We start from the raw sequence: 50,800 nt of genomic DNA on the forward strand, positions 1-50,800 counted from the left end.
AAAGACGGAAGAATGCCATGCTGCTAGCTTACGAACTGTGGGCGGAACAATTAGATTTGACTGATTGGAAATCGATGATATTTTACCGTACATGCACACATCCTAAAAATAGGGTATAGACATTTTAATCACCTTGTCTCTGTAGTGTGTACCTAGCCAACACCCTCTTATGTTCACAGACTGCAAACAGAAAACAAAGGGCTGTACAACGGCTCCGTGAAATCCTGTGCATCCACACAGCCTGTGAAAAGCATGCAGCATATGTAAACTCCAAACACTCAGGAGAACATAAGCAACTGTATCCTGAGGAAATCGCCTCTCCCTTAAAGCTTTACTGTAATGAGGCATCAAAGCTTGGTCTGCAGCCAAAAAATCTGATATACGTGTGAGATTAAGGAGATTTTTAAGTGCTAAAAAAGCCCCTGTAAAGACCTCAAAATACTGAAGTATTTATGAATTTCATATCTATCAAATGACATCGCCACGCAGTTCTTCTATTTTGTAACTTCTTCGGCTTTAATTCCTTTGAATTCAGGCGAATAACAGGAAAACCTGACTAGCAGATACAATGAACCCCCCACCGATGACTTCTCTTTTGAGTAACTGAGCCGTTTCCTTCGACGAAACCAGAGGCCTGTTGTACTTGTTCAGGAAGGTGTTAACCAGGGAGTGGAGGCAGACGGGGCTTTTCATGATTCAATCCGGCCACTTTCACTGGAAGAGCAGCTATTGTCTCTCAGAGTGGGTCAGACACATGACAGCATGCAAATGGACTGTGGGATTACATTTTCCTGCCACTTTTCACAAGAAAACCAACATCCTGTGTTATCTTCATAAGATAAGTTTTAAGTGTGAGTTACGAAACCCACCACCTCGCTGGAACTTAAGCATTACTTCTGACAGTAACGGAGAACAAGATGTTGTTTTCTGCTGAACTTTGCTGTGAAGAAGCGCAGTCATGCTCACAATGCAAACATACCTCGAGAGTGACAGATTTATGCAACACAACTCTTCTGCGATTATGAAACCTATACGCTGAGTGACACTTTAACATGTTTGGCATACCAAACGTGGACAACAACAAAACGAACCCCTCCCATCATGCTTTCTATTGTAGTAAATATTTGAGAACAGTGCACAGCCACCCATAAATCTACAGTTGCCATTCCTGTTTTCATATCTCCACGCCTCATCCAACTTCCCCATACAGGTGAGCACTCCGCTGGAACATACTGTATTGATGTGTGCGGTACTCGAGTCAACAACAACACAAACTGGTGTGACTAGAAATGAGGAGGCTGGCAAAGTGGCGCTGCAGGGACAACAAGGTGGTGGTTTGGTTTTGATTAATTCATTAATCATACATAAGATTTCAGCCTAGAAACAACCTGGCATCCTAAAAAGAGCTATCTAACAATAAAAATAAATAACACCAATAATTTAATGAGGCTAAGACTCGAAAAGGCTGCAAAACATTGGTAGCTGCATTGTTGTTGATAACTGAAGTATATGACACATTATACAGTTTATATTCTGACATGAGTGTACAGCCGTGCTAGCAGCTTTTTGAGGCTGTACTTAGGCACAGTAGCACTAGCTAAATGCTAACGTGTGCATGCTAACATGTTCACAGTGGCAATGCTAATGTGCTAATGTTTAGCAAGTGTGATGTTAATAGTATGCATAAGGCTCAACATGTTAGCGTGCCAACACTTGCAACTTATCACTTAACATAAATCGAAGCTGATGGGAATATTTTTGTGAGATATTTGGACATGCACCAAGTTTTTGAACAGATAATGGCACTAAATAAAAAGGGCTAATAAAAGTTAATACAAATCATCTTATGGCGCCAGACAAAAAACTAAGGGATTGTCAAAATCAGGAGTAGGGCTGTCAATTAATATTCTAAATTCTAATTTATATTCAAATTGTTGAATAATCCATACATTTGAATGTGAAAATAAATATTGGATTGTGGGAAAAAAAGCAGCATTGTTTTGGTGCCTGCTGAAAGAACTTCATGATGGACAGGAGCCACAAAATCAGAGTTTCCCTTGTGCTATATGTAACTATTTATTTTTTTATTTTATTTTTTTCCCACCAAGAACCTCTGTTCAAGTCCGACATGTTCATGTCTACGTAGTCTAAGTGAAAAAATATTAAACATTCGGACTCAACGTGCTGTTTCCTCCACCGCTTCTCTGACGTCAGCCAGCTCTCGCTCCTCTCCCCATTCGGTGAATTGAAAGTTTATTTCAAGCAATCCAGAGTTAGTAATTGTAGCCGAAACATTAAAAATGTGATCCAAGAAGGTTTTTGTCGAGTTTTATGTTGTTTTTGATGCATTTGAAGAGGTTTTTTAAAAAATGCTAAAATTACTGTTTTTTTGAATGGAGTCTGGTGGCTTTGGCGACAGCGCTACAACAGCTGTTTCTGCTTAAGCAAAACAGATCTTACTCATCAACAAAGAAGAATCTCTGTATGGATTCTTTACATGATAATGTCAGACACTTATTTGTAGGGTAGCACGGTGGCACAAGTGGTAATACTTGTCGCCTCACAGCTAGAAGACCCCCGGAATCCCGCTGTGGGCGCTGGTGGCGTGTCCTCCACCATGCCTTCCGTGCCAGGGGGCCTTTTTGTGTGGACTTTGCATGTCCTCCCCGTGTTCACCCGGGGTTTCCTCCTTAAATAACCCCCACTAAAAACATGCAAGAAGATCACCACCTGACCAATGGTGACGTCGGCGTCGGGGGCAGCCCACCGCTCCTGGTCTGCCGCGGAGGATCGACAGACCGAGGATGGGATAAATGCGGAGAAAATAATTTCACGGGAAGCGTGGCGTGTAATGTGCAACTAACTCTGTGTGATGTGATAATAAAAGTACGTTCATTCTTCTTCTTTCTTCTTCTTATTATAACAATGTGAGTTTGTCAGTGGAAAAAAGAAACACTTTTACTTTGGCGGTGTGCAAACACGCAGTGTGATTACATTCATGGCTGCCAGCTGCAGTGCTCTCATTCAAAACTGAAAAAAAAACCTTCCAAAATTATTGTCTCCATTTATTAGTTAGACACAAAAAGATGGGAAAATAGGGTCCATAATCAGATGACGTGAAATTTTCCAGCACGCGTGGACACTGGAGCCAACTGGAAACTAACATCACTTTCATTGACTGAGAATGGAAGCGTCCGCAAAGCTGAAACGAGCACATAATTCAACAACACAGTACAGGATATTGTTTGATTGGTTTATTTTGTACTGTGTAGGTACAACATGCACAAATGTTTCTTCCAATCCATCCAATACTTGTTGAGATTTTTCAGTCAGGACCAATGGGTGACGTAGCCATACTCACCTGCAATGTAGCTAAAAAGTGATTGACAGTTACGGTTGTTATCAAATCACGGTGTTAATTCATGACATTTGTTTGGTAACGCTTGTTGTAATGGTGCCAGGGACAGATTGTAATGTGCTTTTTGCTTCAGCAGGAGATAGCAAGTGTGCCGCTGCCTTCATTGTTGACAAGCCAAGCTGCTGTAGATATACATCAGTGCATGCCAATGGCATCTGCACTCCAAAGGAGCACATTTAGTGTGAATATACTTCCTAAATTTTCTCTGTTTGCCTCACTTCCAACAACAGCAGTCTTACATCCCTGTTCAGCTTCTCAAGACACTTCATGACAGCCAGAGCAGAGGTCACACCCCTGTGAAAATGATGGCAACTGATCCGAGAGGAAAAGCAACCCAGATAACTGTAAACCTGCTTCTTGGAACAGAGACCCTGGTCTGGACTCTCTGATTCACAAGATTTGTCATAACCTCTCAGTCTGGGTGAGTTATTTTAAACCTTTAGTGCGAATTAAAAACTAAATCTCATCAACAAACGTTTCATTTTCCCATTCTCAGCGACTTGCTCCTGTCGTCTTGAAAGTACACAATGTGATTTTGTTCCTCGAAATCCCCAAATTTCCACCCAGCTGGAACTGTGTTGACTTTGACCATTCAAGGAGCTGTTTTGTCATGCAGTGTTATAATGTGCCTTCCTGAACAGACCATTTTCCTTCGTCCTTTCCTTCACACTTGTAATAACCTCCTGAGAGGGTTGTAAGCTTGTTGGTTTCACTCACAAGTAGCAATCAAGACATTTGAATTAATGGCTGCCAATTAGTTTCTGAACAACTGGGTGTGTCTGTAACAGCGGCACACCCACTGATAATAATGTCTTGTGGATAATTGTGGAGTCTAAAAATAGACTGTGCTCTGTCTGAGAGTTGACATTTACATAGCTACAAATTCTCCTGCTGCAGGAATATTAACCAGGCCAAAAGTCTACAGCTATGCTAGCAGCTCTGTGAGGCTGCACATGGGCACAGCGACACTTATTGTAATACGAATGCCTGCATGCTAACATGTTCAATGACAAAGCTAATGCAGTAATGTTAAGCAAGTGCGATATAAATGGTATAATGTTCACTCTTTTGGTTTAGCGTGTTAGCATGCTAACATTTGCTACTTAGCACTTAACACAAAGTAAAGCTGATGGGACTGTTGTTTTTTTTTCAGGTATGTGGTCATGAAGTATTGAATAAATAAAATTTTTGTCCTGATGATGCACTAAATAAGAAGTATTACAAAAATAATAATGATTTTATGAGGAACATGACTATCAATACCAAGTTTCATGGCAACCTATCCAACAATTGTTGAGATATTTAAATAAAGACCACAAATGTCGACCTTATGGTGGCACTAGGGGATCACCAAAGTCAGGAGGCTCCATCCACTGGAGGCCCTGAGTGACAGCTCAAATGTTTGTCCGGATCCATCCAATAGCTGTTGAGATCTTTCAGTCTGGGCCAATTCTTGGGCTGACCAGCCAATAGAATGACGCAACCATCCACATTTGCAAAGTAGCTAAAAGATAATTGACAGTTACGATAATTATCATACCAAAGTAAAAGTTCATTGTTTAAGACATTCGTTTCATAACACTTGTAATGTCGCCAGGGGCAGATAACAAGTAGCCCACTGCCTTCATTGTTCACAAGCCGAGCCGCTGTGGATACACATCAGTAAACGGCAATGCCATTTGATTTACAGCAGTTTAGAAAAAGGGAACTGAGCATAAAACATTTCTATCATGAATGGATGGCGGTTATTGTCAGTTCACTTCCTAAAATTTCTGTGTTTGCCTCACTTCCAACAACAGCAGTCTTACATCGCTGTTCAACTTCTCAAGACACTTCATGACAGCCAGAACAGAGGTCACACCCCTGTGAAAATGATGGCAACTGATCAGAGAGGAAAAGCAACCCAGATAACTGTAAACCTGCTTCATGGAGCAGTGACCCTGGTCTGTAGGACTCACTGGTTTTCTGTTGGAATAACCTCTCAGTCTGGGTCAGTTATTCCATATCTTTAGTGTGAATTAAAAACTAATCTCATTAACAAACGTTTCATTTTCCCTTTCTCAGTGACTTGCTCCTGATGTGTTATGAGTACGTACTGTGATTTTGTCTCTCAAAATCCCCAAATTTCCTCCCATGGAACCGTGTTGACTTTGACCGTTCAAGGAGCCGTTTTATTATGAAGTGTTATGTGTTTTCCTAAACTGGCTACTCTCCTTCATCCTGCCTTGTAGTCAGAAACTGTCTTTGTTTCCCGACAATGACTTTTAATGGCCTCCTGCGAGAGTTGTAAACTTGTTGGTTTCAGTTACAATCAAGCAATCAAGACATTTGAATTAGTTTCTGAACAATCGGTGTTTGCTCTGGTGGCACACCCACTGATAATAATGCATTTTGGCTAATTATTCTCTAGGAATATTAACCAGATTACAGCTGGGCAGACTCATTTCTGACCCAATTTTTCAGCCCCATGATTCATATTAGAGCGAGGATGAATTTCATGTTTGCTGGGTCTTGTTAAACATGCCAAACAAAATACAATGCTAACTGGTTTTAATAAACACTGAATGCTTTAAGGGGGATTAGATATGAAGTGTACGGCACTTCTCTACCGTTCTTCCGTCTGAATAGTGCTTTGACAGCTTTACCAATCAAATGGGGAAACTAAGACCTCATTATATGTTTGCGCTCTCTGAATGGTTCCGTCAATGGGAGCACCAAACAGACTGTACCTCCAATGCAGCATCAACAAGAGCTGCAGCTGCACTCCTGCCTATGCGACGGTTTGGATGCTGACTCTGTTCTTGCTGCTCGCTGTGAGATACGTAGGGAGGGTGGGTGCCCGTCTGAGATGCTCCATTATGTCACCGGTGCTCCAAGAATAGTTCCACTGTGTCCCGCTAGGCGCTGAGGCGAGTGTGACGTTCAGAACTTAACTGTTATTGGGCCAAACCCAGAAGAAACAGGGGCCCTACTGTTTCCCCACGTCAGGCACACCCAGCCGCACACACATACAGATGCTCAAACACACACACACACACATGGAACCGCTTAAGTTTTTCCCTCTGCCACTGTTCAAAATGCCCCCTGAATAAACACTTGAAGCAGATCTGAACCCGTGAGGCCAGCGATCCCCATTAGAGACAGGCTGTGACGCAATGTGATGGCAATGAAAGGTAGTGGCTTTCAGATGTTTTCCTCAGCCTCGTATTGTACTTACAGAGTAAACTTTGAGCTGGTCGAGCACAGTGTCTGAAATGATGATGACTAATACGCTGTGATAAAAGCCCACATTTTTGCCATTTTCATTAATCACGTTAATGCAAAAATATAATGTTTTCGTCAAAATTCATGTAAACAAAGCCTTTCAACTGGTGCTGAAGTTATCTGTTTGGTTGAGTGATAGAAAATTCAAATAAATGCTACATGCATGATAGCCTCTAACAAATCAGAATCAGGCTGTTTTGCCACTCTTAGACAATGAGGCAAAGACTATTTTGCACAACTTTATGCTGTTTTTTCAACACTGTCCAGCTTTTGGACCGATCATTACAACATGCAGTCAAACATTGTCAAACCCACATTTTAATTATTTATTTTAAATTCTGATGGAGATCCAAAGTACAGTATGACACTGTCACACGTGATTTTAACATCTTAAAGCTACTGAAGGAGGCATAAACTGAAGGCGTCAACAAGAAGGGGATAAATATGTATGCAAATATGTAAATAAACGAGGTACGTCATAAATCATCCTTAAAACAGCAATGACGGTAAAAGACTAAATGTTATTCGACTGTTATCAATCCCGCCATGCACTATAAATCCGTGCTCCCTTGTAAATCATGACGACCAGCCCCCCCTCGGCTCCACACCAACCAGCCCGCTCATTGCTCAGACGCAACTGCTCGTCCGCGTGTGTGACGAGCTCGCGCCTACGCTGTTTAAACGATCTTCCCACGCGCTCCGTGATTCAATCAGCTCATACAGAGAGCAGAGATAGGAGAGCATGATTCAGTCAATAGCTAAACAGCCTGTCTTCGTCTCACAGTCGATTTTTTTGCGCACGAGGAGCTTTGAGCGCTCGCACAAACCTGAAATTTAACTTGAAAGCGTTCCTCGATTCCGGTCGCTGAGTCTCCTTTTTCATACATGTACACAGACAGTCAGTCTGGCTGTACGTGAACGTGCAGGATAGCAGACCTCCACCTGCCCAGCGAGAGCACGGGACTCTGCCGTTCACCTCAGGAGCACGAGGACATCGTTTGCATGAAACTGTGGCCAGGTAAGACTCATTATGGAAAAGTACACATTTGAATAACATGCCTAAAATTCAGTGATAGTTTATGATCCATTTGTAGAAGAAAATTGTAGAGAAATATAACTGTTTTTGACAGTGTGGCAGTCGCTTTCGTCCCGCAGTGAGGACTCTGACGGGACGCTGCGGGGCTCGCCGAACCCCAGTCAAAAATCCACAAATTTAAAGTCATCTCGCTTTTTCTCCAAAATCTGCGTCGGTCCGCGTGTTTTTGATCTGGGAAAGTAATCAGTAGGCTCTGTTGAGTAATTCGGCTTAAAGAAATTGACCATGAGAAGGTTTTTAAAGTGTTTTTCAGTGCTTCATCAATTGCTTATTAGATCAGGTGAATTGAACTCCGTTCGTCTGTGGCTCATCGAAGCTATGGCTTGTTGGGTGCTTCCTGACATTAACGGATCATTAATGTCGCGTCTTAGCTGACATATTTCTGTTCTATATTTGTTTTATTTTGTATGGGGCAGCAATCTGTCCACATAATTGGCTGTTCAAGCTCAATTATAGGTAGAAATGTTATGTCCACTTTCAAAGGCTCCTTCCAGCAAGATGAACTGTTAAGATCCAGCAGTTCTTTGCATGTGAAGGATATTTGTTTATCCAGACCTGCACGTGAGCTTGTACCTGAATGCAAATTTGGATTGCCTTCGTTCCATTACTGGGCTCAGCTTTGTGTCAGCGACAGGGAAATCCAGAGATATTGGGTAGCATCTGCTTAATGCAAAGTAGGCAGCCACTGTATCTGTGTGTGTGCGTGTTTCCCAGTGAAAGTTGTGCTTGTAACCCACATGTGTAACTGTACAGCATGTGTGAGTCCTGGGTCAGCCCAAGCTCTAGGTCAACTTGTATCCCTTCTGTGATGTGACACACTCACATAAGCATGCCATTGTTTGTAGGAGAAATATTTAGGGGGGAATGCAAAGCTGCTTCCTGCACGGGGGGTTGACTAACAATGGCCACTACCTTGGAACAGTCGGTGGTTCTCTCTGCAGCTCGCTTCTGAGGACGGAGCTAGGATGTTGAAAGAATGGCCAAGAAAAGAGAAAGGGGAAAAAATAAAGTGTAACACAATGGAGAACGGGAGGTTCTGTGGGTTTGTAGGATGGGAGACAATGGGAGGCCAGATGTGGAAGTTGCATAAGATGTGGGTTAGCAAGGTCACCGAAGTCCTCAAGTCCTCCAAGTAATCGTCTAATGATATGTGTGTAGTTTGAAATACTTGGCATGGGTTGAGTTTGAAGAAGGCTGCTGTATCTGGGCCGACCTGCGATTCCTTTTTGTGCGTTACAGCACATTCATTTATTTTGGCATGTTTCCAGTTCGCTGCTGAGAGGACAAAGCCCAAGACAAACCTGACTGTAAATAATTAATGGCTGATGTCTTTGGTGAATGAGTGTTCCTCACTGAATGCGTCACCTTCGTAATTGATCCTGTTTGGTGGCCTTTGTTTTCCACGCTGCGGTACGAGACGTGCTGACCGCCTGTTCTCCTCAACCAGTGGTTGAAATCGCGAGATTGCCCAAAAACTTCAGAGTTGCTTCACGCATAAGAAAATCAACTCCAATAATCAATTTCCAGGACTTCTTTCATCTTATTTATCTCTGACCAAAGAGCAAGCATCTGTCTCGCTCAATGATTCAAGCTTCTTTAAAAATGCATCCGCTAACGTCAACGTCTTCATCTGCCTCCTTTCAGATAAAAGCAGTGGATGCAACTACGCTCCATTTATAGAAGAAAGGTGGAAGAGTGGGAGAGGCTCTGAAGAGGACCAGCTGACCACCGGCAGATACACCTCAGCCAACACTGCCTCCAAACCCAGCCTGAAACGCACAATGTCCCTCAGCACTTTTCACATCATGCAGACTCTTAAGAACTCTCCTGCGGCGCTGCGCAGGCGCTTTCGCCGCGACCGCACCGAGTCTTTATCCCATGGTGACCCTCTCTTCAAGGTCCACTACCTGGGCACGGAGAAAATCTTCTCTCTGGAGCGAGAGCAGGCCCAGGACGCTATTAGCCACTTGCTGGAAGGCATCGCTAACGGGAAGAAGCTGAGCAAAGATCACGCCCTGGTGGTGCGCCCAAGATACGTGGAGGTCAAGGAACTGAGTACAGGTCGGCAGCTCACTAAGACGTACCTGCAGGACATTGCGTACTGCGCCGCCGACGCCAACCGGCCAAACGTCTTCCTGTACATCTGCAGACACCACGGGCAGCAGCTGCAGTGTCGGGTGTTCTGGTGCAGCCGGGCCGAGCGGGCTCGAGACATGACGGCCTGCCTGGCGCATTCTTTCCAGCGGGCGCTGAGCGACTGGCAGGACGGCTCGGCCACGCTGCAGCCAGGAGGCAAACGAGCCGAGGAGTCGTCCAGCTCTCCCGCCAGCACGAAGAGCTCCACGCTGCCTGCCAGCCTGGGAAAAGGTGAGACCACAAGAGACGAGAGAGAAACGGCTGCGCAAACAGTGACGTTTGAGGCTACCAGCCGAACTGTGTTTATAAGTGGTGAAATTGTAATTTAATGCATTTTTATGGTACGAGCTAGTTAAAAAAAATCCTTTTTTCATGAAATACATTTAAATATGTGAATTAAAGGTAGCTTGATCACATGTTAATGTTAATTCCACTAAATTCAGAGGCTGCAGAGGTGATGTTTACTCTGCTAAGCTAATTACCTTTTTAGCTTTTTGTGTTACTTTTTCCTCCATCATCATTAGTTTTCCTGACTTATTTCTGCATGTGGTATAATATGAGGCATTTTTCAGCCCTGCCAGCCTTAATTTTAGGGATTACAGTCACCGTACCTTTTTGGTTTTAATAATTTTCTAGTTCTTGAAAGTCTGACAAGCGGTTTTGTTCCCAAAAATCAGACTGTAATGTCAGAATATTCTGATCAAATGTGAAGTTACTGCATTTTGGCCCCATGGACTGGACTGGCTGCTCTAAACCAAAAGGCTCTTTAATGTGTGTGACTAATGAACCATTCTGCTGATTCACTGTCCTCATCACACTCACCTCTCTTGCTGTTCAAGTTGTTTAGAAAGATAAGGCCCTGCTGAAACAAGCACATTTAAAGAAAGTAATGAAAACCCAGTGCTGATGCTGGGAGTAGTAAATGAATAGCCTCACTGGGACACTTTGGAGCCAAGGTTGACAAACTGGTTGGATGTTCATTATTAACATTTAAACAGCAGTGTCGCTGACTCTCCGTCCTTTTCTTTTCAGTTCGCTGGAAGAAGAGGGGCTCGGTGTCCCGCAGCCCCCTCAGGGCCATCAGCAGAAGAGGATCTGCCTCTGACAGCTGGAACTGAACCCTTCAAACACGTTAACCCGACGACAACCTCAAGGATGACAGCATTGACGGGAGGGGAGGGAGCGATTACAAGACAGCAGGAAGGACAGAGGGGATGAAACCGGGAAGTTGGAGAGTCCGTATTTGGACACATGAGGACTCTGCTTGTGAGAGGATGTTGGCGTAATCAGTGAGCGTATGGACTTGAAGGCTTTGAAGTGGTGAATTTGGGGCGTCCAGTGTTGCGCAAAACGCTGCTGACGGCTGCTTTTGTTCACCTGTCGGCCGCTGAGCGAGGACTCTTTTCCAGGACTGTTCATTTGGTCGGCTTGTTTGTCTTTAAGTCGTCTACTCGACACTTAAGCCACCGAAGAGTTGGGTCTGTCGGAAAGAGGCAGTTAAACCAACGATAGCAGCTGCTGGCCAAATGACCCACAGATGACAACTGGAAAAAGACAACGAGAGCTCGTTTTTGTCGGCTGATTTTTATTTAACTGACATCTGTGACAGGTCGTGATGATTTGATTTGATTTTTTTTTTAACCCTGTGGCACGAGCGAGCGCGCTTCTTTATCTTTGACGTGGACAAAACCACATTTTTAATCCGCGCTCTGAGAGTTTTTGCCAAGATGACATAAATGCAGGTCGTACAAACATTAAGTAAAACTGATCATAGTCTGAATGCACATGAATGCAGTTAGTAACCCTGAGCTACATTTCTAACTGTAAAACTGGCCTCTGAACACATCAGTTTTGTAATTTCTTACTACATTTAAAGAGGTCAGCAGCTTCTATGCATTGTATGACAGGCCCAGCACCTGCATTATAAATGGGGAGGAGAAAACTAGTCCCTACTAGAACCTGCAGGGTCAACAAAGTCCTCCCCTTATGTCCCTCAGCAGCATCCTGCAAAAAACAAAAAACAAAACAACCCAGATCCTATCTGTCCACCGTGATAAATTATTTGCATCCATGTGGAAAAACGCCCTCGGCCGCGACTCGCAGGCTCGGTCTGTGTCCGAACACTGGGAACGCTGTGTTCCCATGTGGAGCCTCTGTGTGGAATGTGTGGCCATGCACCTGCATTCCAAGAGAGGGGATCTGAGACGAAGGGTCTTCTTAAAAGCCCCAAATTCTTCCCCACGTCCAACCGTGACTTTGCATATTGAGCAGCCTCGTCAGTAGATGCTACAATGTGCTTGTAACACTGAGCCCTTGACTTGTTCGCATTAGCAGAGCCATAAAAGGTGCCCTGACTCCCTCGAGTGATGCTTTATAGGCATGGGTATGCGCAGTATTGCGTAACATGCCCCCATGATGCCGATTTCTGTCTTTAGGTTTACAAATGAGACGTTCGGATTAGTAGCACACCCCGAGGCTACCATTAAGTTGTCTTTTTGTGATTTCTGACCAAAACTAAGCTAGAACGGTTTCTTTTTTTAAAGCAGGAAGGGTGTTTTGACTGATGTGCCACTAGGTTGTTTTTATCAGTTAATTTTAACATTTTGTACTCGTGGTCTATCTTTTCAGTTACAAATGGCGCAGCCCCATTCTCACAAAAGGGGTTACATGTGCCTGCTTCAAGGCGTATTTTATCAATGTACTGATTTACGTCGTTGTACATATTTAATTAAATATGTATTTTATGAAATATTAAAACGTTTTATACAACATTTTGTCTGTGTGTGTTGCTGTAACTTTCAAGAAGGCAGATATTTAAGCGGCTTTCACGTCAGCAGCCTTTGACCCCGCTGAAGATTTTGTTTCCAGGCTTGAACAGTCAGCTTTTTTAAAATGTTATATTTGGCCTGAAGAAAACAGAATTCCTGTCGTTAAGTTTGTGTGTGCGTGTGTGTGCGAGCGAGCGGGATTGAGCGGTTCGGGGGTGGCAGGGCAAGACATTCAGAGAGGTCCTGGGATGTTTAATCTCAGTCATGTGACTCATTTCCCAGGGTTATTTCTTCAGTGTTTTCACATTTTCATAAACTCCCATAACATGTGACCACCTTCCAGCTGTAGCAAAGATGCAGATACAGCCCCAGCTGGACGGCCTTGAAGCAAACAGCTGAGCTCTCTTCCGGTTACATAAACGCACATTAGATCTCTTTGCAAAATAAAACCGTTGAACACCCCACAGCACAAACACAAAAATATTAAAACAAATCTACATGTATTTACAGTCCTGATGAGATTTCACACATTTGAACCCATTTGTGGCCTCTTTTCTTCTAAAGAAGCCAGCAAAAGTGCACATCTCATCTTCACGTGGATCGCATACGAACAGCCAGTCACTCCTCTCCGGCGGAGTCCTGCGCCGTGGGACTGTTGGCCAGCCCGGAGCTCTCTCTGTGTCGCTGTAGCTCCAGCAGGGACTGGACATGCAGACGCCTCAGAGGCTTCACCTCCTCTACCACTGAAAGGAGGGGAGACTGTCAAAAACACTCACTGATGCCTAAAAATGCAGCTGAGTGTGGAGGAGGAATGCTGCAGTCTGACTCTGTTGTGATATAGCTAAACAGCACCCCCTGCTGGCCACAATAGCAAAAATAGTGGATTAAAATCAGATAATGTGCTGCTTTTGCTGCTTGCTTTCTTTGGGAAAATTCTTGACACCCAGCAGAGACAACATGAAAGTAAAAACCTGACACCACCCCCCCACCCACCCCCCGCTGCGCTCCAACATTTCCCACCTTTGTCATAGTGCAACTCGTCCCGGTTCCCATAGACCACATACATCTCCAGGAAGTTGAGGAGGGCGCCCGTGACGAGGAATCGGTCAGGGAGGGGAAGGCTTTTGATGTAACGCATGTCCAGGGCGAAGGGGTTAGAGGGAGAGGGAACGGTGCACAGGCACACCAGCTCACTGACGATGTCCCACACGCGAATACCTGAAAAAACACAACCATAACCCAGTGGAAAAAACCCCACAAAACTGTGCTAAACATTTGTCTAAGTCTCGCAGTGCATTGCGATGTTTATAAAGCACCTAGAGCTTTTTCCACAAACCCAATCCACAGCACACAGTAGTGTTTTTTTAAGAAGGTTCAACTCGAGCAAAGACATCTGCATCTGATTTAGCTCATGGAAAATGGTGTAATTATTGAATCCTTGCAGTGAAACAATAACTGTCACCTGTTTGGATTCCTCACATTGTTTCCATACCTCGCGTCTGCCAGTCTGCGATGGACTTGAGCTTCATGGGCGTGTCCCTGACCATCGAATCGGTGCCTCCGATGTTGACCAGGCGCTCGTGATTGGAGCGTATCCAGGCGTAGGGCCGTCCGTACTTGACGTAGCCGGCCAGTAAAAACAGAGTGCAGTTCACCTCCTGTTGGAGGGACAAAGTCGAGGCTGTGGGACGGAGTGAGAGTTAACGCTGGAAGTCAAAGAGTCTGGCCGAGGCACTTTACTTACAGGCACCGCTATCTCTCTTTCACTGGGGGAGGCCGGGAGGAGATGCTCCTCGCTGCTGGGGTCCCTGAGGACACAGAAAGACGTCAATCAATGTGTTTGTGTCCGAGGTCTGCAATGCAAGACATTGTGTCCTGTTTGAGTTTATGAGTTTGAGTCCAGGAGAGCTGCCACGAGTCTGTTTTAAACACAGTAAAATGCCTCGTCCATAGCCTAATTATAGGTATTAAGTTAACAAGGAGAGAGTATCAGTGGCAATAAATGAAGAGAATGGACAAGGGCTGCAACTATTAATCAGTTAGTTGCCAACTATTAAATTAACTGCCATCTTGGCTTTAGTAATTTTGTTAAGAAAGAAAAAACTCTAAATTCTGTGATTCCAGCTTCTTGAATGTGAATATTTTCTCATTTCTTTACTCCTCTGTGAAGGCAAACTGAATATCTTTTGGGTTGTGAACTGAAAAAGGCGTTTGGGGACATCTGCTTCAGCTATGGGAGACACTGATCAATGTTTTTCACCATTTTCTGACATTTTTATAGACCAAACAACTAATCAATTTATTGAGAAAATGGAAAGATTAATGGACAATGAAAATAACTGTTGCTTGCAGCCCCGGAATGGACATTAAAAAACATCAGCAAGCCCGCACATCCTCGTTTAAACAGCTAATCGATAATTAAAGTCAATTCTCTGACAATCAACTGATTGTCAGCACAATAATGACATACAGCGGGGAAAATAAGTGTTGAACACGTCAACATTTTTGTCAGTAAGCATATTTCTAATGGGGCTATTGAAATGAATTTTTCACCAGATGTCACTGACAACCCAAGTAATCCACAAATACAAAGAAATCAAAACAAATAAGTCCATGAATCAAGTTATGTGAAATAAAGTGGAATGACACAGGCAAGTATTGAACACATGAAGAAGAGGAGTTGCAAAAAGGCGTGAAAAGCCAAGAAACCAGCTGAAATCTGTCAGTGTTTAGAACGCAATCCTGCCCCCTATCAGTGCAACTTAATATCAGCTGGTTCAGTCCTCGCTGATGGCCTAGAACAAGGTTTCCCATTACCAAGGTGTCACACAAGAAACATGATGGGTAAAAGCAAAGAGCTCCCGCAAGACTGTCGCAGCCTCATTTTTGCAAAACATAGTGATGGCGTTGGTTACAGACCATTTCAGTGAGCACCACTGGGGTCATTATCCGGAAGCGGAAATCATTTCACCTTAAACGGGCCACGACCAGGTGCTCCTTGCAAGATTTCTGACAGAGGAGTCAAAAGAATAACCTGAAGTTGCATAAGAGCCAAGGACCGCTCGTGGAGAGCTTCATTAAGACCTGGAATCAGCAGGTAAATGCACATGTTTCACAGATCACAGTAAGTAATGCACTGAGCCGCCATGGCCTCTGCGCATGCAAGACTCTGCGACTGAACATTTGGACAAGGCGATGAACTATTGGGAGAACATAGTTTGATCAGATAAGAAAGTAAAGCTGCTAGAGCGGCCCGGTCAATCACCTGACTTAAATCTGATTGAAAAATCTATGGAAAGAACTGAAGATCAGAGTTCATAGAAGAGGCCCCCGGAGGACATTTGAAGAGAGTTTGTGTGGAAGAATGGGCCAAAGTCACACCTGAGCAATGCATGCAGCTGGTTTCTTCACACAGGAGGCCTCTTGAAGTCATGAAGGGTTTTTCTCCCATCGATCATTTTCAGTTTGCGTTTTGTTCAATGCTTTTTGCCTGTCATTCCACTTTATTTCACATAATTTATGGTCTAATTTGTTTTGATTTCTTTCAATACTTACTATGAAAACATCAATGAAAATCTCCACATGCTTCCTTGTTTTAACAGGAAGTGATGCACCAAAGGATGTTTAATCACAAATATGAGCGAGCTCCCCCCTGAGCGCTCCCCCTGAGGCTAAACACATGCACATTTCACTGTTTGCAGACACACAAAGGGGCATCGGTCACCTGGCGGTCTGCGGCTGTGTCTTGGTGTGTGCGTGTGGCTGGGGGTCCCGCTGGACCGGACGCTCCCCGGGCATGGGCGAGCTGCCCCCACTGTCCAGGCTGGGGGAGCTGCTGCTGGGGGAGACATCGCTGCTGTTACAGCTGCTGGTGGAGGAGTAGGAGGAGGCTCTGGAGACCACAAAACCGGGGGAACGCCACCCCTACAGAACAGGCCAACAGGTGGAGTCACTAATGATGATGATGATGATGATTAGTGCATAAGGAAATGTGTAGTGTAGACAGGTTAGACAGTCAAACCAAGCAGCATTTTCTGCACAGTAGGTCCAGATATATGCAGAAAATGTTTAAGTTTCATTCAGTTTCTTTGTCTTCTTAAGTGCACAAGCTGTGCGTTTCTATCCGTTCAGAAACTAACCAGATCCTCATTAACGACCGTCAGCAGCAACTCCTCTTTCCCTCTCAGCCAAGGCTGGAAGTATTTAAACCCCTGCAAAACAAAAACAAGATTATTTCCAAGAAACAGTTGGACCCCATGAACTCTGTTCCTTTGCACGTGCACGCGCTGACCTGCAATGATCCGAGCAGAGCCAGGTCACTTAGAAAGTGCTGCAGTTTCCTCCTCTGCTCCCTCTCTCTTTTCTAGTCAGACAGGGGGAAAAAAAAACATTCATACAAAAAGCCAAGATGTATAAATTAACACTGAAGCTTAATCTTCCTCCATCCTGACTCCGCATCAGCCCCCCTCCCAGTCTAGTATCCTAGCAACACATGCAACGCCTCCTCGCAGCATCCTGCATCTCTATCGACAATTAATTCGTTTGCATTAAAGGATGCAAATAAGAGATCAAGAGTAAAACGTGTCCTAATATCCAACAAAATGCATCAGGCCGACTCAGACATAATCTCTCGACTGAGTCAAAATCCTGCGGCTGAGAAAAGAGCGCATTAAAACTCACACTGCTCATCTTGAACCAAATTGCAGACGCCGTCGTCTCCTTCACGGGCGATCATGGCATGCCGAGGCCGTAGACTCACGTTGTGCTGCTGCTGCTGCTGCTACGACTTGTTTTCCTGGCGGTGACACACGCACAGACCGAGGTTTTGTTCTCCTCGGGTGTTGCCTCGTCTGTTGCAGCATGAAGGCGGTTTGGCCACGGGAGTATGGAAGCCCCTAGCGGCCATGTTGGCGGACTACATTTCAGTGCTGTAATTTCACAGCAATTCAATACAGTCTGACTTTGTTGAGGCGGTGCAGCAAAAATATCATTTCCAACATAGTTTAAACATTAAAATATCTCCGTGAGAGTGATAAATGTTTTATATCTTACAAGTTTCTGGATTTAAGTCTTTATTTTTGCCCCGTTTGTTAAGAATTAGCTAGCTAGCACCAAGGGACAACCTTAACTTGTAGCCTAATGCGCTGGTTAGTTGTCATCCTATAGCCAGAACTAGTTTTACAGTTTAATTTTAGAGCATTTTAAAGTTTCAAAGCAGTTAAAAAACAGGTAAAGTCACTGGTGAAAAGATGGTCAAAATAGGATCAGAAGTGAGCATGTTCCCCTCGGAAAGATGTTTTGCTCAACGGTGAAAATATGTTCACATCTGCTTCAAAATTTAAGGTTTTTTTCACAGATTATCTGAAGACAGTTAAATGTTCACATTTAGACTATATTTCAGCAGGACTTGCTGTCTTATCACTGGCTTTAAACTGGGAAATTTGGACATGGCTTCTTAGTTAGGCTCTAAAACGATAATAGGCTATTATCTGCGGATTTTAAAGGATGAAAAATGTCACTATTTAAAACCCCCGGTGAAATACGGTCTAAATGTGAACGTTCAATCAAATAGTCGGTAAGAAAACTTGAACTTTTGAATGTTTTTTGAACATCTTTTCAAAGACGAAAAATGCTTGTTGGGGATTATCTTAGACTAGCATAAAGATATAAAGTGCTACCATAAGTGTTTGGGACTTATTTCTCTATAGAATCTTCTTGCTTTTACATTTGCATTAATTGATTAAAGCACAGGTAGAAAGGTGATTTTAAACCCTTGGACAAAGTGTTTATGGTAAGCTAAGGCAGGGTTGCCAACTTTCAACAACAAGCTGGAGCAATTTGGTGTTTTTTGGTCTCCGCTCATGAAATCAGACATTTGACAAATATAATCACTTTATTCAGTGAGTGTGAACAGGGATTCAAAGTGGGAATTCTCATACCTCAACACATCAGTGCTTCTCAACAAATTAACACAATGTGCAAAAAGAGCAGCGTGGCAAAGTGTCAGATCTTTAAAAGCCTTCTTATTGTATGTCTAAGGATTGGCTGTCTTCACAGAAGACAAAAGACAGTTTATCCTAAAAGTTCCTGGAGGCAAAGTGAACAAAGAAGGTCCTGATCTCTTTGGGTGAGATGGTGACAGTGAAAGCTTCATCTCCACAACTCCAACACCTTTCATTGTCTGAGATACAGAAAACACAAACAACAAAATTAAATTCCATAAAATGTGTCTATTTAAATGCATTTAAAAGCCAGTGCCAAAAGCAGGTCTCACTTGTTTCGAACTGATCTGCAGTCTTCCACTTCCATCTCTGCAGACTGGTGATATCCCAGGTTCCTGTGAGAGATCGCTCCTCCAGCACTTTTACTTCCCCTATGCCCTGCAGAACTTCCTGTTCACACAGGAAATGACCATAGAAAAAGAAAAAAGTTAAACTTTCCTCTTCCAACAGCATGGTGTTCAAATGTTTGAAAATTAAGTTTTCATTAACACCTTCAAATTGATGGTGACTGGCTTTGAAAGCTCGGGGTCTTCTCCCTCCTCGAAGAGATGCATGATTCTCAACAGGACCCGATCGTAGTCTGGCTCTGAGTGCAAATCCTTACCTACAAAATTTAATCCCCAGGACAAACAAAGGTATATCTATTTCCTGAGGAAAAATCAGCAATAGCCATAAAAACTTCACAATATAACCACTAAAAATGAGTGGACCTGCTGACCTGAGTGAACGTGGCTGAGGTGAACGTCGTGATTAGAGCTGTAGTTCCATCCGGGGATGCTGAAGCTGAGCAGGTGGAGGTTGGGCGGCAGGACCACGGGATACACAGGAGATCTTTGTCTGAGCTCCTTCTCCTGCCAGGGCCTCTCTAAAGGCACAAGACATTGGGGATTTTTTTAATTGCTCGAAAACATAGAGCTTTTGAGGTGATGCAGCACCAAACTGAAAGCACTCACGAGGTTGGTCTATGGGCATGACGACAGGTCTGTGCTGCAGCTCTATTGCCTCCCTCTGGTAAAGCTTAGAGGTGGTGCTGATGGAGCCCAGCATCATCCACAGGGTGGGCCTTACGACCGAGCTGTCGTTGAGGGTCAGGTTGTAGCCCAGGTTCCAGGCAAAGTCGTTCCAAAGGCGTCGATGGAGCATGACCTCGGGGGAAAAATTAAACTTTTGTTAATAGACACCAACTGAGAAGTGTGTGTGTGTGTGTGTGTGTGTGTGTGTGTGTGTGTGTGTGTGTGTGTGTGTGTGTTGCACGCCTTTTTATACCTCTAGTTGTCCGTTGGCTTGGCTGGACACACCGTGAGCTCTGTCGGTGACCAGCACCAGTCTGCTCAGGTCATCCTCAATGTACGCTGTCCGAACCATTGGGAAGTAGTTCTGCAAAATGCACATTATATATAGATTATTCTACATATTCCAGTATTTTGTCCTAAAACTTGAAAGTCCACTTTACCGAAGAACTTACTCTCGCTAAAGTGTTCTTAGTGAACTTCCTGTGTTTTCTCTCCATCATCTGATAGCCATTGTCATCTGTGTACAGGGTCCTGTTGTTCTTCAAGGAGGAGCCGGTTCTGAGGACGACCTCTGTGTTGAGACAGAGGGGGCCCAACGAGTAGGTCTGCTCCAGCCTGTGACACCGTGGCCCGCTCCCAAAGCATTCTGGGACCCGGGTGGTGATGGAGTAGGCGTAGTCTTGGTCACTTTCCTCTCTAAATGGGTAAGAGTGAGTGTCACAATTGTCACAATTAGGGGTGCGGATACCCAAAGAAAACCACGACAGATGCAAGAAGTAAAACGGGTGGATTTTGCCCACCTGTAGAAGCGCTGCCTGATCTCCGTCACAATCTTCCCGGGGATAATATCCATTTCCACCGCCTTATAGGCCCGCGCAGCAGAACCGTTAGCGCTAAAGATGTAGTTATCAGAGATGGGCCCTGCTTTTACATCTCCATTTGCGTGGTACTCCCAGAAATCCTGGGTCATCCTTATTCTCCTTTTTTCTTGACTGAAGGATAACAGAGAGGCCAAAGGTCAGAGGGTTACATTTGTATAAGAGAAAGGCGTTTTTATGATCTGCAACAAAAAATATTTTCATTAGTGATTCATCTGCTGATTATGGTCTTGGTTTATTGGTTAATCTTTTGGTCATTAAAGTATAGTGAACAATTTCCAACAGCCCAGTTTGACTTTTTCAAATTGCTTCTTTTGCCCCAAAGTCCAAATATGTTCAGTTTACTTTCATAAAAGACCAAGAAAATCAGGAGATTTTTACACTTGAGAAGCTCCATCCAGTGAGCATTGGGGATTTTTACTTAAAATATGACTTACATTCCTAACCATTACCAATTTCTTTTCTGCTAATTGATCAAATTATTAATTAGAAATAGCTCTAAATGCATAAAATAATAAATTAATGTATAGATAATGTAATAAATTTGAAATGCAAGTAAAGTATCCCGGTCTTCAAATTATCTTGCAACAACCCTAAAGCATTACAGCCTGTTATCTCAGCAGGAGGAATGAGCGTGATAATGTGTTTATCTTCTGTGTTGTGCAAATATTACTTAAGATTATCTGCATGGGCTGCGACAGAAAGCTTACAGATAAGTGATGCTGTGCAGTAGGTTTGTATCCTGGTCAAACATCAGCTTGTAACATTCATTCAGAACAGGCAGGAGCCTCCTCCCCGTTTTCGACGAGTCCCGGACGTTGCGTCTCTCAAACAGAACCCCTTTAGCTTCGTAAGTCCAGCCACACTTGGACCTCCCAGAGCACCGCTTCTCAGAGAACTTAATCAGGTATTTCCTGTGCTGAAGGCCTCCGATTTCCACCATGATGAAAAGATCATAGGTCACATTGGACTCTGCAGACCTCTGGATCTGTAACAGAGGAAGGTTATTATTATTATTATTATTATTATTATTATTATTATTATTATTATTATTATTATTATTATTATCATTACAGTAAATATTACAGGTACAATATGTTTCTGAAATACAAAACAAATCAATTTACTGGAGAAGGAATATTTATAAATGCTCATTTGCCACTTAAAACAGATATAAAAGTGTTAATTTGTTATGACTTTTTGAATCAGTAACAGTTACATGGTTCCTCTTTAATGACAAACCATTTAAACATTTGCTACCATCAGTTTCCATTAAAAAAAACAACAGCAACACACTACCTGTGCAGGCACAGGCTGTCCATCATCGTCAAAGACGGCTGCGGTGCGGAAGGTTACAGTGACGTTGATGATAGTGGTGGTGTTCCATGCTAATGGGTTGTAAACAATGACATGCTGCTCCAAACCCCGAACACCTGGCATGAGGAGATTAAGGAGACTTTTATATAAATAGTAGCCTAAATTTTTATCTTCAAGTGAGCAAAAACTGATGAAAATGGTATAATGTAGGCCCAGGCTGGGGAATAGGTGTACGTCTATGGCAAACACTTTATCACAGGCTAGTTAATGATGTTCCTGAATAAATGATAAATGTGCTGATGGTGCCTGTTGATGGAACCGAATCAGAAGGGAGTCTCAGTGATGATGCAACTAAAGCTTTTATTTTCAAAAATTTGGCTTTTCCATAAAACACCTGTTTTTTGAATGGAGTTTGGTGTAATGGTCTGTCCACTCAAAAGACTGCAGGGAGCAGAGACTATTTTAACAATAAAAGTGTTGTTTGTAAAGACCATATTTTGTTATTATAGGGGAAATGCTTCACTAATATTAGCATGCTAAAGTACACAGCAAGCCCACCCTTTCTGTGGTAGCGGCTGCCGAGGATGCTGGGCGCGTCGAGGTTGTGGGGCAGCAGGAACAGTGCAGCCAGGAGCTCCTCTACTCCCATCATGGCTTGCATGAGGTGCTGCAAATACATGTCTGCCACTTTGGGAGACTCTGTGCCAGTGATGCCATCATGGTGCTGCACCTAAAAACACCAGTGAATAACATAATGTAAATCACTGTGTGACACTTTAAAAATACTGAATCACAAACATATTTTTCAAAACTTTATCGTGTATTTGACCATGAACAACCATCATTTGATTTACTCTCCGTTAAAGGGTACGTATTTGACAAATTACCTCAGAGACGGCCCAGCGAAGCATCCTCAGCTTGTCCAGGGCCCAGTCTTTAGCTACAGGTCCCTCAGGGAAGCTGATTCGGTACCGGGTGAAAAGAGTCTCTGCTGCGTGAAGCTGGGAACTGGCCCGTCGTGCCACTCCTTTCAGAACATTTCTGGAGGCGTAAAACCCAGTCCATGCCTGGTGCGGTTCTACGAGATGACACCAACATGAAAAGTGACTGTGTCTCAGTGAAGGAGGTGATGCTTTATATGACTGTTGCAGATTCTCACCGGTGGAATACGGTAGAAAGTCTTCACTCCCACGTTGGTCCCAGACAAGATCTGATTGGTAGATGGCGTGAAAGTATTCACCAAGAGTGGCATACTGGACTGTCACCCCGAACTCTTTGCTGTTCTGATTGATGTACTTCATTAGTGGATCCATGTTGTTAAACTGGACAGATGAGTTGTAGAACTGTTTGTCACAGCCCTGAAATACAAAAGGGTTTTAGTTACATGTTCATCTATAGTATGTTGCAAAAAATGTTGCAAAAAAAATCTAATGTAATGACATACTACCGTATGTTGACAAAAACTGACTTACTAAAGTATGTGTTTAAAAAAATACAATTTAATGACATACTATAGTATGTTGAAAAAAAATGACTTACTACCATATGTGTTAAAAAAATAAAATTTAACAAAATACTACCGTATGAGATAAGAGATTATATTTAATGGCATACTACCATATGTCTTAAAAAATAAAGATTTTATGACATACTATAGTATGCTGGAAAAAATCCACTCACTACTGTATGTGTTAAAAAAATACAATCTAATGACTTCCGTATGTGTTAAAAAAATAAAATTTAACAACATACAATAGTATGCTGCAAAAATGGACTTTCTAACGTATGTGTTAAAATAGTAAAATTCAACGACATACTGCCGTATGTGTTTAAAAAAATACAATTTACTGACATAACGTATTTTGAAAAAATGGACTTACTACCGTACGTTTTTAAAATATATAATTTAACGACACAAATTTTTGAACACAGAGACGATTTTTTTCAACATACTGTAGTAAGTCGTTAAATGTTATTTTTTTAACACATAAGGTAGTACCATCTATGCGTACAAATATGTATTTTTGACTTTAAATGCTGCGATCTGCCGTACACTGTAAGTTTCGATTTACTCACCCATGGCCAGAGCACGTGGTTCGTCCTAAACCATTCAGCCCTCTGCTTGATGTTCTCCACCATAGTCTTGGCGTAGGCGTGCACTGTCTCCTTGGTGACGGGCAGGCTCATGTTGGGGTAAACTCCGTCTTTCGGGGGATCAGGGAACAAGGCAACTCCATTCCAATAGAAACCAGAGCTGAGATGTAAGAATATGTTTTCTGTTAATGAAAACTCTGGCGTTTGTCTGTTCAACAGTACAAATTTTATCAATATGGATATGAAATTACAGCATCAGAGCTTGGGTAGACTGATATTAGCTCGCTTTTCTGTCCCAGCAAACACTTAAAATACAGTAGACGCTGAATGATTTCAGAAATAGGGAACATTATATGAACCACTGAGAGTCTAAACATGGACTACCTGTTGGAGAACGGCAGGTACGATGGGGTGCAATAACTAAACTGGTCCATAATGTGAGTGAAGATCTGCTGCTTTTCTTTCAGCGAAGCAGAACCTCTCCATACAAACTGAAGTTCCTGCACAAGAAATAATAGATAAAAAACATGCAGCAACTTTTTTGTACCATTTTAAGTAGATATACAGATTAAATGATAAGCAGCTTCAAAAGAAATGTGTTCTTTGGGTTGTCAGAGTGATCTGTGCTGATGTTTGTGCAATTTGTGAATTTTCCTCCCCAGAAAACAAGCGAATACCTTGTTTTTCTGCATGGTGTCTTTGAGGTCGTAGTCAATGCGGGAGATGAGGTGGGCGTTGAACCCAGCCAGGGCAAAGAGGACCGGCGTGGTTGCAGAGGCTCCAAACGGATCCACGTGCCAGGAAAACTGAGGACGCACCCCAAACGTCTCGTAGAGGAAACCGTGTCCCTCTGAAACAGCACAGAGACACACAGGAACAAAGGATGCTGTGAATTCTCTCAAACTGGCATTTGCATGGGCAGGAAACGTGTTGCATTACCTGTCATTTGTAATATCTCATCATCTAGATCCGTTACAGCCTCGTCGTGCATCACTTGGCCCCCGATGATGAACTCGAGGCGACCCTCTTTCACAAGCTGTCGTACCTAGAAAGCAAAGCCATGTCAGTTATTTACACTGTGTTTAAAGGGTCAATCCAACAATTTTACACATGAAGACGTTTATGAGGAGACCTACTCAGCCTGTAAAAAAAGGGACGAAAATCAATATCTCGACCGCTGCTCCAGTTTAGCTTGTAGGTGATTTATCAAGACTCTCTCGCTTTATCTTTCAGCAGTGCAGATTAATGACTCATCGTGTGTCCTCACTTGTTTCTTATGGGAGTCTGTGGCCACAGCATCCCACCACAGTCGAAAGAACTCCTGCTCCACAGCGATGAACCTGCGGTCTTTGGCCTTTGACAGCTCCTCAGTCACACTGGTGTACACATTGGCTGCATAGGCGTGCACGCTCTCCTGTGGGAGATACGTTATTTAAAATGAAAAATACACACATTCATCCTCATCATATGGGTAACACTGCTTTGGTGATAGGAAACCGTGAAAAAGCAGGCTGCACACAATATGCTGATCATGTTTAACACCTTTCTAAGAATATGGTGACAGAAATCTACCTGAATAGTGTACACCCAGCCAACATCCATGTGACTGTGAGGAATAACAAATGTTTGAATTGGCTTGTTTTCGCCCGTCACTCCATACCGGTAACAGCAGTGAAGCAAAACCGTAAAAACGATTAAAATTCTCATCTTTTTATGCCGCAAAAGAGAGAAGCGTTAAATAAGTTGTCATATCATAACCCTCACTTCCGTATTATGGTTGTGCTGCAGCATGTGACTCTGACAACACAGTCAGTCAGTACGGAAGCCCAGAAAAACCAAACTAGCGGAACACCGCTTTCGTGAGCGCGTCATTTGGGTGACCTTTAAACCGGAAACAGTTACCATAAACACTGTGTACATTTGGAGGTGAGAGTGTTACAGCCGATGCAATATTAAAATGTCAAAAAACAGGAGAATAGCATTTATATTCGGAGGCTTTGTCACGGCTATTGCTGCTGCGTTTTACCCCATATTTTTCTACCCGCTCACACATAAAAACGAGTACAGTAAGTATCTAAAATTTGTTACACAATCAGACAGTTTACAGTGTCTAGGTTAATGTCAGTTACATGTTGCTGCTTGTGAACATTTTAGCACTGATGCTAATGCTTCCAGTTAAAATAAATGTAGCTTTACTTGAGAAATAAAGTGGCGTTAAGCTAGTAGTTCTAGCTAGCTAGCTTGATACATATATGCTAGCTGGCTAACGTTTGAGTTAGCTAACCTCTGTTGGATGGCGCTTCATCTGTCTTTTGTCATTAAGTCAATTTCATGAACTGGAGGTTTTATGTTCCCGAAACATTTAACGAAAGCTCGTCTGGATAGCTTATGGCTAAATGTGGCCATAGTCATGAGTCGTCCACCTCACGTTACACTTGTAAGTAAGAGTTTCTAAGTGGACTCTGAGGTTTCCTTTTTCCTAAACTCTAAACATATCGTCAGACCAACCGTGCATTTAGCTAAATAGTTGTGGTTTCACTGTATATCTTACTCAGCTCCATCTATTGGAAAGCCTTTTTATTCTGAGCCAGTTCTGGCCAGCACAGATGGAAAACGATAGGCAGCTTCCTGTGTTAAGGACGATAAAGCTGTAATGTGAAAATCTTGGTCTTGACATTTTTTCGTCCACTAAACTCTTCTTCTGTCTCTGCTAGGAGAAGTCCAGAAGGTGAACCGGACAGGAATCAACCAGGCAGATGTTCAGCCTGTGGGTAAGAGCGTGTAGTAGATTTATTTATGATGCTTCAGGCAACACAACAGGTACGTTACACACCTGACAAGGGTTGTTTTATTTTTTTGTCTAAAGGTGTGAAGATATGGTCCGATCCATTCAAGCCTGCGGGAAAATGATGACCATAGACCACTCACCCTTCACTGATTCCAGACACTGATGCTGATGAAGACTTTGAATGCCTTTATGATGAGTGCATGGTGTGCGCGTGAGTGAATGCTTTCCAGAATGTGTTGGTTTTTTTTTTTAAGTGATATGAATAAAGATTAAAACTATTATGACTAAAATATGATTCTTTAAATTATTGTTAATATAGTTTTTGCTTTAATGGGTAGTATATTATGATGAGGAGCAGAAAAAAAACCTGGACTTCCTCCTTCAGTTCGTTCATAATGACGTGCTGCTAGTTCTCTTTTGTCCACAAGGGGGCCCTCCTTGCCTGTCTGTTGATACATGAGGCAGTGGACTGTGTAATGTTTTGTTTGTGCATCTTAGATATTTTGGAAAAACTTTTGTATTTCCAAAAGCCTTGCTCTGGTATGCGGCCTGTAGGAAATTATAATAAAATACAGTGGTTTGTTTACCCATTCTATTCACAAGAATCTCTCTTGACATTTTATTTTGATTTAGTTGGTATGAGAGTCATAAAAGCGGTTCAGCAGATGAGGGACAATGTCCAGTAATGTGCGGTATCATCTTCCAAACTGGAAATAGTAGAGACAGAGTTATTCCAGGACACATCACTCTGTATTATCATTTCCCTGTCACAGACACAGGGTTTAATTGTTGCTCGGCTCTTTAAATGGCATGTGACTCGCGCTGTGTTTTGCCCATCGGCTGAAAGGAAAGCTCCATGGTCGTCTTGTTCAAAATCCTGCCCGATGCAATCCAGGCTCCCTTTACGAGTCCGTGGATGCTGTAAAAGCAGGGAATTCCAAAACTACATTTTTTTCCCCTGTACTTTTGTGGTTTCCTGACATTGACCAGCATCCCCTTTCAGAGTTTAGTCCATCAAAGTCCTTGTGGAGGAAAGATAGATTAAGAAAGAACTAAAGCATGTGTTTATGGTCCTTCAGAGATGGTGCATTTTAAAAGTTGCCCTTAAATCTTTCACAGTCCTCGATGTAGCCTGTACTTTTGGACTTTTAGGACCGTTTGCGAGGCCCGCTGCCAGCAAAATCGTCTGTACGGGCCAGCAGCGGCCACTCTCCTTCTCAACCCCCCAATCAACAAGCCCCATTGTTTATGAGAGGTTGTTATTGTTGGGCTGCATTCAGAAACAAGAGAAAACTCAAGAGCCCGGCTGTGCAGAGGGATCCAAAGTAAAGAGAGCAAGGGGTGAGGGGGTGGTTGAGGAAAAGCGAAAAGCAGAAATTCCTCTCATTCCCCGCTGGTGTTTTCCAGATTCCTCAAGCGACAGCTTCTCGGCTGTGTGAGTGAAGTAAGCAACCAGAGGGGAAATTGAAGAGAGCGGCGAGAGGAAGAGAACCACATTCTTGAGGGGACGCGTCACCTACACACAGAATAGAAAGACACTCAATCTCTGTTACTTTCCCTGGCAAAGTATGCAACAGGTTGTGCAGCACGGCCTTCAGCTTTTCAGTCTTGCCTTGCCACGAATGACTGTCAGAATCACTGTGACACGATGACATTTCATTTCAAACACGAGCGTGCTCCCTACATCTGTCTTTTCTGAAGCAGGCCTCAAGGCTGCACCAGGCTTTTATGGTCCCTTGTTGTCTAGTCCTCTTTATGTGGCCCTTGTCCCATTCAGCTGAATATGTAGATAGACACCCATCACTATAAAACATTCAATAGGGTCACAGCGCACTATAAACTAACATGAACTCAACAATGTCGCCTTCGCAGCACTTTTACTATCCCGCTATTAACCCATCACACAAATCTCTCCCGGCTATTGAGGCGGCTCTCGGAGAGCAGTGGCACATCGTCCATCTGAGCCGTTTGTCAGGCGTGCGTTCAAGAGCGGCAGATAATTGGCCAAGGTTTCTAACTAATTGCCATGGGAACAAGGGTTGACAGACAGGTCACAGGGTTGGACAAAAAGGCAGAGAGTATTCGGGAAGGGGCGGGGTGTGAAATGCGAGCAGCGCGAACGCCTCATCGCTTGTGCTACGTCAAGTGCAGTAAACAGAAACAGAAAATAACAAGTGAGGAAAAACAAGAACTTTGGAGAGCCCTAATGAAGTGCATGGATATTCCCACGTTCAGGAGTCTGATGCAGTTGGTTTTTGTTGTGTTTTATGGATCAGTGTTTGATTGCACATTGCCTTCTTCAAGATAAACCCCGTAATCTTCTGATTGATGTGTGCAGCGTTGGTGATTCAAAGCAATGAAATGTCAAAGATGAAATACGGGCCATTCGTAGCTACAAAAAAGACTCCAACATCAATATGCCCACATTACATGAACCAGCACATAAAATAGAAAAAAATCCAGATGTTTACAATCAAATTATGCAATCCGTCTAGAAGAGAATACAGATGTGTTCGCCAAATGGCTAAGGTGGAATCTAAATCTGTGAGCACACGACGTGCTGCAGCTCAAAACTTAAAGGAGGAGTGTAGAAAAGATGGATGAAGACGGATGAAGAGCTGAAAGAGTCGGTCCATAGACAGGAAGGCGGACAGACTGTGGAATATCGTTAGGTATGAATGCAAACTCGCCTCTAGGAGTTTGCATCTTGCTGGTCTGCATTGCTGGTTGATGTCATGAAGCAGTATATTCAGTTCATGAAGGCCAAAATCTTCAAAACAACCAGAGGTGCCATCTTTGTTTTATTCCTGGCATTCCTTCTCCTTGTCAAAACTTGGTTCCTACATTACCCACAATGCAAGTCTGCTCATTTCACTCCACTGCATAGAGTCAGGTGTGTTGTGCTAGTAGTGGCTAATGTAGCCTTGAGCCACAAGTCTCCATAAGTTCTGTTGAATACATATGAAGGGGTACAGGATACACAGCATATCACGCCGAGGTGTGTATTCTGTGTCTTATGCAGTACATCAGTAGCATCCATATCACTGAAACAATGACTACATTTCACCAAAGATGTCGCCAAAACTTCTAAAACAAAGAAAACCACAGATTATCACAAAAAAAACAAACACACTTGGTTTTCTCCCACAAAACAAGCGAGAGTGCACATTTCACATCTCAAACGCACTGCTTAGCGTTGTAAAACAATGTACCGGAGAGCTGTCCACATTCTTGGGTCAGCAGGCGCACGGCTGTGGAAACAGATACTATAAGTCTGAAGCAATGTCTAGGAAAAAAGGCACCGGCCAGGCTCGCAGCAGGCAGGCCAGGCAAACTGCCCCAGTGACAGCGTGGTCGAAGGCGAGCTAGAGTTACGCTTAGTGTGTGCGTGAGCGCGTGTGTGTGCGTGTGTCATTCAGGAAAGAGAGCGAAGGAGTTCAGCTAAGAAGAACTCAGTATCCCCCGGAGACTGAACTGCGGTCGTGGAACTTACTGGAACTCTAAACATCGTGTGTGTGCTTTTGTATTATGTTCATATTTGCCTGAAGCAGGACCACAAATAGATAATTATGGTTTGTTTTAGGTTGCATCTCTGCTGCCCAGTCGTGAAGGCATTGCAGTTCACTGTTGCGGTGTGTCGGTCCTTCGCCGAAGCCGTGTGCAACCAGAGCCAATGGGAAAGGGCAAATGATGCAACGGTGGTTTGCCGGCTCTCTCCTTCTTCTCTGCTGGTGTAATTTAGACTCTTACCGGAACTTTCTGTTACAAATGGTCTGTGCAGCTATTTGGCCACCCAGCAACGCACGTGTGAAAACATGTTACGCGGTTTGTGCCTTTTAAAGTCTGTTTTTAGCCGAGCTCATTATAAACATTCATCTAGTAATTAAGAGTTAACATCCCGAACATGGTAATTTTCGCAATATTTAGAATACTAATTAGCACAATTCTTGTTTTTTGATTTAAATGACATGTTAGTGGTGCTGAGCAATGCTAGCTGGTTTGCGTTAGCATGGTAACGTGCTTTTAGAAATGGCTGAAAGGGTGGCAGTGTTGGTCTGTCAGTCAGACAGACGGCCCGCCTCTTTGGTCCACACTCAAATATCTCAAAAATTGTTGGAGCACTGCAAAATTTCTTATTGCGAGGGCTGCCATCTAGAAGTTGGTGATTCAAGTAACGTTCAAGGCCCCCAGAGTTTGAATCTTACCGACTTTGATTAGACTTTTCCAGTAAACGCTACTAGCAGTTCAAAGTTTTCACATATCATTGAAAATGCCTCAATATCTACCAGGTAGTTTGGCTCAAAATTACATTTAGACATTCATGGTTCCCAGATGAAGAATCCCAATGACTTTGATGATCCCCTGACTTTTCTTCTACCGCCACCTTGAGGTTGACATTTGTGGTTTTTGGTGAAATATCTCAACAATCATTGTATGGATTGCATTGAAATTTGGTGCAGACATTCTTGCCTCCCTCAGGATGAACTGCAGTAACTGTGATGATCCCTTAGCTTTTCATCTATTGCCATCATCAGATCAAAATTTCACTTTCTTCAATGTTTATAACCACGTTCCTCCAAAGGCTCTTACATTAGCATCAGCCTCAGTGCTTCAGTTCTGTGCTCATGAGCAAACGTTACCGTGCTAGCATGCTAAATAAAGATGGCACATTTCATAACACTGCGCTGCTAAACATCATCGTGTTCGAGTTGTCCTTGCATGTTGGCATGCCACTGTGCCCAACTGCTGCCCCACAGAGCCCGTAGCATGGCTGGAGACTATTAGTCTTGTTTTACCGCATTTTGCTGAGATCACTTGTCAGTTAGACCGTAAATCACAGAGGACAAATGGAAAACATGAAAGCTGGGAGGACTCTGCATCACTACAGTATTTTTACTCTTTACTCATTCTAGGTTATTGTTTACACTCAACACGTTTTTAGCTTTTAAGTCCAGAAAATCATGAATACACTTGGTGGTGATGATACCAAAGGAGGGATTTCCAGCCTGTTTTTCATCACATTTACAAGCCTTCTTATCTTCCTATAGGATCTACGTGGCCACAGTTATAGACAGTAAATACTTACAAAAAAAAAAAGATCCTACAGAAACATATAAAACGCATTAAAGGAACACCAAGTGGTCTCTGCTGTGTTTACGGCTAAACTCGATGGGACCCTCATTCTCCTCAGGCAGCCAGTGAATGTGATTAAACAACACCTCTGAATGAGGTGAGTAGGAAACTCTCAAACGTGCCTTGAAGAGTGCCAAAAGTCTCTCGCTTGGCTCACGTCCACGTATGGATCCGTAGAGGAAATGTTTAAGCAATTAGTTGGAGTTTAAGGTTGGAAAAAATTATTATTATTTCCTCCATCTTTTTTTTTTTTTTTTTTTTTTTTACAATGAGGAGGAAAATCTTTGTTATGGGCAAACCTCATCATGCAGACCATCTTTTCCTCTTTGAACGTGCTGTCTCATGTTCCACTGATTCTATGGAACCAAAATGTTAAAACCACAATTACATTCAACCCAGAACTGTTTGATTAACCTACAAAACCACACACACACACACACACACACACACACACACACACACGCATGCACACGCACTGGCTGAAGTATTATTGTCACCCCTTCTAAGCGCACGCCATCGCAGCACCGCCGCCTGAGCTCGTGCGAGCGCCGGGCCGTCAATCACGTTATATAGCAGGTTTCCGTTTTACAGTCCCATTATAATCTTAAAAATTTCTTATGCACTTAAATAGCAGGGCGACTGTTGATTTAGGCAGGGTTACTGACAAAGAGGGCCAGAGCTGTAAGCAATCATGCTGCTCTTCCAAACCTCTCAGAAAAGAGGGGAGCAGAAAGTAAGGGAGAGTGATTTACAAGGCACCTTAACACTTGACACGTTCATTCGTGAAAATAAGTCTGCGGCCTATCAAAGCCCACGCTTGCATTAAAAAACCATGGAAAGCTCTTTTAAGCACCTTTTTTTTTATACTCGGTGGGCTAGTTTTCATTCATATTTCCTGGCACGGCGCTTTACTCCCCCTTCAGTCAGGCAGAGACTATCAAAACAAACAGTCCAACCCCATGACGGCATTTAAAAATTATATTGTAGTGAACAATACAGAGGGTATACAGTTTCACAGAGCTGTTTAACAGCAGGTAATGCAATAAAGATTGATAAAAATGTGTAATATTTTGATCTAATATGACATACTGAGTCCTGTTTGAGTTGGACTCCGTGGGCTGGATGATTCACAGTGTTGAAAATACTCACAATGCCCTGCTATTTCCATGCAGCTAGATGAACTGTATCCTGTCATTAGTGGTTTACGCGCAGGGCAAATTAATTCAATAAGTCAGACCTATATCCTATGGCATAGCAGCAGCTGTACAGAGTGAAGCAGCTTTAATGGATATTTAGCATTCACGGTGGTGTGATGAGTCACATTCGGTGTGTATTTTCGTTTCAGTGTAAATGACGTGTGGGTGAGCAGACATGGTGTGCCTCTGTGTTCCTCGTGGGTTTTCATTAGGGCCTTGTAGATGACAACAGAATATATGACTTGGCTCGGGACGGGAATTCTGGGAAAGTCATGGAATTTTGGACGCCTTGACGGAACACAGGCTGTCCGCTCTTGGCCCGTTCCCCACCGAGGAGGAGGAGGAGGTGGAGGAATCCTGCTGCATTGTGTGTGTGTGTGTGTGTGTGTGTGTGTGGTGGGCCTTCAGGACATCCTTAGGGAGCTGACCCAGAACAATGACAGGTTTACAGCACAGCACCAGGCAGGCAGACGGGCTCACATGTGGCTAAAATCAAACAGAGACCAGGATCGCTCTGAGCACCAGAGCAGATTTGACACAACTGGATGGTCCAGATGATTAGCAAGGCTGGTAATCTGTATTTCTGCCTGAGCAGGGAATCTGCTGCATCTGTTGAATGCATTTACCTTCCTCACACAGTCCAAAAAATCTGAAGGCCCTTAAGAAGAAAATCTGTGAGGAGGAAGCACTTCTGAAGAGGTTACTTTTTTCGATTTTTTGCTGATGAGCTTTCTCCTGACAAAGCTCACTGATATGATTCCCATCGCTGTTTCAGAGCGGACACTCGAGACAACTCTCGGTCAGTAGGACTTGACATGGACCTGGCTGATGTGAGACTTACTTGAGACTTGATTCCTGTAACATTTGTTAGTCAGACTTGATTTGAAATACTCTCAAATGACTTATGATTTGACATGAACTCGAGAGACTTGCCTCGAGACTCTATTCCAAGACTTGAGACCTGAATTGGATTGATCTCAAATAAACTGTGACATGACTTGGACTTCAAAATCAAAAGACTTGAGGCCTATCTTGAATGTCTTGACCTTTCTCAAATGACTTGTGATTTGACGTGAACTTGAGATGAGCTGCTGCATTGCTCGAGACTTTACTTGAGACTTGGTATTCCAACACTTGAGCTCCGAGTTGGACTAATCTCAGATGACTTGTGGCATGACTAGGACTTTTCTTGAATGGATTGAGACTTAGACTCGTCTCAAATTAATTGTGATGCATTGAACTTGTCTTAAAGGACTTGAGACTTCTCAAATGTCTTGGGATTGGACTTGAAATAGTCTCGAATGACTCGTGATTTGACATTAACATGTCCTGAAAGACTTGAGACTCGACACTTGGAATTCCAACACTTGCAGCCTGAATTTGCCTCCACGGAGCTGCTGAGGACAGAGTCATAAATTTGAAGTTAAGATTGTGGAAATTGTATTATTTTGAAAAGCGTTCAAGCCTTGGAAAGGATTCTCTTTCCACAACTGCTCAAGAACTTCATTATTTCCTCCATTTGTTCGCCTCGGCTGTACGTGCAATTGAGGGTCAAAAATAAACCTTGGTCATGTCATGTGTAAAACCCTAAACCTAACCACAGGATTAAATAGCGCCCATGTGCACTGATGTCGGTAGGAAATTTGCAAAAACGATTGAATTGCATGCATAAACCTCATCCTCATATTCTGTCCAAAGGGTATACTTCTGCTATTTAATGCCATCCACACAAGAAAGCCACCCCGAGATGAAAGCGGGATCATAACCCACCTGAGCTACAAATGAGCTCTCCCTTTAGGCTAGGAGCTTACTCTGTGGTCTCCCTTTTCCCTGCTCCCTGCTCTCCTCATCCATCCATCCCTCGGCCGCCGCTCCATTCAGAGAGAGAGAACAAACCACATGTTTCAGGGAGGAATCCTGAACGGGCAGCATCCCAGACCAAAGTACCTCCAGCTCTCCTGCCCCCTGGCATCACTCAGCCCTACCCTGTCATTAAGAACAGGGTTGGATGATTTGTGTTGGAACGCAGCCCTTTGTTCGAGTAGGATGGGTGCAGAAAGAGAAAGACGGGGAGCCGGGGGGGGGTTGAGGAATGATGTCATCTCAGGTCGGCGCTGGAAGTGGGCCGGGACCTGCGGTGGCAGAAATGGTGTTGCCTTTGGGCTTCGGCGCAGGAAAAGGCGGACGTGGATGGAATAATGTGGAATATGGTGAACAACAGTGTATGTAATTTGGTATGTGTGCATGTGGATGAGTAAATGTGTGTCTTTTTCTTTGTTTTGTACTGCGGGTACGCACGCGGGCGCTCGAAACTTTCAGAGTGTGTGTGGGTTTGCTAGGCATGTGGTCGGAAAAGTATAGGCTGTTTTATGTTGCGCTCGCTCTTTGTTTCAGTGTTTCTTTAGTGGGTGGATGGTTGAATGAATCATTTGGACAGAGGCTGAGGTATCAGAAAGAGTGGTTTGGCTTGGGGGTGAGGGAGGGAAGACAAGAGAGAAGGAAAACCAACTTGTACTTGTGGCTTCTGGATTCCTAATGCACACTACGGCACAGTGATGTCTGTCTCCCTCCCGCTGCCTCCAGTATGTAGTGTGGAACATGTCAGATACACCACAGACAGCAAGGACTGAAAGTAATTATCCAAAGCATTTCTCTTCAAGCATATTGCTGAGCTTTGTGCATTTGACATTGTCTTAGAGGAACGTTCACAACACACTGGGCCTTATTTTTATAGTTTTGACCGTTATTCCCATCCATCACACAGACATTGTTCTCTGCAAGCTAATTGCTAGTATCTTTGAATTTGGCAACAATGCTAAAAGGGCAGATAGGACACAAATAGCCAGACAATTATAAAGGTTTCAAACAAACAAATAACAAAGAGGAAATGAAGATGAAAAGTTTAGTCATTACCCAAAAATGTCTGCTTTAAGTTTCCATCACAGTTGTCAGACTCACTTCCTGGTTTAGTTGTGATTTAACATATTTATTGTGCGTTCACACAGTATTCCTACACACTGAGGGAGTATTTTCCCCTTTTTCCTCTAAATAAAGTTTGTTTACAACCTGTGTGTTTGTAGAAATAACGGCCTAAACGACAAAAACGAGACCCAAATTGCAATTATTCTGTCAAACCTCTTCACATGTTATGGGCCGTACAGTTGTCATGTGGACTCGAGTCACGTGACCTGGACTTGAGTTGAACTCGAATCACAATCTGGCGACTTAAGACTTGACAAAATCAAAAAAACCTGCAGCCTTACTTTGACTTTCTTGCTGTTTCCTCGTAAAATACGTGGTTGTTTTGCCTCTATGGGCTTCAAAATAGCATTTAAATTCGATATATTATAGTATACTGTGCTAGACGCACATATTATAATGAACTCTTTGGTACTATAGTAGTAGTATATCGCGCTCAGGGGAGTTAAAGTTCATAACTACCACTTTCTATTATTTGCATTGTGTGACTTTTAGAAAGTCAAACACACTTCATCTTGTTTCCCCCTGCAGTACATCTGTTTGTCGGTGTTTATTATGCTTGCTGTTACAGGTTTTTGCAGTGACTTCTGCAGAATGATGATGCATCTTTTGACTCCCAGCCACGTTTCAGCACAAGCAATCAGATCAACCGTAAATGGACCACAGACGATTTAACGTGACGGGCAGCGCCGTGCATCTTTAATGGCCTCAAGATGAAACACGTCTTTCCTCTGAAGCACCGGGACTTTTTATTGGCCGTATGCTTTTAAATGTCAGTCGCGTCCAACGACGACTTACGCTGAATTCTGATGGAAGGACTTCACTTCTATGCGTGCGTCTGCTGAGCTTAGAGTTACATATGCACACTTCACATATTAACACATTCACTGAAATGCAGAGCGTCGAGGAAACAGACTTGCTGTGCACTCCCAGTGTTATTTCACATATTTATTGCATCTTTTATTGTCTCTGCCTCCAATAATATTTAGATGGAAGGGGACTGATAGGAGCAGACTTCCAATAACAGAGATTAAGTGCTCTGGGGGTGATTGTGCAGCGTTTTTGAGGAGAGAGGCGTCTGCCTAAGTAAACTCAGCCCAACACTGAGGAATTGCGCTCTGGAACGTGGTGGTGTAACCGGAGCGCGGGTTTGGGAATAGCCCAAGGGAACTGGGCTCAGTTTTCCAAAAGCCTCTATCTCCTGCGATATGTAGTGTGATTTGAGGAGAAGGCGAGGATTGCGTGTGTGTGTGTGCGTGCGTGTGTGTGTGTGTGTGTGTGTGTGTGTGTGTGTGTGTGTGTAACAAGGGAAGTGGATGGAGGGCTTACAGAACGGCTAAGTCAGGAAAACAAGTCTCAGGAAACCCTATACCTCACTCTGGCACCGACACAGACGTTCTTTCTTTCTCTTCCTCTGTCTCACTCTTTTCTGTCTCTCTCTCTCTCTCTCTCTCTCTCTCTCTCTCTCTCTCTCTCCTCTCTCTCGCCTGCCTGTAGTGGAGAAAAGAGGAGTGAAAGCGACAGCGGTCAGAGCAACAACCGAACAAAAGCTACCCTTGACACTCGGTGCTGTTAAGGAAACAGCGATGACCTTGTCGGGAGTTCAAACCCCTTTATACCAAGAATCCCCGCTTTCTTTTTTTCACTCTTTCCCCTCCTTTCTTTGCTGATTTTTGTGCATTTTTTTAAGAGAGATCGAAAAACAATGCACGAGCTCAGACGGCGGTGGAAATGTGACATGACAATATGACAGTTAAATTACTCCTTAGCCCTCGAGATACACAGAGGAAAGAAAATAAACAGACGATTCAAGAGAAGGAAAAACCTCTCTGAACTCTCTGTTATTTCAATTAAAACATGCTTTGTATGTCCTCACACCACTAATGCATATCACACTAGCTCTGTCTTTGTCCTCTCGAGCTCTCACCCTCTTCCCCTGCCTGCACTCCTTTATCTTATCCCTTTTCCAGGATCCCTAAAGCCCTTGTCTGTCCCTGTCACCCCCCTTTCCCTTTGTCAGAAACACTTTCCACTGCTTTTCCACTCTTTTCTCCAGATCCTTGCCCTCAAGTCTCCGTCTCCCCCCTCTCACCTGCCTCTTTCTCATCCCCTCGCTGCACCTCCCACAACAAACACACCTACTTATAACACACCCCAAGTCATCTTTCTTCCCTTCTTTCCATTTGTTTGCTGCCATCTTTTTGCTCGGCTCTCTCTCGACACCTCATTCTCCCCGTCTTTCTCTCTCCGTTACCCTCCATCTATCACTATCAGCCTGTGTTTCCATGTCTCTCTCTCAGTCTCCACCTTATCAGCTTGTCGTCTCTCTGCTCTCCCCCACAGTTCTTCTCTCGGTCTCCCTCTCTCCTCATCTTGTTCTATCCTCTCCTTTCCAGCTCTCTCTCCCTCTCTGTGTCCTCGGTGTGTGTGTGGGGGCAGCGAGTGGTCAGGCCTGCCTGCAGGCATCAACAGCACAGGGCCACTGCCTCGGGCCCTGTGTGTGTGTGTGTGTGTGTGTGTGTGTGTGTGTGTGTGTGTGTGTGTGTGTGTGTGTGTGATTGGCACAGTGCCCAGACCCACCTCCTGTGGTGAAACTCACTCCTTTTCTTCTTAGCAGTCTGGACTGCTGCCCAGACTGACCCTCTCACACACACACACACACACACACACACACACACACACACACACACACACACACACACACACACACACAGATAGCCTGACTGGCACACAGATCCGAGGCAGTCATACACACACATAGTCAGGTTTCCATCACTTTTGGGGACATATGGGGACTTTAATTTTGTCCCCATAAGACCATAAGGACAGCGAGTCCCCACAATGTGCATGTGTCAACTTATGCATGTCCCCACAACATCAGTAATACATGACAACACACACACACTCATACACACACAAACATGAATATCCAGACAGCAGAAAATTACTATATCTCTTTCAACTGGCTTGTATTAGCAGTATATACATGCATTAAAATGCCTTTGTACATGACTGTTTCTACTGTGTGAGTGTGTGTGTGTGTGTGTTTAAGACTTTCCTTGGCAGCCAGTGTGTGTATGCATGTCACACACAATGGGCCAACTTCCACCAACTCTCATTCTACAAATTGATGTGTATATCATTCAATTTGGGATGTTTGCATTCGATTAAACTGTATATACAAAAATCTACTCTCCCTCTCTACAATAAAGGAAAATGTGCCTGTGGCGCTCTGATTAAGTGTTCTTTACCTGCTCTTTGTTTCTGACCCGAGAAACGACAGTTGAGAAAACAGTCCCACCACAAGGTTCATTTAGTAGCTGTCCTGGATCCTTCGATCGTATCTCGTGACCTTCATCAGCAGATGTTTGTTCAGCTGTTGTGGATTTTCAGATTTCCATTTTTTTTTTTGGCTTAAAAGCTGAGGTGCAAAGTTTACTCTTGCCTTTGGAAATGGATAACTTAAACATGCCTGTGAATATTCTCATTCATCCAGGTCATTGTAAGCTTCAGGGCATTCAATCGATCGCAACTGGACTTTGTCAGTTTGTCTTAGAAGACGTTTCGCCTCTCATCCGAGCAGGCTTCATCAGTTCATGCGCACCAAATAACTTAAACATGTGTTTCTCCTACTTTTCCCAGAATGCCTTTGACAACTCCCAGAGAATGGGCATAGGTGCAGATGTAGGTACAAAGGTGAAAACACGTTTTCTTTTCTGACTTAAAACTGTAATTTAAAGATTTCACAAAGTTTCTTCAGTGTTGCAGCTACATGGCATTATGTTATATTGGGAGTGAAAAAATAGATTTCCGCTCTTCTACAAAGGATTTCCACCTACGTGATTGCTGCATTTTGGGGCAATGTGGTGAGTTAAATTCAATTTTAAAACTTTTAAAAACGGAGCTGCAAACCACCACATCGGACACGGAGTCGCGAAGCCTCACTGTGGTCTGCTGGTGAAGTAGTTGATGGTCCAAGCAGCCAGGTGGCAGTATGAGTATTTGAATGTTATCAGTACATCTTTTTCTTTTTAACCAGCCCATTCCTTTAATTCTGTATCATAACACATTTGGCATTTAGAATTAAAGTACTATATAATGCAAATTCAGCCTGACACTTGTTGAGATTAGGAGGAAGGTATCGCTGTGTTGTGCTTACCCCCTTCCCACTCCAATAATGTGCACACAGTCCCTTAGCATTTAGCATTTAGCTGAGAAAAGTTTTTCTGCAGAATTTCATGTAACTGAACTGAGATGAACTGTGACAATGGTGACACCATCTTTGGAAAGAATTTTTCTGTACCAAACGAGAAAAATTGGCCCTTGATATAAATGTTTTTGCCAACTTTAAAATGTGCTTTCCCCCCCCCCCTTTAACATCTATGTCAACAGGAACTGGTGCAGCGATGACTTTAAGCTGGAATCGTAGGGGGAGCAGTTGGTGTTTTATCAGTCCTCTGGCACATCTTGCACAGCCGTGTCACTCTTTCCATGTCATGGTCAACTAGCGTGTGGCTGCTGGCCTCCACACTCTCATATCTGCTGCTTGAGGCCTTTAAAGCAGACTTTAAAATGTGAAATGCTGTGTTATTTATTCTAGCAGTCTGTTGCGGTCTTTCTTTTTCCTTGTGTCCCTGTCTTTTAATAACTTTTTCTCTTAATGACTCCCTACTCATTTAGATCTCCTCAAAGTAATAAATTGAGGAGTAATAGATAGAAAGATAGATAGGAATACTGAGAGTCACCACAATTTGTCCCAGATCTTTTCCCCAGATGTAATGCAAACGAAGGCGACCTTGTTCCTTGACACTTGGATGCCAGCGCCTCTGTGGTTTCAGCCAATGAGCTCACCCCTGTTGAAAATAACAGCAGTGACATCACTGTTTTGGCCCATCGCAGCTCCCACCCAGTCAGGAGTCAGAGGTAACCCGCAGGAAGAAGCTAAATATGAACGGAAAGAAAAGGAGAAAGGGGGAAAAGATGTTTTTTATTTAAAGGTAATAAGGTTGGTTTATAGGCAGACGGCGGGGAAGCAGAGGGTGAGGCCGGATCGAGTACAGACAACGGAGAAACATATACATGTATATAAATAGATAGACATGTTTCTGTTGGCCTCAGCATGTTTTGGCTTCGTCTCCGTCGACCAGCATTTAACTTGTGTTGTAGCGGTTTTGTTTCAGCCAGTTTTTGTCTTCAACTCTACACACAAATGTCTTTCTCCCCTGTTCTTTTTTCCCTAGAGGTCATCAGCTGATGTACCAGCTGCTGTTCACGACACTGCCTCCCGTTGATCTCTTGACCTTTCAACTTTGACCTTTGACCTCTGCAAGAACCTCCCTGCCACGTCCACGCACTCTCAGTTTCGATTGAATGACCAGTAAGCCTCATTTGGACCACCTGACACATTTCTGAGGGCATTTGAACACAAGTAAAGAAGTCTAACGAGCTTCTGCTTCTGTTGCGTGGGGGCCCTGCGCACACACGGTACTAAAAACAACATTTAGACAAATCTAAAACTCACAAAATTGCAAATAAATATGAGGATAGAGTGGTGAAAGGGTATAAAAGGGATGTGGGATAAAGGCCTAAAGATCTACACTGAGCTCATATCAGTCAATGGTGGACTCAGATCAGCTCAGTTCCTGCTCAAGTTTGAGTTTGATCTGAGTGCAGAAAAACATTTAAACACCTTTTCCCCAAGTTCTGTTTTGACTCCGGGACCTCCAGAGTGGGACTCTCCTGGTGCTTATTTATAATTGCCCAGTTCGTGAGCCATCCATTCATATAACAGCATTCATCTGTTTTTGTTGTTTTGTTTGTTTGAAAACCAGCATGTTTACAGGATTCTGCCAATGGCTGTATACAAAATTGTATCATCTGCATAAAAATTATATTTAGAAAGTTTTAAAGAGGAACTGATATATTTAATGTACATAGAGACCAGCGGAGGCTTACAGCAGACCCCTCAGGACCACCTTTATTGATCCTTAAGGAATCAAACAATATACTGTCAATAAATATGAGACAATCCTCAGAGAAGCAGCAAATACAGGATCCAGGCCGTCTTCACCAGAAAGAATGGTGTATAGGTCGTCTGTTTAAGTATTATGACCCATATTTCCGTTTATTGTTAGGCTGTGACAACAAAGTCAATGTAGAGAGGAGGTCAGGGTGGACAGAGCAGTCAGCAGATCAGAACAGGCTTTTTCAGGTCCTTCCTGAGGGCAGGGACCTGCTGTATTTGTAGTGTAATTTGGAGGATGTCTTATCAAATCCAGCTTGAGGTCTATAAGTAAAGGTAACTCTGCAAACCTCTGCCATCAGGACGAAATGAGCAAAGAATGTGAAGGAAACGAGAACGCTTCGCTCAGACCACCAAAAAGAGATCAACTGAGATCCAATCATTTAGTACCAGTGTGGTAGGAGAAGTAGTGCTACGCTCTTTAACTTTTACAACAGCGGTGGCTGGCTAACAACAAGAACTGCATTAAATCACAGTGTCTCGCCTCATTGGGACGACGGGGACAATATTCGCTCTTGATACGGCTTGTGAGGATTTTTCCAAGACATCCGCCAGCGTGATTTGAATCTCCAGCCCTGCGGTCACAACCTCATGTCGTTAACCTTGAGAGGGTTAATGTCACCCTCTGCTCTCAGTGATGTCATGCTCGGTGCTGGGGCTCGAGGGGTTAGGGATCTGTGTGTGTGTGTGGACTCGGTGGTAGAAGGGAGGAGGAAGATGAGGGGGATCCTATTTGTTTGTTTTGCCCTCCAGACGTGTCCGAGAGCAGATTAAGGGATTTAGCTTGGGTGAGGTGGAGGGTGGGGGGTGGCACAGGAGGGACTTAAACCCCCTCACCCATTTACATCCCTGGTTGATGAACAGAAACACACTGCAGAGGTCAGAGAAATCAAGACGTTTTCTTTTGTTTAAGATAAAAGCCAAGACCGTAAGAGATAGATGGATGGATAGTTCAGACAAAATGATGGAGGGATGGTGGAAGGGAAAAAAGGGCAGGAAGTCATGTGTTGACACAGCGATACCTCTTCCAGCCGTCTGATCTCCTCTTGTTTTAGTGCTAATCCCAACTTTAAGCACCAACAGAATTAAGGACCCCAAATCTTGTAGCTTTGCCAGGTCTTGCACGCAATGGCTTTCTTGGAGAACAGGAGCGTCTCTGTTAGCAAGCACAAACTCTCTTCTTACCGCTGCTCTGTCCTGCAGCGCTAATACAGTTAACCATCGCATTTATCATGACAATTCAAGTTTTTGTCCATTTAAATTTCTTTTTCAACTGCTACATAATGAACTGCTGTAAAGAGTATACACAAGCACATTTTGTTAAAGCATAAGTACAAGTTAAGTACAGTTCTTAGATAATTGTACAAAGTATTTTTACTAGGCTATAATCGCTCCACTTCAACCAGTTTATAATAGAGCATATAAAAAAGTAACACTGTGCCTTTCTGCATGAAGACTACTTTTTATTCATTTTTCTCATACTTAAACTTTAAACACAATTTTGAATGCAGGACTTCTTCTGTAACTTGTGTTTTTGCATTGTGATATTGCTATTTGCACAAGATCTGAATGCCTTTTTCCACCACTGGAAAGAAAATTCTCACATTTCAGAGGCTGCAACCAGCAGCATTTTTGCATGATAAATTAAATGATGCACCAATAATCTAAAGTGCTGTTGATTCAGCTTCTGTCTTTGGACTAAACCGTCTGCTTAAAACATGAATCATTTCGGCACTTTGCTTTTTAGCTTTTTTTTTACTGCAGTTTTTACACCGCCACCTTTGCCGCCTAACACCAGCCTGCCACGCGCGCATGTGTCTGTGTATGTAATTTTGTTGGGGTTAAGAGGAAGGAGGTGGGGTTGGGGGGAGGGTGGGGTGCAAACTGCAAACAAACGCATGAACGCCAAGCTCAAATCCAACCGCAGGTCGCTGAGGCTGGCCCCGGGGCCTACCGTGGTGTGGCTCTTTTGTAATGTATATCAAGTTCACCAAGGGCCTTTTCATCTGACAGGCCATTGTTAAAGCAGGCTAGTCGGCGTTCTACTCCCCTCTTAACCCCACCCACCCGACACGGGAGCAGGTTGGCTCGCAATTGTTTTATGGAAATGCACGCGGGCCTGGCCGGGTGTCTGCCAGGCGAGGACGGAGGGGAGGGGGGATCCTGTGTCTCTGTATGTGTGTGTGGAGGTGGGTGGGTTGGGGGGGTGGAGAGTGGATGTGACGCCGACCCCTTCGAACGCCCCTGACCCTGAGCAGATGGCGAGGCAGGGTCTCTCCGCTGAGCCAGAATTAATAGCGTGTGCCATGTCACATTGTCTGAGACGGGCTTGCTGAAAGACTCCCCACACCTCACCCCCTCGCCCCCCACTTCTATCCTGATTTTTGCACCCCACCTCCCTCTTCCCTCTCTCTGTCTTACCCACCTTTCTTTTATTACTCCACCATTTTTCTCTGCTTCTTTCCTTTTTTTCGCCCCCTCCTCTTCTTCTGTGTCTTTTTTACCTCCCATACATCACATCACTTGTCTCGTCCTCACCCCCCTCCTCCTCTGATCCCCCTCTACATCCACAATCTCCTCCAGCTTCCCCACAGAGTGCTTACTCTTCCAGGCACTCGTTGGCTCATTCATTCACTCATTCACTCATTCATTTATTCACGTGCGCCTCATTCAACCCTCTTTATAGCAGACACTCATTCACAGGTTTGCCCACTCGCCGAGGCTTTATTGGAGGACAATTAAGGCACCTGCGTTTCTAAAGCTCCCCCGCTGAATGCCTGCCACCCCATTTCCTCACCCGTCTGTTCACACTACTACTGTTCACTCGCTCACTTGTTCTCGTATCCGGCCTCGCTCACTTGCTCATGTACAGAGTTGCTGGCTCAGCCTAATCACTGGATGTCACTCAGTCACGCTGCATGAATGCAGATAAATCTGAAAACATGTCTTCTTTCATCAGTTCTGGTCTTCCAAGTCCACATAAAGCTTTTCACAAACGCTCCCCAGAGTGGATGAATTTCAAATTTTTAGTCTCACACAGCAGTGTGGATGGGGAGTGCTGACTTTTGATTGTCATGTGATGCATGTTTGAGAGTCTTGAATTTCTGGTGCGCATGCTCGCAAAACGCTCTTTCGAAATGGATGAAAAGCCATTTGGCGGAAAGGCCGCAGAAGTGCAGGTGCAGGCTCATGGGGTCTGCACACGGCCAAAAACTGGGTTTGCAAATTCACTGTAGACTGCAAATTTAATAAAGTGAGCACAAATCACCACTTTTGACCTGTCAGCCCAAACAGCAAGTTTAAAAACTCTATCTGCATTTATTCAGATATGGATTTTTTTCATTGCTTGACAGAAAAATTCACAACATGAGGTCCACCTGTGATAAGAATTCCCTGAAGCTTTCAGAAATATTACATTATAGTACAGTTTAATATTGAACACAGAAAACACAACTGCATGGGCTTGAAACAATACAAAACATAATGCACATTTTTTTGATACACAGCATTTGTAAGATGGACTGAAAATTTTTATGCAAGTACCACTTACTCGCTTTTCCAGTAACTGACCTTCATCAGTGGAAGGAGTCTGCTGGGTTGTTGTGGTAACAGTAGCGCAGACTGATGCTTTCAAGGTCAACATTCATAGTTTAATTTAACTTAGTTCAGTAAGCGTAGGAGGCAGGAAAGATTTGAAGCCATACGGTCATATAGATGAGGAAATAAATAAGTAAGTAGTTTGATATTAAAAAGAGGAAAGAGAAAATGGCTAAAAAGAGGATGCTGAAGAAAAATGTGTGACTGGTACCAAAAAATCCGAATAGGTGGATAACAAGAGCAAATGTCTATTGAAATGCTACTGAGGTCTGTGAGGCTACACTTGAGCTAAATGCTAATATGAGAATGCTAACATGCTAACGTTAAGCAGGTGTAATGTTTACCATGTTTATCATCTCAGTTTAGCATATTAGCACGATCACTTTTGCTAATTAGCACAAACTATAGCCGCGGCTGATGGGAGCATCATTAGTGTTGCAGGTTTTGATAAAGTAGCATTCAAACATCAGGGGATCGTCAAAGTAATTACAATCCATCCTGAGGGGAACATGAATGTTTGTCCCACATTTCATGGCAACCCATCCAGTAGTTGTCGAGGCATTAATGTCTGACTGACATTGCCATCCACAGAGCCGTGAGTGCGGAGGTCCACTATCTAATCTGTGGGTGTGGATTCATCACAAATATTTGCAGGGCCTCCCTCGCTCTCCCTCTTTCTCTCCTGGAGCGGCAGAGTGGCTGCCAAGAATGGGACAGAGGGTCAGGGGTATCTACCCCCGCCAACTCATCCTAATCACCAGTCCTCTTCCTGCTCACAACGCCCCCCGCCGACCCCCGCCTCCCTCGCCTCGATCGGCCTCCAGACAGACAGCCTGGGAGATGGAGGAAGAGGGGAGGAGAGCGCAGAGGGTCACGGCCTCAGCGGTGCAGTCACTTGGCCAGAGAGTGTGTGTTATGTGTGTGTGTGTGTGCGTGCTCAGTGTGTGGGCGTGTGTTTTTTGCACTGTATCACCTCTTCCTCCTCGTGTGTGTCAGAGAGAATTTTTCTTATTTTTGCGGACGAGGCAGGGGCTGCAAAATGTTTGCAAGTGTGTGTGTGTGCGTGAGGAGAGAGCGCGAGTGCGTGGGCGTTAAAGAGGCAAAGGTCAAGGTTTTAGAGGTTCACTTGGCTGAGGCTTGTTCCCTCCAAACCCCCCGCCAACCAAATATGCTGCGGTTAACAAAGTGAAGCCGTCTATCTAAACACTATCTTCTAAACAATTGCAATAGCAGCCCAGATTTTTTTTTTTAACATCATATAAATATACTATATATCATGTTTTACGAGTTCATGAGTGCATGAGGTGCAGGAAAAATGAGAGCGAACTTACACGAATATTAGTTTAATAATCGCAGGAGCAGTTATTCTTTTTCATTTCAGTGAAATAATTCATCAGAGATGTCCTCGAGAAGCAAAAATGTATTTCTTTGGGTTTAGGTTGAGCTGACCAAAGTGCTTTGTGCCCACTAATAACTGTCCATCAATCTTTTTGTCATGATATAATACAGCCTGTCACTCGCTCTTGTTAAAAAAACATTAACGTTCTGTATTGTAATATTATCAGGCTGCTTCTGCCATGAGCCCTCACCAAGCTTTGGCTTTAGAAGTCTTAACTGACAAGGGCGGCAGGCCAAGCTAAACGAGTTATGCTCTTAGTTTACTGGATGTGAATATCCCAGGAGGGTTTTCACAAAGTGGAGAGCTTTACTTTTGTTGGAAGGTTTCATTGTTATGACATTTTGACCCTGTTCCTGATTAGTCTCTTAAGGGTTTGAATTTTGGAGGATTTCTTGCTCTTTTTTCTGGGACAAAACCTCTCTGAAAACACTGGCCCCCGGCCTAGCCGACCGCGATACCGAATCTTTAGGCCCAGGAGATGATGTTTCAACCACATCCTGACAACAAACAAAATAACTTGTGTTGAGGTTAGAGGATTCTTGCAGCCTACTCTTCTTATAGCTTCCATAAACCAGGCTTTGGATCCTTGCACATGCAAAAAGGGGTCGAGAGGAGACTTTGTTTGGGGCTGCATGCATCGACTCAGATTTTCCGAGGTGGAACGTGGATGTCACTCACAGTAACACGAGTCCAAAGAAGCACTCCAGAAGTGAAAGTGACTGGATGCATCAGGGCTGAGTCATAAAAGAAAGACTGATGGAGTGAAAAGCACAAAGTCAAATCAACTCACATTTCCTCTCTGCATGTTTTATGATTAACCTGCCTCGTCTGACGTTATCAGAGTTCTTGAAATGGTTGTACAATCTGCCTGCAACAGCTCACTGATGATGAATTTTGATCATTTGAGCTTTACGACTACTTGTCGAAATGCTGATTCATCTGGGGAGGGTTCAGTGAGTGTTACTGCATTACAACATCTTGTCAGAAAAAAGAACATGCATGTTTTTGAGTTCCTGTGCCTGTCTTCTCTTTACTTAGCCACACTTGAGAAACAGGGATTTATAGTCAATACGCTGCTTAAGGGAGTCTCAGTGGTAGTTGTTGAAGGATTGGAGAGCATTACCTCACTAACCTTCTCCCATGTGGACTGAGAATTGGAACCAGCAACCTTTCAAGAAGCCAGTGTGGTTGTTAGGTTCCTAATGCTCCTAATTCCTAATGGAGCGACTGAACTATCAACATTCACCATGTTATTTTAGGACACCGTTTTAAAGGAACAGTTTGCTTATTTGCTTTCTTTCACAAGAGTAAGATGAGAAAATCAGTATCACGCCTTTTGTGTTAATCACAGAGCCGGAGACAGGACGTGGTTAGCATAGCCTAGCATAAAGATGAGAAGCAGGGGGAAACAGCTATCTTAAAAACAGTGTTGCATGCTCTAATTATTTTATGACAAACAACAGCTTATCGACTTCCGAGCAGCTTCTCTAGGTATAGCACAGGTTGCCAGATACCATTGGGGAGCACCAAACCTGGCAACCTGACTGTGATGACAAGACTCTGGGAAGCTTCCAGCTCTATCCAGCTAGTGTTTGCCAATAAATAGTTACACCACATAACTCCCACTAAGACTGCAAATTGTTGTTTATACACTACTGTTTGTGTATGGATTAAACAAATACAACACAATGTGATATTTTGACAGCTTTAGAGTGGTTTGTAGGCGGTTTTTTAATGACTTTGGACAGAGCCAGACTAAGCTAAGCTAACCAGCTGCTGGGGGTTAGCCAAGCCGAGAACAGTATAAACACTGGGAAGAAGCTAACTACCTAGTTATAGAGACGCCGGTAGGTGGATTTGTCTCCCTTTGGAGAGTACTAAACTTGCTGTTTTCCCCTGTTTCAAGTCTTTGTGTAAAGCTAAGCTAACCAGCTTTTGGATGGGTTGCCAAAGTTCAGCATAGCATAAATACAGGAAATAGGGAAGCAGCTAACTAGCTTTAGCAGCACTGATAGTCAGATTTGTCTACCTCTGGACAGTGCTAAACTAGCTGTTTCCCCCTGTTTCAAGTCTTTGCACCAAGCTAAGCTAACCAGCTGTAGGGTGGTGAGTGTGCTATCGATCTTTTCATCTAATCTTTGCAGTGTCTTTACCAAGGAAGACTTGAGATATTTTTATTCTTGAAGAATACATACATACATACAAAGTGCTTGTACTGTAGTATACATCCATACAGGTGAGAAAAGTTAAAAGTTAAAGTAACGTCTTAATAAATGTGCTAGCTGTGCAGTTACTGAATGCAAACCAAAGCCAAGTGAATGTTGGTGAAAGGAGTGCTATAATTTAACTGACATGAAAATCCTCATTATGTACTTTCAGGGCTTCCGTAGAGCTCTCCCAGTAAAATGTTGTACAATGTGTTTCATATAAAGAGTGTCTCAATATATGATTGGATGTCCACAAATGTGGCATTTCACTTCATTTAAGCCCAGTGGTATACTTCAATTCCCCCAAATTCCCCTCTTATAATGTCACATGCTTTTCAAGGGACAGTTTGCAACCATAAATAAAGGCAACAAGCTGCTTTTATACTTTCCATATCACAATGCATTCAACATATTTTCAGAGCTCATGATCAACTCTGCTTTTTTAATCAAAGAAGAATGCCCTGAGGCAAACTGATTTAAAAAGATGGTGACAAGCGGCAGAGCCAAGTCGGCCCAGACCGCCGCTCATATAACTTTTCATGAAAAGACTTCCCTCTGGTGAAAACGAGAATGAAATCTGCTGTGCACAGTCCTCAGCAGGACGATCTGAAAAGTGCTGCGGCTGCAGAGCTGACATCTCTCCCCGGGTAACAGAGGAAACGTGGTGGTTTTTTGGTTTTTGTATCTATCTGTGCTTGTTGATTCTGCTGATAACCATCGCACTAATGGATTTATGGGTCCTTGTGATTGTGTCATGTGTGTGAAAGCCCATAATCCAGCTCTGCAGTACTGCCACGGTATGAAAGGCTGTAAACTATACATGCTGTGGATTGATTGCTCTTGATTATAAACTAGGCATGTTATCAGTTATCAGACTGACTGAATAGATCATAAAGCTTTTCATTAAAGCCATAAACTGAGTCTGTTCCCAAAGGTAAACTCTACAAAGCCACTGAGGTAGAAGTCAATCATATCATATTGCTTATTTTCCAATGTCATATTGGGGCTATGTCAGAGCTGCCACATAGCGTGCCTGTGCAGTTCTCACCCCATATACGTTTGGCAGCTTGAACTCACCGTGAACCGCACAGGTCCAGGAAAGGGGAAACGTCTCTTTCCTCATGTCTCTGATTCGTCTCTCTTTCAAAAGAGTAGGCTTGCAAAACAGGCTTTGGTTCCCTTGACAGTCTGCAAACTTATCACCCTGCCATTTTTTTCCTGTCAGGCCCTGTGATGTCTTTGGGACCTAATTGTAATGACAGTCATGTGATAGAAGTGGGAGGCTTGGGACAGAGGGCGAGCGGGGAGCAAAGGCGCGCCCCTCTCGGACCGATCATCCTCTCCATTTGTCAAACCGTCTGCCCTCCTCCACCCCTGGGTTTTCCCGTGTGGCTGCAGAGCAAGACAGATGGACATAGCAGGCGGATGGACAGACAGGGACGCCCTTCCCTCTGCTGTGAACTCAGACTCACACGAGCCAGACTTGATTAATT

The 50,800-nt window shown here is 43.6% G+C and overlaps 4 protein-coding genes across 4 annotated transcripts; 2 read left to right on the forward strand and 2 right to left on the reverse strand.

The window, feature by feature from the left end:
• Nucleotides 1–7,390: 7,390 nt before the first annotated feature.
• LOC139351539 (low density lipoprotein receptor adapter protein 1) lies at nt 7,391–12,685 on the forward strand. The gene is made up of 3 exons (XM_070993481.1): nt 7,391–7,700; nt 9,423–10,145; nt 10,947–12,685. Exons 1-3 carry the CDS (start codon nt 7,685–7,687, stop codon nt 11,030–11,032), a joined length of 825 nt encoding a protein of 274 aa, XP_070849582.1. The 5' UTR covers nt 7,391–7,684; the 3' UTR covers nt 11,033–12,685.
• LOC139351538 (uncharacterized) lies at nt 12,478–17,612 on the reverse strand. Its single transcript, XM_070993480.1, has 8 exons — nt 17,363–17,612; nt 16,974–17,045; nt 16,822–16,893; nt 16,407–16,606; nt 14,427–14,490; nt 14,175–14,340; nt 13,703–13,900; nt 12,478–13,425 (listed from the first exon to the last, which is right to left on the reverse strand). The coding sequence occupies exons 1-8, from the start codon at nt 17,369–17,371 to the stop codon at nt 13,301–13,303; spliced, it is 906 nt and encodes a 301-aa protein (XP_070849581.1). The 5' UTR covers nt 17,372–17,612; the 3' UTR covers nt 12,478–13,300.
• A 946-nt stretch (nt 17,613–18,558) lies between these two features.
• Nucleotides 18,559–25,761, reverse strand: man2b2 (mannosidase, alpha, class 2B, member 2). Its single transcript, XM_070993138.1, has 19 exons — nt 25,559–25,761; nt 25,254–25,400; nt 24,926–25,031; nt 24,664–24,836; nt 24,371–24,486; nt 23,969–24,146; nt 23,052–23,250; nt 22,780–22,970; nt 22,451–22,622; nt 21,875–22,008; nt 21,286–21,563; nt 20,498–20,689; nt 20,150–20,393; nt 19,951–20,061; nt 19,638–19,830; nt 19,403–19,549; nt 19,176–19,288; nt 18,957–19,074; nt 18,559–18,863 (listed from the first exon to the last, which is right to left on the reverse strand). The coding sequence occupies exons 1-19, from the start codon at nt 25,691–25,693 to the stop codon at nt 18,760–18,762; spliced, it is 3,051 nt and encodes a 1,016-aa protein (XP_070849239.1). The 5' UTR covers nt 25,694–25,761; the 3' UTR covers nt 18,559–18,759.
• A 119-nt stretch (nt 25,762–25,880) lies between these two features.
• smim20 (small integral membrane protein 20) lies at nt 25,881–27,064 on the forward strand. The gene is made up of 3 exons (XM_070993509.1): nt 25,881–26,052; nt 26,701–26,757; nt 26,853–27,064. The coding sequence occupies exons 1-3, from the start codon at nt 25,944–25,946 to the stop codon at nt 26,894–26,896; spliced, it is 210 nt and encodes a 69-aa protein (XP_070849610.1). The 5' UTR covers nt 25,881–25,943; the 3' UTR covers nt 26,897–27,064.
• Nucleotides 27,065–50,800: the final 23,736 nt, after the last annotated feature.

The sequence above is a fragment of the Chaetodon trifascialis genome, chromosome 23, assembly GCF_039877785.1.
Source record: "Chaetodon trifascialis isolate fChaTrf1 chromosome 23, fChaTrf1.hap1, whole genome shotgun sequence".
NCBI classification, from domain to species: Eukaryota; Metazoa; Chordata; class Actinopteri; order Chaetodontiformes; family Chaetodontidae; genus Chaetodon; species Chaetodon trifascialis.

Excerpts from the sequence above, each read along its gene's own strand:
- man2b2 (XM_070993138.1), bottom strand. The coding sequence starts at position 25,693 with ATGAGAATTTTAATCGTTTTTACGGTTTTGCTTCACTGCTGTTACCGG. Across the intron at positions 20,394-20,497 it reads ATCAGGCAGCGCTTCTACAG|AGAGGAAAGTGACCAAGACT; the intron begins GTGGGCAAAATC and ends TTACCCATTTAG. Across the intron at positions 19,550-19,637 it reads CATGCCCATAGACCAACCTC|AGAGGCCCTGGCAGGAGAAG; the intron begins GTGAGTGCTTTC and ends TTGTGCCTTTAG.
- LOC139351538 (XM_070993480.1), bottom strand. Across the intron at positions 16,607-16,821 it reads CGGTCGTTAATGAGGATCTG|GGGTGGCGTTCCCCCGGTTT; the intron begins GTTAGTTTCTGA and ends CCTGTTCTGTAG. Across the intron at positions 13,426-13,702 it reads CGAGTTGCACTATGACAAAG|TGGTAGAGGAGGTGAAGCCT; the intron begins GTGGGAAATGTT and ends CCCTCCTTTCAG.
- LOC139351539 (XM_070993481.1), top strand. Across the intron at positions 10,146-10,946 it reads GCCTGCCAGCCTGGGAAAAG|TTCGCTGGAAGAAGAGGGGC; the intron begins GTGAGACCACAA and ends TTTTCTTTTCAG.
- smim20 (XM_070993509.1), top strand. The coding sequence starts at position 25,944 with ATGTCAAAAAACAGGAGAATAGCATTTATATTCGGAGGCTTTGTCACG. Across the intron at positions 26,053-26,700 it reads CACACATAAAAACGAGTACA|GAGAAGTCCAGAAGGTGAAC; the intron begins GTAAGTATCTAA and ends TGTCTCTGCTAG. Across the intron at positions 26,758-26,852 it reads GGCAGATGTTCAGCCTGTGG|GTGTGAAGATATGGTCCGAT; the intron begins GTAAGAGCGTGT and ends TTTTGTCTAAAG.